Source organism: Helianthus annuus, chromosome 4 (genome assembly GCF_002127325.2).
Source record: "Helianthus annuus cultivar XRQ/B chromosome 4, HanXRQr2.0-SUNRISE, whole genome shotgun sequence".
NCBI classification, from domain to species: Eukaryota; Viridiplantae; Streptophyta; class Magnoliopsida; order Asterales; family Asteraceae; genus Helianthus; species Helianthus annuus.
The window spans coordinates 158,961,971-159,034,059 of NC_035436.2; positions in this window are offsets into that span (position 1 = coordinate 158,961,971).

Below are 72,089 nucleotides of genomic sequence, written 5' to 3' on the forward strand. Positions count from 1 at the left end.
CTAAAATTGCTAAACCAATAGCTACGACGAAATTACCAAATATAATATTAAACTTTTACAAACTACGTACTAAAACTCAAAGCCGTAAGGAATAAAGTTACATATTCTAGTCATTGTGAAAAGGAAGCCTCTTTACACCTAACCAACACGCCTTTCTCCACTACTGTTGAAGTTAATATAGAAACATTCAAACAAATAAATTTCTGCCGGCAAATGAATATCTGCCATAAGTTTGTAAAAGGTGTTTTTGTAACAACCCTTAGTAGGGTAGGATCAAGGGAGAGTAGGAGCAAGTCATGGGTCTATGAATGTGTGTATGTGTTTTGTTTCTTCTTGTGAAAACAAGTGGGGCTTGGACCAAATGCACCAACTTGGTGGTAGGGTGTGTTGTGTTGTGTTGCCTTGGAAGACCAGTCGTGTCTCACACCCACACAAGAAACACTTTTGTTTCACCAATTAGATTCCACCGACCATAATATTTTACTATACCTTTTAGACCTATAGAAGTGTGTGGTGTGAAATATGTGACTTTTTATTGTATTTGTAGTTTTGCACTCTACGTAGAATATAGGTGGTTAGATTACATATGATCAAGTGACAAACTTCATGCATGTGTACGTTTTTGGTAGGATGTTGTGTGGGATACCATAAAAACAAAATAGATTTAATACATGCTTGACACATATACTTTTGCTTCGAATGAGAGAACAATATTCTTCTCTCTATATGGAGAATTATGACTAAAGAGATAGAGATAGAGATGGGAGATATTAAACTTATTATTCGATTGTGAAGTTTTGTAATAAAGCAATAAATAAAAGCAGCCGTCTTGTCATAAATTAGGTCAAAAAAAAGGAATTAAATGGTATTGTGTGGAATATGTTTGATCCCTATGAAACAAGGCAAGTGTGCTAGCTAGACGTGGAGGGGAAAGATATAGATATATATGTTGTTTTGCAAGCTTCAATATTATTGTCTTTCCCCTCACGCAAGTAAAATATCTTAGCAACAAACAAGACAAGGCACACACCACTTGTTCCCCAACTTTATCATTTGCCAAATACGTTTCCTTTGTACCTTTTCTATTTATGAAGACACAATGGTCCCCATGCATCTTGAGGCAACCTGTGATTTACTATTTACTAAAGAGTAAATTGCCATTTTAGTCCTTGAGATTTGATTAAAATTGACACTTTATTTCAAATAGTTTTTTTCTTATCATTTTAGTTCAAATAGTTTTGTTTACTATCATTTTAGTCCCCGACTTTTATCATTTTTTGTCATATTCATTGACCACCACCACCACCTCCCACCACCCACCCCATCACAAGCTTCTATCAACGCCACCACCTGCTTGCACCGTCACCACCCCACCACCATCACCACCCACGGCCACTTTTCCGCCACCCACGTCATCAACCAACACCACCGCCATCATCGTAAAACTTGTGACAACTGTCAAATTTGCATGTATCCGTACAATTATTAAACAGTAATTGTGACTTAATGACTGTGCTGATTTACAATTAATGAGATGAATTGCTTTCTGATTATTGCTATCATACATACATATGCATCAAATAGTGCTTAATGTCACATCATTATTGCATGCAAACTTTATTGATTCAAATGATGCACGAAACAAAGGTAGCACAGTTATCAGATAAATCAGAAAAATACTGAAGGTGTTCAGTACATAGACAGACATGGTATTGAGACATAGAACGAGCTAGAAACCAAAAGTTACACTAGTATAGTGTGTAGGAAAGTAAGGATCATAAAACTGTCTTCCTAATGATTGTTTAAGTGCCGAAAAGTGCCCAAAACTCACTAAAATTGCTGAATTCAGCAAAATTCAGCTTTTAAACACTTAAATATCAAGCAGAAATATGGATAAATGGTCTAGAATGCTTTTCAGAGTGTCAAGAATCAAAACTGTCACAAAAGATAACATAAAGCACACTAAATTGCATAGTTTAGCACCTTAACGTACCAGTAACCAACTGAACAACCGGACACTACCCGAAACACCAAATTTTTACTAGAAGCATTGTTTTAACCTTTCTGAGCTATTTATGGTCCCCGAACATCATAACACACTATACAACATCCTAATAACTAATAACCTAACTATAACATTAGAATTCAACTATATGATCTAACTAACCATTAAGCCCTAAGCTATACCCCCCCCCCACCTATTTACGGCCAACATACATTGCCCACCCCATGATTTTATTTGTTTATTATATTAGATCTTGTCCCCATTTTTATAACACTTTACACAATAGAGAAAAGGATGAATGGAAGTTATAAAGGTTAACCTCAAGATCATAAGCTTCATTCTCATTTCATAAACCAACACACACACACACTCTCCTCTCCTCCCTCTCCTCTCGGCCGTGAACCACCCACACACCACCACCTTAATCTTTCAATAATCATCCAATCTCTACATATACAAAGGTGTAAGAAGCAATATAAGGAAGCTAGGAGCTCTTGGAAGTTGAAAGACCACTCATACAAGCTTTTAACCACCTCATCTTCTTCTTGTGATCATCCCTAGCCTTGAGCTAGTAGTAAGATCATTTACACTCCATTTTACATCTGGTTTAGTTGGTTAAAGAATGATACAAGTTGATAATCATGAAGTATACTATGAATCAAGAACATGAAACTTAAACATAAGCTTAAAAATCATAAGAAATCATGTTATTAAGTGTTGTTATGCTTCTTGATTGATGATTATTTGTGTCTATGATGTTAAACATCATATGATCTTGCTAGATGGTGATTAAAGACATAATCTAGCAAGATGAGAGGATGATTATGTTAAAGATCAAGAGATCATCCTTATGTTACAACATGAACTTGACAGATTTAATGTTTTCTTGAAGTATGATGATCAAAGTGAATATAAAGTCTTGTAAACATATGATTTCAAGAAATATTTTTCAAGAAACTAAGTTAAAAATACAAGATTTACATAAGCTTGGTTCTTAAAGAAACTAACCACATTTTTAGTGGTTAATCAAGTGTAGAAATATATATTTAACAAGAAAAACTCAAGAAGAAATATTTTTAGAAAAATGATTTACAAGTTGTAAACATCTAACTTCTTCAATAATGATGTTTTTAAATAAACAATCACACTTTAAAGGGTAACTAAGCCTACTAAACACACTACCAAGTTACTACAAATTTTTATAAAATTTCAAGTTTATGAAGTAGTGATTATGGCATGATTTTGGCAAATTGGTAAGTGTAGTTTGATTTGTTGTTGATTGTGATGATTTATAAAAGAAAATGATATGCCTTGAAAGCATAGAAACCTCCATTTTTAAGGGAAAACTATGGCAAAATTTTTCTAAAAATTAAACACTTAGAAAAATATTTTTAAACAAATATTTACAAGTATATTTTTAACCATGATTTTTATATAAAGTTTTCCATAATTTTGTTACAAAAATTATAAATATTGGAGGTTGGTTTTTGATAATAAAAGTGACTGAATATGTATTTTGGAAAAATATATATTTAGATGTCACCATATGTGTGATTAGTTGTATACTATGTGTATTAGTTATATTATTTTAGGAATTGAAATAATATAACTCACCAAAATACCAAGAAATTACCATACCAAAATATTACCAGAATTCCGAGAAATGAATACATAATTTATACCCAAAGTATTGGACAAACCGAACAAGGAATATAACTTACAAAATATTCCGGAATTTAATTCATAAGTATATTTTGGTAATTAGTATTTTGGACACCAAGAGAACAAAAATATGATTTTTACAATTATTACAAAGATATATCAGATTTTTGACAAGAAGAAAATATATTATTTTTGGGTAAATAAAAATATATATTTTCTTGAAATTATTAGAAGATATATTATTTTTGGGAGAAAATACATTTTCTTAAATAAACATGAAATACATTATTTTTGGGTGAAAAATATATTTATATATATGTTTTCTAAGCTAGACTTGAAAATATATTATTTTTAAGGTTTATATGAAAATTATAAATATTTTTGCCAACGGAAAAATTATAATAATTTTTCTATATAATATTTCTTAAAATATGTATTTTGAGAATATATATTGGTGAATTTATGTTAGAAATATTATTCCGGAAAAATCAATACAAAAATTAAGTATAGCATACTTAATAAACACAATAAAAATACGTATTCTCGTACGTAAAAATACACCGAAATACGCCACCGGTACTTGGCAAAAATACATAAGGTTAAGAATACGAGTATAAATACACCAATCTTGGGAAATTATACATGTATAAACACATAAATGTGGCAAGTTAAAATATATTATGTTAACTAATATTCCAAAATTTAATAAATATAATTTAAGTTAAAATATTTATTATTTTAACAAATAATTATATAACTTGGAATAGTATTAAAGAAACAATGTAACTCAAAGACACTAATTAATACTAAGTCAAGGCACGACCCGCTCGTATAATAAACTGTAGTACGTATGTAGGTAGTGGTGTGAACGAGTATCAGCTGTGAGTTACGTCAGATTGAAGAACGCAAGATTGTGAGTTCATGTTCCCCCTTTTCTTTTAACCGTTTTTGGTTTTATAACTTCGGGGGTGAAGTACATGTTACAAATCGTTTACAAACATTTATATATGGTATGGTTAGCTAAGGAATGTACTGCTAGATCATGTGAGTGGTGGGTACAACGCTTAAGACCATTAATCCTCGTAGTAGGACCGAGGGACATGAGTGATAGATCTATTTGGGTGTGTAAGCCCCACCCATGAGGACCGGGATTTGGCCCATGAGGTGACTATGTCTTACAACCGGAGGCCCGGTGCAAAATCTGCTGGGATTGAGCCTTCCTGCGTCACGTTATACATATTAATGGCCTTGCAAACCATTAATCGATCTGTTTTCCTTGTTTGCTTTCATACTAGGTTTACAAAACATACATACTTACAATGATTACAAGGTTTATTCACACATACAAAACACATGAACTCGCTCAGCTTTTGTTGATGTTTTCAAACTACATGTATTTCAGGAAACTAAATATGGATCTGGCGGGCGTTGGAAGTTTTCAAGTGTTGTTTTAAGTAAAAGATGTCATCCGGTGTAGAAGGGTTTGGAGTGTGTTCCTTATCCTGGATAGATACATATTTCAAAGCCTAGTTTTTATTAGTGTCTTTTGTCGAGTCCTTATGGAAATCTAAACAATTTCAATGGTTTGTAATATGGATTTGAAGTCTGTGATGGGAATTGAACAATGTTGTTTATAGTGTCTTAAAACTATCTATGGATGAACATCTTTGGTTTTATCATTTAGTTGTCTGTTATGGTTAAATGCAATGATATTAAGCAAGTCACACATAATCACGCTTCCGCAAAAGTCAGGGTGTGACAATTTGGTATCTGAGCTTCGATTGTAGCGAACTAGGATCCTTTCTCGAGTCTAGACTACAATCATTAGGGCTCTCACAAAAATATTTTACATGTTTTCATTGCATACACAAAACGCCCAGATCCATGGAATAAACGTTTTACAAAAGAAAAGACAAGAAACACAATGCAAGGTCACATTGGTGGTTTAGTCTGGAATAGACTAGGAAAGATAGAAAAGTTTCATGAAGGATAATGTGGATACATGATTGAGTGATAACCGTCTTGATTGCATACTAAGTGTTAGTGGTTGATATATATGCGTATGTTATGATTGTTATGTTACAGGCATCATGTTTTCTTCAGAGAGCGGATTATCAGACGTTGGTGACCCTATGGCCATCGTCTCAGATGATGAGATTGCACCTGAGCCCGAGATACTTACATCAGACACTGAGAGTGACCCTGACATGCTATCAGATGATGAGGACGACTTCCAGCCGTTCGCGTTGCCCGACTTTGGCGATGATTTACCCCTTGCTGAAGGTATTCCTGATGAGGATCCTTTTGTCGTTCCTATTCCAGTCCATGATCACCTCATCATTGGTCATCCCGATGGTGAACACATCGTGGCTCCGATCCTCGATCCTGTTCCTCTCGTGGTCATTCCTCCAGAGGATTGGCCTTTCCACGATTTGTTTGATGATGACATTGATTTGTTTGTTGATGGTCCTCCTGTTGACGCCCAGGGTGATGGGGAGATATATGAGGATGTTATTGCTGTCCCACCTCCTGAGATTTCTGTCATTGGGTTATCCTCTGATTCTAGTTTGCACTCCGTTTCAGACTCCGTTGAGTTTGTGAAGTCTTCAACTTTACAGGCAATCAGATTACAGCGTTACGTTAATGATTCTGATGATGACACGGCTATGTCTGCTGCACCATCTCCTCCACATGACCGAGAGCCTGGTCCTGAGCCAAATCTTGATCCTTTTGATCAGCCTTATGTTGCACCTGCTGATCCTGAACCGATACCTGAGCCTGACCATGTTCCTTTTGGTTTACCAGATATTGCACCTCTTATATCTGACCCAGTTCCTGAACCTGTTGACCCTCCAGTTGCTGAGCCATTTATCCCTCCACCCGCACCCACTGATGTTGCTCCTCTCCCTCCAGTAGAGTTAGATGCCCATCGCACGGATTTGCCTATCGTTTTACTTCAGGACATACCTGCACCCCATCCAGGGGAAGGTACTTGTCACACCCCCAAAATCCACCATGCGGAGTATCACCGCTTGGAGGCGTGACATGACCAGGATCAAGCCACCAATCATATTGAACAATGTATTTAAGATAGATAAAATCCAACCACACAATATAATTGGTGATCAAAAGCTAGTTAACCAAGTTCAAATTAAACAGCGGAAGCATAAAACGTGAAACCAAAACATAAGTCTTATAAGTTCATAAAGTTCAAATATTAAGGACGGGACATAACAGTCCATATCCCACAACGACCTCCTCCTCGTGCAAGCTCCAAAAGCATCTAACGACCTGTAAGGCATGTAACAACGAGTCAACAACAAAGTTGAGTGAGTTCACACTTAGTTGTTTAGTTTTATGTTGTTTCCGAAAACATACTTTGTCTTTTGTTGGCTTACTTGCCGTGGGGGTTACCCCATAGTTGAAAAGAAGATTAACCAGTTTCTTCTTTATTACCCAAACCATATCCATAATTAGTGGGGGCTTCCCCATGTGAACCACTAGACCGCTACCATATCAACTACTAAAGAAAGTAAGTTGTGCCCTACGTCAATGTCTATCATCATTGATAGTTTGCCATAGTCCATTAGTACACGCCCGTCCGACTGGCATGGTGTGAGGTTTGTTAAACCTAATAGCGCTATTAACTAATGACCCGCTCACCATTGGCCTCAACGATTAAGTCGATATAAAATGAGGGACTTAATGATAGAGTTTTGTCTAGTAAGTTTTAAGGTTGTTGTCCTACCCAAGGAGGACGAACGTACGTATTCTACCCAAGGAGAATACGCAGGATTAATATTGGCATCCTACCCATGGAGGATGGTGGTACATATCCTACCCAAGGAGGATATGTAGGTTCCGTTTTAATTCTTTAATCCCATTCCCAACCACCAGGAATCCCATGCCTTAGAAAGTGCCTGAACTCACCTTTGCTTTGCTCGGTAGATAAAGCGTTTGTCCTAAGTTGGTCAACCACACCCTATTATGGTTACCACTTGTTAGGACGGTATACAAGTAATCATGTATTAGTTACACGTATCTAGCACGTATTCATCAAGTGGTGTACCGGTATCAACTATCGTATAACACTTTTAATCATGTATGTATACACAAACATTCTATATATAACAGTTAACACGAAGTAATATGGAACAGTGGGGAGTGTGCGACCTCTACTGGATTTGGGCCATTCTAGTGTGCGGCCCACTAGAGTATGGCCCAATTATAGTGAATTGTGCGGCCCACTATTTGGTCTGTTCTAAGTGTGCGGTTTATAAAGTCATTTGGGCCTATTTAGTGTACGGCCCGTTAAGCTAAGCCCAACAGGACTGTGCGACACACATGAGGGTGTGCGGCACACACTAGAGTGTGCGACCTCCTCATGTGTGTAGCCATGCAGTATTTGTTCACTTATCCTGTCTATATCATACAAGTCACAGTTTTTTATTGTTTGTCATGAACAATCTCATAAAATTTACACTAACCGTTATTATTATAATTCACGCATCAACAACCAATTACCTATAAGCATTGATGCGTGTTAGTGTGTATATGTTTTAGGTATATATTTTTAGCCCTTTTTACACTTTTTAGCCAAGTTTTAAATTTATAAAACACGATATTTACTAACACTAAACACACATATGGGCAAGTGCACCCATCGTGGACGTAGTATAGTGTTGGTAAGATACCGAGGTCATCCAAGGACACAAGAGCTTTTAGTACCGGTTTATCCTCAACGTTTAATGAATCAAAACGTTGGAAAAAGGTTTTTAAGAAAATAAAACTAACTAAAATGATGAAAAATAAAATAAAAATAAAAACAGATAGACAAGATGAATCACTTGGATCCGACTCGTGTGTAGTGTAACCTTTGATTATTTTCGCACTTTTGCACTTATTTAAGAGATTGTCTTAGTTATTGTAGTAAGCCCCTCTTTTGAAGGCGATGTTACTCTCAACCCAGTTTGAGTCAGCGAGGATACAATCCTAAAGGGTCGGATTATTGAAAGATAATTAATTAAGTTATTAATGCATAATGTGGTAGTCCCCTCTTTTGAAGGCGACGTTACCCTCAGCTAAGTAGTCTGAGTCAGCAGGGATACAGTCCTAAGTAGCTGGGTTAAAGTTTTAATAGTAGTTTAACTTATGAGGGGATCAAAGAGTTTGGACCCCCGCCATCCAATACCTTTGGGTATTGAAGGGGGTCCTACTAAATTTGATCGAGGTCCTTTGCAGGATCTATACACTGAACAATGGCAAGACTCTTACCAAACCGTTCCCTTAACCCCCGACCAGGTAGCCAACATACCTCCATATAGACCGTGGAGATATGAATGGTGAAAATCTTTTATTTTATATAGACAGTAAAATAATGCCAAGACACCACAGACAAACGATAAGGAAGAATCACCTTCAACATAAGAAACTAGTAATTAAAGTCATTAATACAAAACCAATTAAAAAGTGCAAAAGATTAAAAATAAAAAGTATTACACTAAACACTTGTCTTCACCAAGTGATGTAAGAGACTTAGTTCGAAGACCAAGAGCGCAAAAAAAACATGGCCTTTGATTGTCAAGAACTCTTACGATCAATCTTGGATCCCGAGACGACTCACACACTCTATGATGGACAATGGATGATGGTGGTGGATGATGGTGTTATGATGGTGGTGGGTGGTGGGTGAAGTGTGAGAGAGGTGGTGTGCCAAGGGATGAGTTTCAAGAGCTCCAAGCACTCCTATTTATAAGCTGAACAGAAGCCTGGGCACGGCCACGTGTCCACTGGGCACGGCCCCGTGTCCATCCGTCTCTCTCTTCATTAATTGCAATTCACAATTTCATTAAATGCGTCTGCAACAGTTGACCACGCCCCCGTGTCCGCTGAGCACGGCCCTGTGGTGGGCAATAGAAGCTTCTACAGGTTTGTCTTTTGTGCCAAGACTGACCATGACCCCGTGTTCGCTGGGCACGCCCCGTGTTGAGCTGGACACGCCCCGTGTTGAGCTGGACACACCCCGTGTTGAGCTGGGCACAGCCCCATGCTCAGCTGGGCACAGCCCCATGCTCAGCTTTCTTCTTGTTTTTTTTTTGCTTTGGGAGATGCTGTCGAGGAGTCGGGCATGCCACGTTTCTTCCTTTTCTTTGTATTTATGTTGGTTTTGTATGTATATTTGTTCCTTTTGTTCGTTTAAGCTCATTCGACCCTGTAAATTCAAAAGGAAGACAAAAACACACTTTTCCAACATTAGTACTAAAAAAGGGTTACTTTTATGCCTTATTTGATGTAATTTATATGTTGCATTTTACACACATCAAATACCCCCACACTTGAATCTTTGCTTGTCCTCAAGTAAAACTCTTTATTATGTGGCTTACACACCAAAATGGAATGGGTAGAAGAGAAGTTTTGGGCTTATCTTGAGTGTCGGGAATCCAAGATCTTTATTGGGTTTTATTTTTATATTATTTACAATCCTATTCGTTATGATTTATTTAGAACGTTTCATAAGAGAAATTATTTATATGGGCATAACATGCCTTTTTAAAATTCCAATTATATACAAGTTCACATACCTCACGGGGGATCACTCAACACTCGGCCGAAGATGTATTTTCGTGAAACACTCGAGAGCGGCATGGAACTTACTCCTACCATATGCTTGCCAAGCAATCAATCCTCCTCCTTTTTAACTATACACCTTTGTAAATATCAAGAGGACTTTTGGGTGAAGGGTTAGGCTTGGGCTAAAGGTGGGTGGTTGGGTTAGTGGTTAGTAGAAAAAGGGTGAAAGGCGTAAAAAGCATCGGTCTTTCGGAAGACTTTTTATTTTTCATAACTTTTTATTTTGATGAAGCATTTCTTTCAAACAAAGTTCTTTTTGATAAACTTGTTTGTTTATTTCTTTTGGCTTCATCATCATCATATATATATATATATATATATATATATTCTCTTTTTTTTCTCTTTTTTTTTCCTTCCTTTTTTTTCAACATAAGGAAGTCATAAGAAAAACCGAGCCTGTTACTAAAACAAATGGTTTAAAATAAAAAGGTTTTGGTGGGTAAAAGGGTGTTTGTTTTGGGTTAAGAAACGAAAAGGTTTAGGCTCAAAGGGGTTAACTAGGGGGGATTTTGGGTAGGTGATAAAAAAAAAAAAAGAAAAATAATGGTGTAGAAATAAGGGGTTAGTCCTAATGCCTCCATCATTTACTTACTCGGGTTTAAGTTGGTAAGGACTGGGAATGCATTGTCGTGGCAAGTTCTAGATTCCTAAGAAACAAGCGGCTATTCACACAAGAAATGAAAAATGAGCATTTAGTGTAAAGATATGTATTTGTATGCTCAATAAAGGCTCAAAACTCACTTTTGTGGGAATGAGTTTTTATCTGATCAAGTATATATAATCAAATTTTAACTAAGTTTGTCATGTCGTTTCATAATTTTCTTATGTTGGTTCTTTTTATCACGACGCTATTGGTTGTAAATTTGTAAAAATATAACCTTGTTAGAACTTGAAATTCCCAACTTAAACTTAGACAAGTAAAAAGAAAATGAAAATTTTTGAAAAAATTTGGGGTGATTAGCGGTTCCAATAGAGTTTTGTGTAAGACTTGTTAATGAGGACTTGCAAGATTCAAAGTTTTAGCATCCCCCCACACTTAAATTACACATTGTCCTCAATATGTCCCAAAAATAAGTTTTTCGGTTGATTAAAATGTGTAAAAGTGGGTTAAAACAAGATTTTATGTTACTGGGTAGCTGAATACGGGGTGGTGTTGGCCGAGCACGGCCCCGTGTCCAGACTGCCAGTACCCAAAGTAAACAGAAGGCTGGGCACGGGGGCGTGTTTAGTGAGCACGGCCCCGTGTCCAGTTACCTGAACTGGGCATTTTCTGCAGAACCTTGGGCACGGGGCGTGTTGGGGTGAGCACAACCCCATGCTGAACTTGCTGTAATGAAGAAAAATTGTCGGGAGGCCCTGTTTTTGTGAATGGGTTGTTGGTTCAAACTTCCCTTAGTATCCTTCACCATCCCGGGTGTGTTTTATTCCTGAAAATTAAAACTAAACTAGAAAATATAAAAGTTAATCTAAATTAAACTAAGGATAGTTCCGCGGAATGCCTCTTTGGTGCGCCACGTTTATAAGGGTCCTTGGCTAGACCCTCCTTATCGGGTGGTTCTGGCTCATCTTCAATTAGGGGGTCGTCATTGCCGATTGGATATTTCATTGATCGCTCAAGATCTATGCTCCTTTTGAATGCCCCTAGTTGAAGAGGTAGATTGTTGAACTTCCGGTTTTTCAAAGCTTCATGAGTTTTTACAAAAGGTCGTCCCAACATTAGAGGAGCGTCATCGAGGATGACGAAGTCGGTTGGGATTACCATTTGGTTTGTTTGAACCAAGACATCCTCAACTACACCGATTGATTTTATTACTTTCCGATCGGATAGAAAAATGGGTATTTGAAGTGGAGAAAAATCACTAATACTTAATTTTTCGAAAATGTAGTTAGGCATTATGTTAACACAAAGATCTTTATCAATGGTGATACTACTAATAAAGGAATTTTGAAAGAAACATGGAACCGATGTAATGTTAATTTCAAAAGGGTCTTCTTTTATTAGCGAAGTTTGATCATTAGTTAACTTAACACTTACCATTTCTTCAATTTTAGTGTTAGTGTTTAACTCTTTTAAAAACTTAGCATGAGTGGGTACTAAACAATGGTTTTCAAAAGAATGTGACAGGAGATTAATTTCTTCAAAATTAGACTCTTCTTGGATTTTAACGCTATTGTCCTCACCTTTTTCGTTGTTTAACTCATGTGTCGGTTTTTCACTTATTTGTTCTTCCATTTTTAACTCTTCAACTATCGTTTTTTTATTTAATTCTTCTCTTGCGCGGGACTCCTCTTCCCGTGCGCGAGATTCTTTTATGTATCCATCGATAGTTTTAAGTTTTTCTATTATCCTATCGGCCACTTCGGTGATAGAGAAAGGATCGAGATCCTCAAAGCTTGAATTCGGTTGTTCGATCCTTGGTTCCTCATAGTACTCATATGAAGTAGATGGTTCATACCATTGTTCCTCATTGTAAGTATATGATGGATAAGGGTCGCAATTTTGTTCTTCATAGTACTCATATGAGGTGGGTTGTTCACGCCATGGTTCCTCATAATAAGAGTATGAAGGTGGTGGTTCATATCTTGATTCCTCAAAGTATGAGTATGAAGGCTCATATCTTGGTTCATCAAAATATGAGTATGAGGGAGAAGGTTCATACCTTTGGTCTTCATAGGATGTGTATGAAGTTGATGGCTCGTACCTGGGCTCCTCATAGTAGTTGTATGAAGTGGATGGTCGAAATAAGTTACAATATTGTACCGAGTGTGGGTTTCCACAATTAGTGCAATAGTCTTCCCTATAATCATCCTCCTCATAGGTGTAGTTGTAGCCTCCTGAGTATTGATCCATAAGAATCAATCAACAGACCACAACAGAGTCTCGGGACCAGAAAATAGAAATAAAGACGGAAACAGAAGCTGGACACGGCCCCGTGTTCAGTGGTCACGACCCCCGTGTTCAGGGTCTGTATCTGGGCGTTTTATTAAAGGTTACTGGTCTTGTTGAGCACAGGGGCATGTTCAGTGAGCATGACCCCGTGTTCAGACTCTGTATCTGGGTGTTTTATGAAAAATATGCAGCACGGCCCCGTGTTCAGGCTACTGTAATTGCAAACTAAACTAAAATGCAGAAAAATGTGCGCGCGTTTTGAAAAAGTTTTGAAAAACTGATTAGGCCGTTGATTTTAAGCTTTCTTAAAATCCTTGTGTCCCCGGCAACGGCGCCAAAAACTTGATGCGTGTTAGTGTGTATATGTTTTAGGTATATATTTTAAGCCCTTTTTCGACTTTTTAGCCAAGTTTTAAATTTATAAAACACGATATTTACTAACACTAAACACACATATGGGCAAGTGCACCCATCGTGGACGTAGTATAGTGTTGGTAAGATACCGAGGTCGTCCAAGGACACAAGAGCTTTTAGTACCGGTTTATCCTCAACGTCTAATCAATCAAAATGTTAGAAAAAGGTTTTTAAGAAAATAAAAATGACTAAAATGCTGAAAAATAAAATAAAAATAAAAACAGATAGACAAGATGAATCACTTGGATCCGACTCGTGTGTAGTGTAACCTTTGATTATTTTCGCACTTTTGCACTTGTTTAAGAGATTATCTTAGTTATTGTAGTAGGCCCCTCTTTTGAAGGCGACGTTACCCTCAACCCAGTTTGAGTCAGCAAGAATACAATCCTAAAGGGTCGGATTATTGAAAGATAATTAATTAAGTTATTAATGCATAATGTGGTAGGCCCCTCTTTTGAAGGCGACGTTACCCTCAGCTACGTACACTACTAGAAAAAACACATTTCTTGACATGCATTGTGTGTCATGAAAGGGTCTTTATGACACGCAAATGCGAGTCGTTGATTGAGGAGTCATAAAATTAACATGACATGCATTTGTTCGGCTTTGGAATCGTTTAAGTGATTGGGCCAAAATTTCGCCTATTTACGCTTTTCCTTCAGGGATCTTCTCGATTATCATATAAGTATTGGCGGTAACTCAAAGGCTAAGGAGATCGTCCGTGGACTTGTGGTGGTGACTTGTTGGTGCCTATGGAAATCTAAGAATTCAAAGATATTCTCAAACAGTAGAGGTGATAGTGACGAGATCTTTGGGGCGGTGAAGCCTCTTAGTTTTTTTGGTTAAAAAGTAGGTCCATTCATAGTAACATTGTTTGGAGAGAATAGTGTAATTATCCTTTGTATATGTTGTAGTCGGTTTTTGGTGCGGTCCTGCGTTTTTTTAGCCAAGCCGACCGGTTTTGATGAAGTTTACCTTTCAAAAAAAAAAAAAAAACCTAAGTATTATTTTTTTTTTCAAATTAAAACTAATAACATTTTATTAATTAAATAAAAATTACATAACTAATAAAACAAAAACACGCATTTAAATGTCATAAAATAAGCATGTGTCAATTATTCGCGTGTCAAGATAAATCTTATTTTTATGACGCTAAAAAGATGACACACAAAAAAATGTTTCATAAATATATTGAATTTTGTAAAACCATGACATTTTTTTCTTGACACGCTCTTTCAAATGTCATAAAATGAGTGCATGTCATTGTTTGTGTGTCAAGATAGATCTTGTTTTCTCTATGACGCTAAAAACATGACACACAAAAAAGAATGTCATAGATTTTGTTAAATTTTGTAAACCATGACATTTTTTTCTTGACACACGCTTTTGAATGTCATAAAATAAGTGCGTGTCATTGTTCGCGTGTCAAGAGAGGTGTATTTTCTAGTAGTGGTAGTCTGAGTCAGCAGGGATACAGTCCTAAGTAGCTGGGTTAAAGTTTTAATTGTAGTTTAACTTATGAGGGGATCAAAGAGTTTGGACCCCCGCCATCCAATACCTTTGGGTATTGAAGGAGGTCCTACTAAATTTGATCCAGGTCCTTTGCAGGATCTATACACTGAACAATGGCAAGACTTGATGTGTGTCGGTGTGTATATAATTTAGATAGATAATTAAGTCCTTTTTACACCTTTAGCCAAGTTTTAAATTTATAAAACACGATATTCACTAACACTAAACACACATATGGGCAAGTGCACCCATCGTGGACGTAGTATAGTGTTGGTAAGATACCGAGGTCGTTCAAGGACACAAGAGCTTTTAGTACCAGTTTATCCTCAACGTCTAATCAAATCAAAAAGTTAGAAAAATGTTTTTAAACTAAGAAAATAAAAACTAACTAAATGCTGAAAAATAAAAATAAAATAAAAACAGATAAACAAGATGAATCACTTGGATCCGACTCGTCTATTAGTATAACCTTTGATTATTTTTGCATTTTTGCACTTGTTTAAGAGATTATCTTAGTTATTGTAGTAGGCCCCTCTTTTGAAGGCGACGTTACCCTCAACCCAGTAGTTTGAGTCAGCAAGGATACAATCCTAAAGGGTTGGATTATTGGAAGATAATGAATTAAGTTATTAATGCAAATTGTGGTAGGCCCCGCTTTTGGCGGTGACGTTACCCTCGGCTAAGTAGTCTGAGTCAGCAGGGATACAATCCTAAATAGCCGGGTTATAGTATTAATAGTAGTTAACTTACGAGGGGGTCAAAGAGTTTGGATCCCCGCCATCCAATACCTATGGGCATTGAAGGAGATCCTACTAAATTTGACCCAGGTCCCTTGCAGGACCTCTAAACGCTGAACAAGGGCAAGAACCTTACCAAACCGTTCCCTTAACCCCCGACCAGGTAGCCAACATACCTCCATATAGACCGTGGAGATACGAATGGTGAAAATCTTTTATTTTATATAGACAGTAAAATAATGCCAAGACACCACGGACAAACGATAAGGAAAGATCACCTTCAACATAAGCAACTAGTTATTAAAGTCATTAATACAAAACCAAATAAAAAGTGCAAAAGATTAAAAATAAAAAGTATTATACTAAACACTTGTCTTCACCAAGTGATGTAAGAGACTTAGGCAAACATGGCCTTGATTGTCAAGAACTCTTACTATCAATCTTGGATCCCGAGACGACTCACACACTCTACGATGGACAATGGATGATGGTGGTGGATGATGGTGTTATGGTGGTGGTGGGTGGTGGATGAAGTGTGAGAGAGGTGGTGTGCCAAGGGATGAGTTGGAATGAAACCAAGCCCTCCTATTTATAGGCTGAACAGAAGGCTGGGCACGGCCCCGTGTCCGCCGGACACGCCCCCGTGCCCGTCTGACACTCTCTCTCTTCATTAATTGTAATTCTCAATTACAATTAATGCGCCTGCTGTACTTTCGCCACGCCCCCGTGCTCACTGGACACGGCCCCGTGGTGGGCAATAGAAGCTTCTACAGGTTTGTCTTTTCTGCTGCTTCTTGGGCACGGCCCCGTGCTGGCTGAGCACGGGGCGTGTTCATGCTTCTGTTTTCTCTTCTTTGCTTGGGAGGATGCCGTTGAGGGTTCGGGCAGTCTACTTTTATTCCTTTTCTTGTATTTATGTTAGAATTAGCTGTCTTTTTGCTTCTTTTGTGAATTTGAGCTCATTTCATCCTGAAAATACAAAAGGAAGACAAAAACACTCTTTTTCCAACATTAGTACTTAAAAAGGGTTAGTTTTATGCCTTATTTGATGTAATTTATATGTTGCATTTTACACACATCAAATACCCCCACACTTGAACTTTTGCTTGTCCTCAAGCAAAACTCTTTAAATGCGGCTTACACTCCCAAATGGAATGGGTAGAAGAGAAGGTTTTTGGCTTGTCATAGAGTGTCGGGAATCCAAGATCTTTTTGGGTTTTATTTTTATTTATTTACAATCCTATTCGTTATGATTTATTTAGAACGTTTCATAGGATAAATTACTTATTTGGGCATAACATGCCTTTTTAAAATTTCATTTATATACAAGTTTACATACCTCACGGGAGAAATCACTCAACACTCGGCCGAAGGTGTATTTTTGTTTTTTTGTGAATCACTCGAGAGCGGCATGGAACTTACGCCTTCCATAGGCTTGCCAAGCAATCAATCCTCCTCCTTTTTAACTTTATACCTTTGTAAATATCAAGAGGACTTTTTGGGTGAAGGGTTAGGCTTGGGTTAAAGGTGGGTGGTTGGGTTAGTGGTTAGTAAAAGGGCGAAAAGCGTAAAAAGCGTCGGTTTTCGTAACACATTTTGTTTTTAGTGACTTTTTATTTTGAAGTATTTCCCCAAACAAGCTTTTTATAGCTTTGTTTTTTTTAACTTCATCATCATTTTTTTTAGTCACATAAAAGAACGAACTTGCGAAAAAACGAGCTTGTTACTAAAATAAAGGGTGAAAAAAATAAAAAGGGTTTTTGGTGGGTAAAAAGGGTTTAGGGTAAAGAAACGAAAGGTTTAGGCTCAAAGGGGTTAACTAGGGGGATTTTGGGTAGGTGGTAAAAAAAATTGAAAAATAATGGTGTAGAAAGAAAAATGGTTAGTCCTAATGCCTCCATCATTTACTTACTTGGGTTTAAGTTGGTAAGGACCGGGAATGAATCGTCGTGGCAAGTTCTAGATTTGTAAGAACCAAGCGGCTATTCACACAAGAAACGAAAAATGAGCATTTAGTCTAAAGATGTAAATTTGTATGCTCTATAAAGGCTCAAAACTCACTTTTGTGGGAATGGGTTTTTAATGTGATCAAGTATATATAATCAAATTTTAACTAGACTTGATATGCCGTTTCATAATTTTCTTATGTTGGTTCTTGTTATCACGACGCTCTCGGTTGTAAATTTTATAAAAATATAACCTTATTAATCTTGGGATTCCTAACTTAAACTTCAGACAAGTAAAAAGAAAAAATGAAAAATTTTTGAAAAAATTTGGGGTGTTTAGCGGTTCCAATAGAGTTTTGTGTAAGGCTTGTTGTTAGGACTTGCAAAATTTCAGAGTGTTAGCTTCCCCCCCCCCCCCCCCACACTTAAATTACACATTGTCCTCAATGTGTCCCAAAAATAAATTTTTAGGTTGATTGGATGTGTAATGTGGTGTTAAAAAGCAAAGATTTATGTTACTGGCAGTCTAGACACGGCCCCGTGGGGACCGGACACGGCCCCATGTTCAGGTGCCAGTAACAGAAATTAAAGAAATGAGACAGAAGCCTGGACACGGGGGCGTGTCTGGTGAACACGGCCCGTGTCCAGTTACCTGAACTGGGCGTTTTTTCTGCAGGTGGTTCAGCACGGGGCCGTGTTGGTTGAGCACGGCCCGTGTTGAGTCTTCTGTAATGGAGATTTGTGTCGGGTTGCTTCGTTCTTTGTGCATGGGGCCATTTTTCTCGTTCCCTTTTTCATCCATTATCACCACGAATTATAAACCATTAAACCTTAGAAACTATCATTTCATTGCAAACATAGAGAGATATTTTATAAAAACTAAAGATGAAAATACATAGATATTAAACCATGGAGTTCTAGCCCTATGTCTTATTTTAATTAGCAAAATTTCCAAGAAGCTACTAATCTTGGTTAGATAAGGCTTTTTGAAACTCCTTCTTCCGGGTGTGGCCCTCCTCACATGTCGGCGAGCCACTCTTCCACCTCCCTTGGAAGGAGAAAGGAGGGCTCATTTGCATTAGTTTGAGGAGTTTCGATTTCCACTGGAATCTCTTGTGGGTGTTCCATGGGAGGTTCTACTGGAAAGTCTTCCCACCCGGTAGGGTTGTTAACCCCGAGTGCCAAGTTCCAATCCTGCTGTGGAAGGACTGGTTCCATCGGGGGTGCTACAAGAATATTTAACCTCTGGTGCAAGAGGTTAATTTCTTGGAAGCTGCTTTCGAGCCCCACCGTAAGATCGTTAATACGGTCAATTAGGACCTCCTCTACTGACGTCATTTCGTCGAGAGCCTCCCTTAATGCTATCACATAGTGCACAAGTGTAGCTTCAATGGAGGGCCTCCTTCCTCTTCGGCTGTTTGATGAATGAACGGATGATGTTTCGCTGTTTTCACTCGACATTCTACGAAAAATAAACCGAAAAATAGTTTATTTGATGAAACAGTATCTGGACACGGCCCCTAGCTCATTGAGCACGGCCCCGTGTTCATCTTTCTGCAGAATTTTGAAGCAAGGAATCTTGAAGTTTTAAGTTATTTTCTGAACTTATGTAGGCTTTTTGGATATTAATAACTTTAAACAATGTTACATAACATGTTTTTACCAAGATTCCTTGAACAAAACTCATTGCTTCCTATCACAAAGGTTGAAGAATTCAATCTTTTAATGGTAGTTCTTGGAGAAAGATGAAAAAGAAGGAAATGGCTAGAAGAGGAAAGGACAAGATGGGTTGTTGGAACCTTCTTTTAGACTTACCTAGGATAGTTTGAGAGAAGATTCCTTCAAATCTCTGTCCCAAGTTGGTCCAAATGTGCAGAATTCTTGGCTGCATTTATAGAAAACGACAGCATCCTGGACACGGCCCCGTGCCCGTTGGACACGGCCCCGTGTGCAGGTGAAATTCTGACACAGTTTGTCCGTATTCTGACGTACTGATCAGAAGGGAATCTTTTGGTGAACACGAGGGCATGTTGGATGGACACGGCCCCGTGTCGGAAGCTCGTTTTATGAAGTTGTCTAGTTTTTTTAAGGAGCTCACCTGTATCGGGTGGCTCTTGATTGGTTGGAACAACCCCAAAGTGCCTAAGATACCTTAATTGTCCTATACTAAGGCGAGAACGCAAGAGGTTGTCGGTGAGGGTAATTCCTATTTTTATTCTAGGTGGACAAGTCCAACCCTTTCCCGGGCTCTCGTTAAAGAAGGTGTATGCCGAATCGCTCAGGTCTATGTATGCACCGAACGAAGTCGATGGAGAGTCCTTCACGGCACAATCGGCACAGGAACGACTATCGTCCAAGTCTTTTCTAGGTATGAAGGTATTTTCGGGAGCAACGAGGTTGTCGGAATGCGGTTCCAACATTTCCTCATGGTCATCATCTTGGGGCGGATCAATAAAATCCTTCCTAAGTTCTTTTGACCAATTTAAAATTAGTTCTTCTAGTTGAAATAACTCGTCAATGAGCATTTCCCCTAGAATATCTGGTTGGGCGCATTCGAGGGAGAGATAGTGCTTATTTTTACTTTCGCCCCTCTTAAGGTTATAAGGAATTGGTGGGTCTATATAGTGGGGCCTATAATTTAGAAAATAACATTTTAATTCTTCATGTTCGCCTCCACATAATTGACACTACATACCATTAGAGTGCCGAAAGTAAAAAGAATTACTATCACTCATGTTTGTGTTAGAAATTACCAACCGTCGGGATCGAACGGTTCTGTTTTCAGTAAGAGAATCTTGGGCACGGGGGCGTGTTGAGTGAGCACGGCCCCGTGTTCAGCTTACTGTCTGACTTAAAACAGGATTGCCAGTTCCAACGATTGAGCACGGGGGCGTGTTCAGCGGGCACGGCCCGTGCTGAGCTCTGCAGATGCTGAAAAAACTAAGAAAATCCTAAAAAATAAAAAAGAAAAATAAAAGTATGATTAGGTCGTTGATTCCTAACTTTCTTAAAATCCTTGTGTCCCCGGCAGCGGCGCCAAAAACTTGATGTGTGTCGGTGTGTATATAATTTAGATAGATAATTAAGTCCTTTTTACACCTTTAGCCAAGTTTTAAATTTATAAAACACGATATTCACTAACACTAAACATACATATGGGCAAGTGCACCCATCGTGGACGTAGTATAGTGTTGGTAAGATACCGAGGTCGTCCAAGGACACAAGAGCTTTTAGTACCGGTTTATCCTCAACGTCTAATCAAATCAAAAAGTTAGAAAAATGTTTTTAAACTAAGAAAATAAAAACTAACTAAATGCTGAAAAATAAAAATAAAATAAAAAGAGATAAACAAGATGAATCACTTGGATCCGACTCGTGTATTAGTATAACCTTTGATTATTTTCGCACTTTTGCACTTGTTTAAGAGATTATCTTAGTTATTGTAGTAGGTCCCTCTTTTGAAGGCGACGTTACCCTCAACCCAGTAGTTTGAGTCAGCAAGGATACAATCCTAAAGGGTTGGATTATTGGAAGATAATGAATTAAGTTATTAATGCAAATTGTGGTAGGCCCCGCTTTTGGCGGTGACGTTACCCTCGGCTAAGTAGTCTGAGTCAGCAGGGATACAGTCCTAAATAGCCGGGTTATAGTATTAATAGTAGTTAACTTACGAGGGGGTCATAGAGTTTGGATCTCCGCCATCCAATACCTATGGGCATTGAAGGAGATCCTACTAAATTTGACCCAGGTCCCTTGCAGGACCTCTAAACGCTGAACAAGGGCAAGACCCTTACCAAACCGTTCCCTTAACCCCCGACCAGGTAGCCAACATACCTCCATATAGACCGTGGAGATATGAATGGTGAAAATCTTTTATTTTATATAGACAGTAAAATAATGCCAAGACACCACGGACAAACGATAAGGAAAGATCACCTTCAACATAAGCAACTAGTTATTAAAGTCATTAATACAAAACCAAATAAAAAGTGCAAAAGATTAAAAATAAAAAGTATTATACTAAACACTTGTCTTCACCAAGTGATGTAAGAGACTTAGGCAAACATGGCCTTGATTGTCAAGAACTCTTACTATCAATCTTGGATCCCGAGACGACTCACACACTCTACGATGGACAATGGATGATGGTGGTGGATGATGGTGTTATGGTGGTGGTGGGTGGTGGATGAAGTGTGAGAGAGGTGGTGTGCCAAGGGATGAGTTGGAATGAAACCAAGCACTCCTATTTATAGGCTGAACAGAAGGCTGGGCACGGCCCCGTGTCCGCTGGACACGCCCCCGTGCCCGTCTGACACTCCCTCTCTTCATTAATTGTAATTCGCAATTACAATTAATGCGCCTGCTGTACTTTCGCCACGCCCCCGTGCTCACTGGACACGGCCCCGTGGTGGGCAATAGAAGCTTCTACGGGTTTGTCTTTTCTGCTGCTTCTTGGGCACGGCCCCGTGCTGGCTGAGCACGGGGCGTGTTCAGGCTTCTGTTTTCTCTTCTTTGCTTGGGAGGATGCCGTTGAGGGTTCGGGCAGTCTACTTTTATTGCTTTTCTTGTATTTATGTTAGAATTAGCTGTCTTTTTGCTTCTTTTGTGAATTTGAGCTCATTTCATCCTAAAAATACAAAAGGAAGACAAAAACACTCTTTTTCCAACATTAGTACTTAAAAAGGGTTAGTTTTATGCCTTATTTGATGTAATTTATATGTTGCATTTTACACACATCAAGACTCTTACCAAACCGTTCCCTTAACCCCCGACCAGGTAGCCAACATACCTCCATATAGACCGTGGAGATATGAATGGTGAAAATCTTTTATTTTATATAGACAGTAAAATAATGCCAAGACAACATGGACACACGATAAGGAAGAATCACCTTCAACATAAGAAACTAGTAATTAAAGTCATTAATACAAAACCAATTAAAAAGTGCAAAAGATTAAAAATAAAAAGTATTACACTAAACACTTGTCTTCACCAAGTGATGTAGGAGACTTAGGTAAACATGGCCTTTGACTGTCAAGAACTCTTACGATCAATCTTGGATCCCGAGATGACTCACACACTCTATGATGGACAATGGATGATGGCGGTGGATGATGGTGTTATGATGGTGGTGGGTGGTGGGTGAAGTGTGAGAGAGGTGGTGTGCCAAGGGATGAGTTGCAAGAGCTCCAAGCACTCCTATTTATAGGCTGAACAGAAGCCTGGGCACGGCCCCGTGTCCATCCGTCTCTCTCTTCATTAATTGCAATTCGCAATTTCATTAAATGTGTCTGCAACAGTTGACCACGCCCCCGTGTCCGCTGAGCACGGCCCCGTGGTGGGCAATAGAAGCTTCTACAGGTTTGTCTTTTGTGCCAAGGCTGACCATGACCCCGTGTTCGCTGGGCACACCCTGTGTTGAGCTGGACACGCCCCGTGTTGAGCTGGACACGCCCCGTGTTGAGCTGCGCACAGCCCCGTGTTGAGCTGGGCACAGCCCCATGCTCAGCTTTCTTCTTGTTTTTGCTTTGGGAGATGCTGTCGAGGAGTCGGGCATGCCACGTTTCTTACTTTTCTTTGTATTTATGTTGGTTTTGGATGTATATTTGTTCCTTTTGTTCGTTTAAGCTCATTTGACCCTGTAAATTCAAAAGGAAGACAAAAACACACTTTTCCAACATTAGTACTAAAAAAGGGTTACTTTTATGCCTTATTTGATGTAATTTATATGTTGCATTTTACACACATCAGCATCAACCTATTTCAATTTGGCTAGTGAACAAAAGTTCCAAATAAAACTTCTATTAAAGCCCCAAATCTAATTAATTAATCCTCATGTGTTCGGATTTTAAATAAACAGTATATCTTTGGGATTTTACTAGAAACCTTGTCATCCATAATAAGCATCGAATATGTAATAGAAAATTCATACTGTACAGCAAATACATTTTTTTTTCATTTCAATTCCTCATTTAAAACAGCTTATACTCAATTATAACACATGCTTTTGCATTAGATAACAAATTGGCACCAAGAAAGGAACCACCAAATACAATACTCCCTGTTTAAATCATATACAGAAAATCCTCAATAAACCAACAATTCAACAATGTATGTGTAGATCTAAACTATCAATTTATCATCAACCTATAAATGTTTCAACAGCAACCATTATATTCTTTAGTGGTACATATATATGTAATCCAGCTTCGTAACAACCACGGATATTCAAACATCACATGTACTGACCGAGATATGGGGTGGCGAAGGGAAATAGTTGCTACTGGTCTGACCTGGAGCTTCACTCGTAACACCCCGGACCCGAACATTTGACCCGAGTCTCGAACCGAGAGCCACCATCACTTCCGCCGGTGAGCCGCTGCCTTGCCTTGCCGGCGAGTCGCTGGTCACCACCATAACCATTATCATTTCTGCCGCCGTCGAAGTACAGGGAGGTCGACGTAGATGGCCGCCTCCCCATCAACACTGCCGTCTCCCTCTCTTTTTCCGATCTCCCTCTCGTTCTACCTGTTCCCACTCTCTCACTCTATGTTGCCGTTGTGCGCCGCCACCTGAATAGTGGTGGTCGGCGTTCGTGTAGACTGATGAAGAGAAGAGGTAAGTGATAAAGGTTTAGATGAGGGTGTAGGGTAGCATAGAGATGAAAGAGTTAAATGTGTGAGTGAGTCTTGCCGGAGAAACGGTCGGAACTGGCCGGAATTGTTGCTGGATTTCCTGGTCAATCCAATGGGAGGGAAAGAGAGGGGTAAGTGTGCGGCTACTGTGTAGGAATTTAGGGTTTTGAAAAGAAAAATAAGGGATAAGGGGGTATAAGGTGTTTATATATAGGTAGGGTTTAGTGTGTGTAGGTAAGTTGGGTTGGGCCTGGACCATGGGCAGGGTTTAGTGTGTGTAGCCCGTTAAGTGTTCGTGTGTCTTGTTTATAAAATTTGGTTTGTTTTAATCACGTGAATAAATACTCTATTTTTTTATAGATACGTGTGCGCATTAAGTTTATTACGTTTGTTTCTAGTTGTTAGTTAAGCGATCCGTTTCTCTCATCGCGTGTTATTATTATTTAATAAATAACAATAACAATAATAATAATAATAATAATAATAACGTCATTAATAATAATGAGTCGGAATAATTAATAAAATACCCTTATCTCGACGACTGGGGTCGAGAGTACGGGTTGTCACATTCTCTCCATGTTATAGGAATTTCGTCCTCGAAATTTAAAAGAAGTCTCGCGATACAATTTATTTATAGAATTGTCAATAATCTACTATCGTACGTAGATGCACGTAGTTTCACGAAAGTTAACAAAACAAACAGGTAAGTTACATAGCACATAAAGTCACATAGCGCGTAAATTCACATAATATAAAGATTCATGTAGTCTACACTCACTTCACATAGCATAGAATTTCGCGCAATAAATTATTCACTTGTAATACAATTCTGTGAGTGCTTGGTGAAATTTTCGAGACACTAGGTTAACAGGTTTTGTGTTTACACTGTGAAGGCCGGGTGTCACATCATCCCCTAGTTGAAAGAATTATCGTCCCGAAAATTGTTCTACAACGATGGCTTGAAATTGATCTTAAGCGACGGGGGATACGTGCACATCTTCTGGTTTTTCTCGTCCTCGAGTAGACCCCCGGGCCATGACGTGAGTTCCAACGAACTCGTTCTGCAGGTAACTTAACGATTGTTTAGGGGGGGGGGGGGGTATGGTCTCAACCGGCTCCTCAACAAAGTGATAAAGTTGAGCTTATCAACTAACTATCGAAATTAAACCAATATGTTTAAAAGTATTCCTCCACGAATACTAGTTTGAAAAGTATTCCTCCCCAATCCAGGGATATAAGGAGGTCCCAATCTAGGTATAGTAATGGTTCTCAACACCCTGGAATGTGTACTATTCTAAGAACGTGTGTGTAGCCCCAAGCTAGGGGTACCGTATGTATTCTCCAAACCAGGGAAATAGTGTGTTGTCCCAAACTATGGACATATGCCTTTAGTAAGAAATTGGTAACTCACTTTAGGGTGCGTGCTGTATTAGAAGTTTTGCGTCGACGATGCGAACTGGCATAGTATGCAAACAATCACCAAAACACTCTTAATAATGTTTGCACGTCCTGAGTAACTAGTACTAGGGTACGGTTGTTTCATATAAGATTGAGTGCTATCAATATTCTAAACGAGGTAGGTGTTGTTTCCAGTCGTTGACAAAATCGGTAGCACATGCCTGCAGCATGTTTTCAAGAGTTTACTTGGTTCGACCGTTCGTTCGTAGGTGTTGAGTAGTGCTCATGCACGACTGTGAGCTGAAGGATTTGTGCATGGCTTGCCACAGATCGGACGCGAAACGTAAGCCTTGATTAGGGGCAATGGAAGTCGACGCCTTGCGCCTAGAAACTACTTCCTTCAATTAGATGTTTGCAAGATTTGAAGACTTGTCGGTTTCCTTGACCACGAGAAAACGTCCAATTTTAGTCAGGTGATCCATCACAACCCAACTGATGCCATTTTTTTTTTTTGAGTTTGAGCTACTTACCCGTGCCCCGCATGGACTTGGCTAAAAGGTTTCTTTTCAGCTGGGGGCATCGGCCACCACGTTGGCCTTGCCTGGATGATACTTGATTGCGTACTCGTAGTCGTTGAGAAGTTTGACCCACCGACGCTGTCGCATATTCAACACTTTCAGATCCAAGATATGCTGAAGACTGTTGTGATCGGTGTAGATGGTGCACTTGGTACCAGCGTAACCGCACCATGATATTATCCACTTTGGCGGCCAGCACGCGCTCGGCGTCCGCCCCTCACAGTTTTCAAAACGCGTCATGGTGGTGAAGGTATCCAGCCCCTTATAAGGAAGCCTTAGTTCCCCTTCACAACCGATGTGGGATATCACAATCCACCCCCCATAAGGGGTCCGGCGTCCTCGCGGGACCTGGCACCACCGGTCCGACCCTGGCTCTGATACCAATCTGTCACACCCCCAAAATCCACCATGCGGAGTATCACCCCTTGGAGGCGTGACATGACCAGGATCAAGCCACCAATTATATTGAACAATGTATTTAAGTTAGATAAAATCCAACCACACAATATAATTGGTGATCAAAAGCTAGTTAACCAAGTTCAAATTAAACAGCGGAAGCATAAAACGTGAAACCAAAACATAAGTCTTATAAGTTCATAAAGTTCAAATATTAAGCACGGGACATAACAATCCATATCCCATAACGACCTCCTCCTCGTGCAAGCTCCAAAAGCATCTAACGACCTGTAAGGCATGTAACAACGAGTCAACAACAAAGTTGAGTGAGTTCACAGTTGGTTGTTTAGTTTTATGTTGTTTCTGAAAACATGGTTTGTCTTTTGCTGGCTTACTTGCCGTGGGGGTTACCCCATAGTTGAAAATAAGATTAACCAGTTCCTTCTTTATTACCCAAACCATATCCATAATCAGTGGGGGCTTCCCCATGTGTTGGACCGTGTTCTGACCCTAAACAGTCAGTGTAAGGACGTTCATCTTCACGTATGAAGGCGGAATCAACATAAATGAAGTTACACAGCTTTTCCTATTCAATTCCTTCTCTTTTATTGCTTTCTGATGTAAATTTGACAGAGTTCGGTTACACAAGCAACAATAAGATCCGCTCCAATGTACACAAATGATCAGGTATATATAGTGCTGGAGGTTCGCTTATATGGACTGACATAAAAGCGGATCTACCATCTTGACAAATAAGCGAACCATACCTGATGACTAATAAGCGAACCTGTTTAATCCCTATGAGCGGACCTCTTTCTAAACAATGTTCACATAAGCGAAACTAATCAACATATAACCTAATTTTGACTTTCTAGATCCTATGTTGACCTCACTTGACCTAAGACTTCAAACAGACGTAGTCAACAGACATTCCATGCATCAACAGACTCCCCCTTGGATGTTGATGAAGTCTTCAGCTCCTGAGTCTTCAGTCTTGGTCTTTTCTCCAACTCTCTGTCTTCTCATCATAAGCATTCTTCACAGGTTTAGGATCACAACCTGACTCCATCTTCAGACTCCCCTTTAGCTGTTGATCCAGACTCCCCCTTTCACAAACTCCCCCTCTCAATATGTTGGGATCTGAGAAATCTGGTTCAAGCTTTGACATTTAGCGTCCGTTGGAATAATGAAGTCCAAACCTGTTACTCAACAAATAACATTACAATTCTATCTTTTCAATCAATAAATCACTAACACAATCAGCTTTAGAAATCCACTCAAGTATTCAGGTCCAAGTTAATGACCCTGATTACTCAATTAATCTACCAAGTTCAATTTAATGACCTTGGTTGATCATTTGACGAATCAAACTGATTTTGTAAAAACATTTTCATCATTTTTTAAAAAAAAAACAATGTAACAAGCATCAACTTAATGAACTTGTTTTAACTTTGAAAACATCTTCAAACTTCAACAAAGTAAGCTCTCCTCATTCTTCAGCTCAGAACTTTCCTGCTTCTGCTTCAATCTTCAAGAATCTAACAATCAACTCTCTACTATGGTTTGTCAAAAATAAAGCAGAAATAAAATCTTTTTGGATTTTAATGAAGTGTTCTAAACTAAGAAATCAAATACAGAAAACTTAAATTTGCAGAAAATAAAGAAATTGAACTATATACAAACTTATTTTTTTGTGAGCGTGTCAGGGAATCATATCAGCTTTTCAGAAAAATTACTAGTACCGTTAAGCTTAATTACATATTCAGACTTAAACAATTCACCTCGATTGTCGATATACTGATCCATCTTAAATTCTCACACAGATTTCAATCTATTCAGGATACGATTTAGATGACTTATGAACTTAGCTCAATTCATGTGTCCCACCTCTTTAATATACTCCCGTATCCAGAATCCCAATATTCAGTCTTACAGGTGAGTATACTACAATGATATCTGTACATAAATTAGGTATGCGAGGGCCGAGGGATCTCAGCTCGATACTTCCGTATGCGCAGAGAGATATCAGCTTCGACTTTTCAGTATGTCCCCTTTAGAGGATCTTTTAGCTACAACAGCAGCGACTATAAATTTTATTGTTTCATCTGCATGCTGAGGGTTTTTGCTATGTTTCAAGCATTTTGGTGAAAATATTATCCAAGGACTAGGTCAGAACTTCTGTTCAGCAGAAGTCCCGGAATAATATCCCAGACATCATTGAGTATAAAAACCTAGTATATCAAAATACGAGACCTTTCAAACGAGATTTCAGGGGTTACCTATATATCCAAGTAGTGTTCCCCACGAATTTCATAAGTTTGGAATTTTAGGTTTATATCCCGAATAAATCTACTAAATGTGCGAAAACCTATCGACACATCATTAGTGAGACCGTTTAACTCATTTAGACTTTACAAATCTTTAGCATACTGTAATTGTCTAGCCGATGTACTATCATTTTCCCTATATACACAAGCTCTTTTTCAAATTTTATCATGTTTTTGTATTTTTGCATTTTTTACTGTTTTTGGATTTTCTGAAAATTATCTATATACATCTACCTATCTACTCCCCCTAAATACCAAAACAAGTAAAAAATCGACAAACCATTGCAGATTGTTTCTCGTCTTCATCCGCAACAGTACTCTCATCAACGGCCAATTATGCCATCCGACACCGAAAGAAGCTTCATACCATTCAGTTTTAACAAATATTTAAACCGATTTTTATCAAAAGCTTTGGTATGTAAATCAGCTTTCTGTTCGTCAGTGTGGATTTTCTCAATTCGTATCAACTTTTTCTCGAAGCAATCGCGAATAAAGTGATGACGAATCTCTATATGTTTAGTTTTAGCATGATGTACTGGATTTTTAGTTATATTTATTGTGGCCTCATTATCAACAAACAGAGGTGTGTTAAGAAACTGCAAACCTTAGTCGCGCATCTGTTGCTGTATCCTCAGGATCTGAGAGCAGCAACTGCTAGCAGAAACGTACTCCGCTTCACATGTAGATAGCGCCACAGACGATTGTTTCTTACACTGCCAGGTAACCAGTCTAGGTCCAAAGAACTGGCATCCTGCAGTTGTTGATTTGGTATTGACTTTGCAGCATCCGAAATCCGAATCGGAATACCCTTCGAGCATAAAATCGCCTTTTCTAGGATACCACAACCCCAATGTGGGTGTTCCTTTCAAGTAACGTAATATCCTCTTAACAATGATCATGTGCGAAGCTCTCGGGTTAGATTGATATCTTGCTGCGAGGCACGTTGGGTACAAAATATCAGGACGTGAAGCAGTTAGATACATCAAAGAACCTATCATGGAACGGTAGAACGTTTCATCAGCCCTGTCTCCGGTGAGATCTGGGTGAATCACATGATTAGTCGCAAGTGGGGTAGCAGCTGGAGTAGAACTTGACATTCCAAATTTCTCTAGAATATCATGCACGTACTTCGTCTGATGAATGAAAATTCCCTCAGGTAGTTGTTCAACTTGTAGTCCCAGAAAGAATTTCATTTCCCCCATTGATGACATTTCGAATTTTTGCTTCATCACCTGTTTGAAATCTTTGCACAATTTCTCATTCGTTGACCCAAAAATTATATCATCTACATAAATCTGAACTATCAGAAGATGTCCGTCGACCTCTTTAGTGAAGAGAGTGGCATCCACTTTCCCTCTGATAAAACTGTTAGCGAGTAGGTGTTGAGACAAAGTCTCGTACCAGGCTCTCGGTGCCTGATGTAGACCATACAACGCTTTGTCCAGCAAATAAACTTTGTTCTTGTGGATTGGGTCAGTAAAGCCCGGCGGCAGACTGACATAAACCTCCTCTTTGACCTTCCCATAAAGAAACGCCGATTTTACATCCAACTGATAAACTTTGAAGTTCTTCCAAGACGCAAATGCTAGGAAAATTCTGATTGCCTCTAGTCGTGCTACAGGAGCATAGACTTCTGTAAAATCAATCCCCTCCTGTTGACTAAAGCCCTGAAAAACGAGGCGAGCTTTGTTCCTTACAACCACTCCTCTGTCGTCTCTCTTACACTTGAATACCCATTTCGTATTGATTTTCCTTTGACCATCCGGTAAATCCACTAACTTCCACACTCCCAACTTTTCAAACTGACTCAACTCTTATTGCATTGCAATGACCCAAGAGTCTTCAGTAAGCGCCTCTTTATACGTTCTCAGTTCGATCTGCGAGATAAAACAACTTAATGAAAATTCAGTTTGTAAAGGTGCTACTGTAGAATAAAAACATGTTAAGCCCTGGTCTATTTGACGTCTTGTACGAATGCCTGAATGCAGTTCTCCTATGATCAACTCCTCTGGATGATAAGAAAGAGTTCGCGGCATCACTTCGCTCGGAACATCAACATTTCCCTCCAGATTAGTAACATTTTGTTCTGCATCTTGTTCACCAACTTGGTTTGTTTGACTTGATATTTGGATCTGCTCCCCCTCAGGATCTGAATCACCATGATCAAATACTGGCATGTTTTCAGCTTCTTGATTATCATTCACATCCGACTGATTACCAGGAGCAACTTCATCATCGTATTCACCAGCATTGCTAGGACCTGCTTCATTATCATTTGAAGTTTCCCGAGGTCTTCTAGAATACACCGCTGGGAACCTTAGCTGCGACTCATACTCTCGCAAAATATCCAGCTCATCAAAGAAATCCTCATCTTCCTCTGATTCTTCTCTCATGTCAAACGAATCCCAAAGTTTGTCATAATGATAACGCCATGAATCTCCAGGATTCTGTGGCGGCATGGTGTGACCTTGACATTCAACATTTGCTGCTTCAATAATCCGCTTCTCACTTGGAACGAAGACACGTCGCAATGGATTGGCATAACCAACAAATATTCCCTCAATGCACTTCGAACCAAACTTTCCATGAGACTCTATAATTGTACAGGGTGACCCGAACGGTTCTAGATACTTCAAATTCGGTTTGCGGTTATTGATTAGCTCAAAGCATGTCTTGTTGAACTTCTTGACAGTGAGAACCCTGTTGAGCGTATAGCATGCGGCGGAAACAGCTTCAGCCCAAAAATTAATCGATAACTTTGAATCTGCGAGCATAGTTCTAGCCGTCTCGATTAGCGTCCGGTTTTTGCATTCTGCGACTCCATTCTGTTGCGGAGTGTACGGAGCACTAAACTCATGCAGTATACCTCGTTCATCACAAAATTCTTCCATCTTACTGTTTTTGAATTCAGTACCATTATCACTTCTAATTCTACTGATAGGCCTCTGGTACAGATTCTCAATCCTTCTAAACAACGCCATTAAACTATCAAATGTTTCGTCTTTCGTTTTCAAGAAAGAAACCCACGAAAATCTGGAATAATCATCAGTTACGACCAAACAGTAGTAATCTCCTGTAATACTCTTGACATTCACAGGACCAAACAAATCCATGTGAAGTCTTTCCAGAGGTCTCGAAACTGAATTGACTTGCTTTGTAGGGTGTGACTTTTTCTTCTGTTTGCCTTTGACACAACTAATGCACTCCCCTTCCAGATGAAAACCTTTGACATGAACTCCTGTGACCAAATCATTATGCACCAAATGATTCATTTTTCTAAGATGTATATGCCCCATCTTTCGGTGCCACAATCTTGATTCTTTTTCCGTTGCTCTGGACACAAAACAATGAGCCTGACCCGTCGTTGTAGTAGCTAGGCTCATGTCCAACACGTACAGATCATTGACTCTTGGTGCCCTCATGATGATCCATTCCTCAGGTATCACAAATCCCGGTTTCAAGATCAAACATTCTTTGTCAGTGAAGTGAGTAGTATACATCCTGTCACAGATCTGCGAGATACTCAGCAAATTGTTCTCCAGCTCAGTGATGTAGTTAACTCTCTCAAACGTTACGATTCCGTTAGATAACGTTCCTTCACCTATAATCTTTCCTCCCTGATTGCCAGCAAAACCTACGTAACCACCATTGATATTTCTGACATCATACAATAACGTAGTCTTCCCTGTCATATGTCTTGAAGCTCCACTATCTATGATCCATCTGGATACAAGTTCTGGAAGATACTGCACATAACAAACTTTGACTTAAACAACTTCAAGAAAGATGCCGATTCATGCTTCGCGAACAAGGAAGCTCCGGCAATTCAAACCGCTTAGTCAAACATGGAGTCCACCCAGGCCTCATCAGCCTTAGGTGTAACCTTGACTGTTTTAACTCTCGCAACTTGAATTTTAAAGTTTTCAGCCTTCAGAGGTGGAAAATTCGCATCATAATCAACTTGAATTGATTCCTCAGAAGGTGAAACCTTTTTCTCAGTTTTCGGTTTCCAAACTTGTTGAGATAATGCAACCCTTTTGTAAAATTTGTCATTTTTAGTTACCGACTTCTTTACGGGTTCATTTTTCACTTTGATGTTATCCTTTTTCACACTCTTTTTCTCAACAACGATTGGACCGTTACCATATCGACTACTAACGAAAGTAAGTTGTGCCCTACGTCAATGTCTATCATCATTGACAGTTTGCCATAGTCCATTAGTACACGCTCGTCCGACTGGCACGGTGTGAGGTTTGTTAAACCTAATAGCGCTATTAACTAATGACCCGCTCGCCATTGGCCTCGGCGATTAAGTCGATATAAAATGAGGGACTTAATGATAGAGTTTTGTCTAGTAAGTTTTAAGGTTGTTGTCCTACCCAAGGAGGACGAACGTACGTATTCTACCCAAGGAGAATACGCAGGATTAATATTGGCATCCTACCCATGGAGGATGGCGGTACATATCCTACCCAAGGAGGATATGTAGGTTCCGTTTTAATTCTTTAATCCCATTCCCAACCACCGGGAATCCCATGCCTTAGAAAGTGTGTGAACTCACCTTTGCTTTGCTCGGTAGATAAAGCGTTTTTCCTAAGTTGGTCAACCACACCCTATTATGGTTACCACTTGTTAGGATGGTATACAAGTAATCATGTATTAGTTACACATATCTAGCACGTATTCATCAAGTGGTGTACCAGTATCAACTATTGTATAACACTTTTTATCATGTATGTATACACAAAAATTCTATATACAACAGTTAACACGAAGTAATATGGAACAATGGGGAGTGTGCGACCTCTAATGGATTTGGGCCATTCTAGTGTGCGGCCCACTAGAGTATGGCCCAATTATAGTGAATTGTGCGGCCCACTATTTGGTCTGTTCTAAGTGTGCGGTTTATAAAGTCATTTGGGCCTATTTAGTGTACGGCCCGTTAAGCTAAGCCCAACAGGACTGTGCGACACACATGAGGGTGTGCGGCACACACTAGGGTGTGCGACCTCCTCATGTGTGTGGTCATGCAGTATTTGTTCACTTATCCTGTCCATATCATACAAGTCACAGTTTTTTTTTGTTTGTCATGAACAATCTCATAAAATTTACACTAACCGTTATTATTATAATTCACGCATCAACAACCAATTACCTATAAGCATCAACCTGTTTCAATTTGGCTAGTGAACAAAAGTTCCAAATAAAACTTCTATTATAGCCCCAAATCTAATTAATTAATCCTCATGTGTTCGGATTTTATATAAACAGTTTATCCTTGGGATTTTACTAGAAACGTTGTCATCCATAATAAGCATCGAACATGTAATAGAAATATCATATTGTACAGCAAATACATTTTTTTTTCTTTTCAATTCCTCTTTTAAAACAGCTTATACTCAATTATAACACATGCTTTTGAATCAGATAACAAGTTGGCACCAAGAAAGGAACCACCAAATACAATACTCCCTGTTTAAATCATATACACAAAATCCTCAATAAACCAACAATTCAACAATGTATGTGTAGATCTAAACTATCAATTTATCATCAACCTATAAATGTTTCAACAACAACCATTATATTCTTTAGTGGTACATATATATGTAATCCAGCTTCGTAACAACCACGGATATTCAAACATGACATGTACTGACCGAGATATGGGGTGGCGAAGGGAAATAGCTACCACTTGTCTGACCTGGAGCTTCACTCGTAACACGCCGGACCCGAACATTTGACCCGGGTCTCGAAATGAGAGCCACCATCACTTCCGCCGGTGAGCCGCTGCCTTGCCGTGCCGGCGAGTCGCTGGTCACCACCATAACCCTTATTTCTGTCGCCGTCGAAGTACAGGGAGGTCGACGGAGATGGCCACCTCCCCATCAACACTGTCGTCTCCCTCTCTTTTCCAATCTCCCTCTCGTTCTACCTGTTCCCTCTCTCTCACTCTGTGTTGCCGTTGTGCACCGCCACCTGAATAGTGGTGGTCGGCGTTCGTGTTGACTGAGGAAGAGAAGAGGCAAGTGATAAAGGTTCAGATGAGGGTGTAGGGTAGCATAGAGATGAAAGAGTTAAATGTGTGAGTGAGTCTTGCCGGAGAAACGGTCGGAACCGGCCGGAATTGTTGCAAGATTTCCTGGTCAATCGAATGGGAGGGAAAGAGAGGGGTAAGTGTGCAGCTACTGTGTAGGAATTTAGGGTTTTGAAAAGAAAATAAGGGATAAGGGGGTATAAGGTGTTTATATATAGGTAGGGTTTAGTGTGTAGGTAAGTTGGGTTGGGCCTGGACCATGGGCAGGGTTTAGTGTGTGTAGCCCGTTAAGTGTTCGTGTGTCTTGTTTATAAAATTTGGTTTGTTTTAATCACGTGAATAAATACTCTATTTTTTATAGATACGTGTGCGCGTTAAGTTAATTACGTTTGTTTCTAGTTGTTAGTTAAGCGACCCGTTTCTCTCATCGCTTGTTATTATTATTTAATAGATAACAATAACAACAACAACAACAGCAGCAACAACAACAACAACAACAACAACAACAACAACAACAACAATAATAATAATAATAATAACAACGTCATTAATAATAATGAGTCGGGATAATTAATAAAATACCCTTCTCTCGACGACTGGGGTCGAGAGTACGAGTTGTCACAGTACTTCAGGCAAGCACCCGCGTGACGATCCTTTTGTTTCAGCAGCATTTCCTCCGACCTCACAGGCTGCACCATTTGCTCCCTTCACTTCTTCACCACTTGATGTGCCATTCCGATGGTTCCCACCATACTCTATGCCGATTTCAGACCCCCACCATCCCTCTCATTTTGTTGGCTACACACAGGATGAGTTGCTTTTATCACTTTAGCTTCAGTTTGAGATTATGAGCCGTAGAGTTTTGGAGCTTGAGCTGACTCCGCGTCCCCTACCGTGTCCTTGTCAGCCTGCTTTTGTTCCCCAACATACATCACCGGTAACAACAACCCACCGCCCACGACAGAGGCAGAATTAGAAGAACGCATCTCACAGGCAATCGCACAACATGAGGCCCTTCGCTCCAAACACAGCGGAGGCACCTCAGGGAATAACCCACCTAACGGTAATGTTTAAGTCACCTAAGATACATTACAATACGTTTGGACATTTCCAAGTGCATTTTGCTAATGCTTTCTGTGAATGATGTTGCTTGTGTACAGGCTGTACTTACAAGCAGTTTTTGGACTGCGAGCCTCTGAACTTCGACGACACTAGGGATGCCGTAGCTTTTGTGAGATGGGTTGAGAAGACAGATTCTATGTTGCGGATGAGTAAATGTGCTCTAGAGCATCAGGTCACGTACATTTCTGGACTGTTTCTAGATGGGGCTCTGTCATGGTGGAACCTTCAGGTTCAAACTTTGGGTGAGGTTGCGGCGTATGCGTTGTCATGGGATGAATTGAAAGAGCTGATGCGTAAGAAGTATTGTTCGAGGGCAAAAATTCAGAAGTTGGAAACTGAATTTTGGAATCTAAAAATGGAAGGTCCCAAAGTAGCTGAGTATGTGCAAAGATTCCATGATTTGTCTCGTTTTGTCCCTTATTTGGTAGAACCAGAGTTCAAGAGGGTTGAAAGTTTCATTTGGGGATTGGCTCCCCAAATACTGAGCATGGTAACTGCTTCTAAGCCTCCAACAATTACTGAAGCCATCGACTTGAGTTTGGCACTGACTGAAGAAGCGATTCGTCTGGGAAAGTTCTCAATTTCTGAGACCAAGAAGAAAAAAACTCATGTAGAGTCGTCTGGAGAAAACAAAAGGAAGTTTTCGAATTTCAAGAAGGGTACCCAAGGGAACAACAACAATGCTAGCATGCTAACCCACCAGCCGAGGTCAGGACTGGTGCTGCAAATGCTGAGAATAAAGGGAAAGGATACATGGGCACTCTGCCCAAGTGCGATGTGTGTCAGTTTCATCATGCCGGTCAGTGCAAGTTTAGGAAGTGTGGTAACTGCGGAAAGAATGGTCATTCCAAGGAAACGTGCTGGGTTGGAACCGGTCGCGGAAACGGTGGTCAAGGAGGAAATGGAAATGGTAACGGTAATGACAACCGTGGTGGAAATGGTAATGGGAATAGAAATCAGGGAGGAAACAATAATCAGGGAGGTAATGGAAACCAGAATGGAAATGGAAACCAGGCGGGAAATGGAAACCGCGGAGGAAATAATAACAACAATCAAGGTGGAAATGGACGCGGTCAAGGTTGCTTTAGTTGCGGTGATGTAAGGCACTTAAAGCGGGATTGCCCAAAGAATAACCAAGCTCAGGGAAGAGTATTCAACATTGGAGCTAGGGAAGCTCGCAAGGATCCGAACGTAGTTACTGGTACGTTCCCTATCAATCAACATTTTGCATATGTGCTATTTGATACCGGTGCCGACTATAGCTTCGTATCCCTAGAGTTTAGGGATATACTTGGTTTAGTAGCTAGTAAGTTAGATATCCCGTACTCGATAGAACTAGCTAATTGGGAAGCTAGTAGAAGCCAATGAAGTGATTAGAGGCTGTGTTATAGAGCTTGGAGAGCGTTAGTTTTCGATCGATCTTCTGCCAGTCGAATTGGGAAGCTTCGACGTCGTAGTTGGAATGGATTAGTTGTCGAGTAATCGAGCTGAGATTGTATGCCACGAGAAGATTATCCGTATCCCGATGACGAATGAAGAGACGATTGTGATACACGGGGAGAAGTATGATACGCCTCTGCGGATTATCAGTTGTTTGAAGGCACGGAAGTTTTTTCATAAAGGATGTGTTGCTTTCTTAGATCATGCCGTGGACAAAGAGGCCGAAGAACCGAAGCTCGAAGATATCCCTCTGGTAAGGGAATATCCTGAAGTCTTCCCCAAAGACTTTCCAGGATTACCTCCTCAACGACAAGTCGAGTTCCGCATTGACTTGGTTCCAGGCGCCGCGCCTGTAGCCAAGGCACCTTATCGACTTGCGCCTTCAGAGATGCAAGAGTTGTCAGCGCAGCTTCAGGAGTTGATAGATAAGGGATTTATAAGTGTAAGCTTCTCGCCTTGGGGAGCTCCAGTACTGTTCGTCAAGAAGAAGGACGGTAGTTTCCGTATGTGTATCGACTACCGAGAGCTAAACAAGTTAACCATCAAGAATCGGTATCCTTTGCCGAGGATTGATGATTTATTCGATCAACTTCAAGGATCAAGTTACTACTCCAAGATCGATCTTCGATAAGGTTATCACCAGCTACGGATTCAAGAAGAGAGTATACCAAAAACTTCCTTCAGGACTCGTTATGGACATTACGAGTTTCTAGTGATGCTGTTTGGTTTGACAAATACACCGGCAGTGTCTATGGACTTGATGAATCGAGTTTGCAAGCCATATCTCGATAAATTCGTGATCGTATTTATCGATGATATTTTGATCTATTCGCGGACAAAGGAAGACCATGAGCAACACCTCAGAGCCATCTTAGAGCTGCTAAAGAAGGAGAAGCTCTAAGCTAAGTTCTCGAAGTGCGAGTTTTGGATACGTGAGGTACAGTTACTCGGTCACGTGGTAAATGAGAATGGTATTCATGTGGATCCCACCAAGATCGAGGCAATTAAGAATTGGGAGACTCCGAAGACGCCAACCGAGATCCGACAGTGTCTGGGTTTAGCAGGGTACTATCGCAGGTTCATTGAGGATTTCTCCAAGATCGCTCAACCGCTGACCTCCCTTACTCAAAAGGATAAGAAGTATGAATGGGGAGACAAACAAGAAGAAGCTTTTAAGCTGCTTAAGGATAAGCTTTGCAATGCACCTATATTATCCCTACCCGAAGGCACCGACGACTTCGTGGTATATTGTGACGCCTCGCATCAGGGATTGGGTTGTGTGCTAATGCAGCGACAGAAAGTTATCGCTTATGCTTTGCGCTAACTGAAGGTCCATGAGAAGAACTACACCACGCATGATTTGGAATTAGGCGTAGTGGTGTTTGCTTTAAATATTTGGCGACATTATCTGTATGGTACTCGCTGTACTATTTTCACGGATCACAAGAGCCTTCAGCACATATTCGATTAGAAAGAGCTAAATATGACACAGCGACGATGGGTTGAGTTGTTAAACGATTATGACTGCGATTAAGTATCATCCAGGAAAGGCGAATGTGGTGGCAGACGCCTTAAGTCGAAAAGAAAGGAACAAGCCCATAAGGGTTAGGGCTTTAGAGATGATTATTCAGACAGATCTCACGTTGCGTATTCGTGCTGCACAGAAAGAAACTCTTAAGAAAGAAAACATTAAGGCTGAATATCTCCGAGGAATGGAGAAAAAGTTGGTACCCAACGAGGAAGGAACCTTGTATTTTATGGGACGTATTTGGGTTCCGCTTTTTGGTGGTCTTAGAGAGGTTATTTTTGATGAAGCGCATAAATCGAAGTACTCGATCCATCCAGGATCGGACAAGAAGTACCAAGATTTGAAGGATTATTATCGGTGGCCAAGACTTAAAGGTGATGTTGCTGCTTATGTTGGGAAGTGCTTAACTTGTGCCAAGGTGAAGGCTGAGTATCAGAAGTCTTCAGATCTCCTGCAACAGCCAGAAATACCCATGTGAAAATGGGAGCAGATATCTATGGTCTTCATAACCAAGTTACCCAAAACTCCAAGAGGTCATGATACGATTTGGGTAATCGTGGACCAATTGACGAAGTCTGCGCACTTCTTGCCGATTAGAGAGAAGGATAACAGTGGTAAGCTAGTTGAGCTTTACCTAAGGGAGATAGTTACACGTCATGGAGTGCCTATCTCGATTATATCAGATAGAGATGGACGGTTTGTGTCAAGGATTTGGCAATCCTTTCAGGAAGCTTTTGGTTCTCAGTTGAATCTGAGTACAGCTTTCCACTCGCAGACGGACGGACAAAGCGAGAGAACGATACAGACGCTAGAAGATATGCTACGTGCTTGTGTAATGGAATTAGGTGGCAGTTGGGATACTCATCTACCTTTGGTTGAGTTCTCCTATAACAACAACTACCATATAAGCATCCAAGCTGCACCGTTTGAGGCTCTCTACGGACGCAAGTGTCGTTCACCGTTATGCTGGGCAGATGCAGGTGACAGACAGATGGTTGGTGCCGAACTAGTCCAAGAAACAACTGATAAGATCATGCATATCCGAGAGCGCATTAAGGCGGCTCGTGATCGACAGAAGAGTTATACGGACCAAAGACGAAAACCCTTGTAATTTGAAGTGGGTGATATGGTTCTGTTAAAAGTTGCACTTTGGAAAGGTGTGGCACGCTTTGGGAAGCGTGGTAAGTTAAACCCACGTTATATCGGGTCGTTCATAATCCTGGAAAGGGTTGGTTCAGTAGCATACAAGTTGGAGTTACCAGCAGAATTTAATGGTGTTCATGATACATTTCATGTATCTAATCTGAAGAAAAGTCCAACACAAGAGACAGTGGTCATCCCTGCGGATGAAGTGCACATTGACGATACACTCCACTTTACCGAAGAACCCGTTGAGGTTACAGATTGGAAGGCTAACAAGACTCGGAGGAGAAGTGGTAAGCTTGTCAAGGTTCAATGGAATGCACGTCATGGCCCAGAGTTTACTTGTGAACGTGAAGATCATATGAAAGCAAAATACCCGCATTTGTTCCCTAACTCCCCTGCAGATAATAGTAAAGCTTAAAATTTCGGGACGAAATTTTCTTAACAGGGGGAGAATGTGACAACTGTCAAATTTGCATGTATTAGTACAATTATTAAACAGTAATTATGACTTAATGACTGTGCCGATTTACAATTAATGACTTGAATTGCTTTCTGATTATTGCTATCATACATACATATGCATCACATATTGCTTAATGTCACATCATTATTGCATGCAGACTTTATTGATTCAAATGATGCACGAAACAAAGGTAGCACAGTTATCAGATAAATCAGAAAAATGCTGACGGAGTTCCGTACATAGACATACATGGTATTGAGACACAGAACGAGCCAGAAACCAAGAGTTACACTAGTATAGTGTGTAGGAAAGTAAGGATCATAAAACTGCCTTCCTAGTGATAGTTTAAGTGTCGGAAAGTGGCTGAAACTCACTAAAATTGCTGAATTCAGCAAAATTCAGCTTTTAAACACTTAATATCATGCAGAAATATGGTTAAATGGTCCAGAATGCTTTCCTAAGTGTCGGGAATCAAAACTGTCACAAAAGGTAACATAAAGCACACTAAACTGCATAGTTTAGCACCTTAACGAACCAGTAACCAACCAAACAACCGGACACTACTCGAAACACCAAATTTTCACTAGAAGCATTGTTTTAACATTACCGAGCTAGTTATGGTCCCCGACCTATTTACGGCCAACATACATGCCCCACCCCATGATTTTCACTATATAATTTTCACTATATAACATCCTAATAATTAATAACCTAACTATAACATTAGAATTCAACTATATGATCTAACTAACCATTAAGCCCAAAGCTATACCCCCCACCTATTTACGGCCAACATACATGGCCCGCCCCATGATTTTATTTTTTTATTATATTATATCTTGTCCCCATTTTTATAACTCTTTACACAATAGAGAAAAGGATGAATGGAAGTTATAAAGATTAACCTCAAGATCATAAGCTTTCATTCTGATTTCACAAACCAACACACACACACTCTCCTCTCCTCCCTCTCCTCTCGGCCGTGAACCATCCACACACCACCACCTTCATCTTTCAACACTCATCCAATCTGTACATATACAAAGGTGTAAGAAGCAATATAAGGAAGCTAGGAGCTCTTGGAAGTTGAAGGACCACTCATACAAGCTTTTAACCACCTCATCTCCTTCTTGTGATCATCCCTAGCCTTGAGCTAGTAGTAAGATCATCTACACTCCATTTTACATCTTGTTTAGTTGGTTAAAGAATGATACAAGTTGATAATCATGAAGAACACTATGAATCAAGAACATGAAACTTAAACATAAGCTTAAAAATCATAAGAAATCATGTTGTTAAGTGTTGTTATGCTTCTTGATTGCTGATTATTTGTGTTTATGATGTTAAACATCATATGATCTTGCTAGATGGTGATTAAAGACATAATCTAGCAAGATGAGAGGATGATTATGTTAAAGATCAAGAGATCATCCTTCTGTTACAACATGAACTTGAAAGATTTAATGTTTTCTTGAAGTATGATGATCAAAGTGAATATAAAGTCTTGTAAACATATGATTTCAAGAAATATTTTTCAAGAAACTAAGTTAAAAATACAAGATTTACATAAGCTTGGTTCTTAAAGAAACTAACCACATTTTTAGTGGTTAATCAAGTGTAGAAATATATATTTAACAAGAAAAACTCAAGAATAAATATTTTTAGAAAAATGATTTACAAGATGTAAACATCTAACTTCTTCAATAATGATGTTTTTAAATAAACAATCACACGTTAAAGGGTAACTAAGCCTACTAAACACACTACCAAGTTACTACAAATTTTTATAAAATTTCAAGTTCATGAAGTAGTGATTATGGCATGATTTTGGCAAATTGGTAAGTGTAGTTTGATTTGTTGTTGATTGTGATGATTTATAAAAGAAAATGATATGCTTTGAAAGCATGGAAACCTCCATTTTTAAGGGGAAACTATGGCAAAATTTTTCTAAAAATTAAACACTTAGAAAAATATTTTTAAACAAATATTTACAAGGATATTTTTAACCATGATTTTTATATAAAGTTTTCCATAATTTTGTTACAAAAATTATAAATATTGGAGGTTGGTTTTTGATAATAAAAGTGACTAAATATGTATTTAGGAAAAATATATATTTAGATGTCACTATGTGTGTGATTAATTGTATACTATGTGTATTAGTTATAGAGTAAATTACAAAGTTCGTCCTTTATGTATGTCATATATTACAAAGTATGTCCTTTATCTTTAATAAGCTCAGAAAACATACTCAATGTTTGTAAACCCTTACAAGTTATGCCCTTTAGTCATAACACAATTAGTTTTCATGGTTAAAGTTGACTAAGTCAACCACACATAAGGGTATTTTAGTCATTTTATCCTAAATATTATAATAAATAATCATAAAACCAATAAATAAAACAATTTTAGAATTATATATATAAATATATACATACAGACTTTAGTAACCTTCTCCTTCTCTCTCTCACCTACCACCACCACAACTCACCTACCACCACCACCACCACCGATCTGCCACCACCACCACTTTCACTCTCTTACTCTACCTGCTCTCTCTCAATCTCTTTCTACAATCTCCTCTTTCTCTCTCTCTCTCTCTCTAAACTTCCGTCGCAAGGATTTTGGAGAATCAAAGCAGTCCATCACCGCCGGTACCGAAACGGCGTTTGTTTCCTCACTCGGTCTCAACTCTCTCTGTATATAAAAGTACCCTACCACCACCACCCACCCATCAAAACTTCCACAATCCACAGTGTCACCCTCGCATCCTCATCATTCACCTCTCCAGATCTAGGGTTTCTTCAACCTCCAAATCCCCCAATTCTCACATAAACGCATCAACCGAATTCGATTAGCACTTTTCGGATCATGTGAGACAGATTGATGACGATAAAGAACGGCAGTGGGAATGAAGGTGATCGAAGGTAGTGGTCAGAGGTGTTGGTGTAGAAAGGTGGATGAGGTGATGACCGGAGACTTGCAGGTGATGGTGGTGGTGTTTGAATGAAGTGGTGGCTGAGGCGGTAGTTACGATGATGGTCAGAGGAGTTTTGAGTGTTGACGGTGAGTTGTACGGTGGTCGGTGTTTGCTGGTTGTAGATTGGATTGAAGAAAGTGAAGGCTGCAGTTAGGTTCTTGAAGGATATGGAGATGTAAGGGTTCCTTTCAGCTACGAAGACTTATAATGTTTTGATATTTTGGGTTCTGTGAGTTAGGTTTGTTAATTTGGCTATTGGTATGTTTGATGAGATGAAAACAGTTGGGATCGATTGTCTGTTAGATAAATCTTTTTGTTTCTACCCTTTATTTTGTAAATAGATTTGGGGAGATGAGGGTTTTACAATCAATTCGATCGATCTGTTAAGTTGTTTACTATACGAGGAGTATGAAATCGGTGCAATCGTCGTCGTATAGAGATCGTACACTGGTTTGGAGCAGAGTAAACTTGCAGGTGAAGTGGTGGTGGTGGCAGATCGGTGGCGGTGGCGGTGGCAGGTGGGTTGTGGTTGTGGTTGTGGGGGTAGGATAATTTATTATAATATTTAGGATAAAATGACTAAAATACCCTTATGTGGGGTTGACTTAGTCAACTTTAACCATGAAAACTAATTGTGTTATGACTAAAGGACATAACTTGTAAGGGTTTACAAACATTGAGTATGTTTTCTGAGCTTATTAAAGATAAAGGACATACTTTGTAATAAGTAGCATACATAAAGGACGAACTTTGTAATTTACTCTTAGTTATATTATTTTAGGACTTGAAATAATATAACTCACCAAAATACCAAGAAGTTACCATACCAAAATATTACCAAAATTCCAAGAAATGAATACATGATTTATACCCAAAGTATTGGACAAACCAAACAAGGAATATAACTTACAAAATATTCCAGAGTTTAATTCATAAGTATTGGTAATTAGTATTTTGGACACCAAGAGAACAAAAATATGATTTTTACAATTATTACAAAGATATATCATATTTTTGACAAGAAGAAAATATATTATTTTTGGGTAAATAAAAATATATATTTTGTTGATGTTATTAGAAGATATATTATTTTTGGGAGAAAATATATTTTCTTAAATAAACATGAAATACATTATTTTTGGTGAAAAGTAGATATATATATATATATGTATATATATATATATATGTATAGGATAATGCTAGATAAAAAACCCTAAAATTCTTAGAAAACTCTGGAAACCCAAATGGGAAGCCATTTTTACCCAACCTCCCGACATTTTTTTTTTTTTGAAAAAAATTACACATGTAATATACATGTTTTAGAGTGTTTTGGGCCAAAAAAAACAAAAAAGCGCCGAAGGGATTTTTTTAAAAAAAATAAACAAATTTCAGCTCCTAACACGTGTTAAGCAAAAAATCCATAATTTCGCTGAAAATTGCTGAAACTTGTTTTTTTTTTTTTAAATATCCCTTCGGCGCTTTTTTGATTTTTTTGGCCCAAAAGTCTTAAAAACATGTATATTACATGTGTTATTTTTTTCAAAAAAAAAAATGTCGGGAGCTTGGGTTTTCTCGGGTTTTTTATATATATAGGGTTTTCTATCTAGCCCTACCCTATATGTATATATATATATATGTATATATATATATATGTATATATATATATATATAGAGTAAGGTTAACATACAAAAAGCCTTATCATACATCACGTAGGAGACAATGGTAACCGTTGGATCAGGGGTATAATCACGCATGGGACCACATAATCACGCATGGGACTATAATCACGCATGTTCTATGATAATAACGCACGTTATATTTTTTGTCATGTATGTTAATGTAGGTTAAGCCTTGAAGTACATTATACTTTCTCTCTCTCTCTCTCTCTCTATATATATATATATATATATATATATATATATATATATTATAAGCTAGACTTGAAAATATATTATTTTTAAGATTTATATGAAAATTATAAATATTTTTGCCAAGGGAAAATTATAAACAATTTTTCTATGTAATATTTCTTAAAATATCTATTTTGAGAATATATGTTGGTGAATTTATGTTAGAAATATTATTCCAGAAAAATCAATACAAAAATTAAGTATAGAATACTTAATAAACATAATAAAAAAACGTATTCTCGTACGTAAAAATACACCGAAATACGCCACCGATACTTGGCAAAAATACATAAGGTTAAGAATACGAGTATAAATACACCCATCCTTGGGAAATTATACATGTATAAACACATAAATGTGGCAAGTTAAAATATATTATGTTAACTAATATTCCAAAATTTAATGAATATAATTTAAGTTAAAGTATTTATTATTTTAACAAATAATTATATAACTTGGAATAATATTAAAGAAACAATGAAACGAAACTCAAAGATACTAATTAATACTAAGTCAAGGCACGACCCGCTCGTCTAATAAACCGTAGTACGTATGTAGGTAGTCGTGTGAACGAGTATCAGCTGTGAGTTACGTCGGATTGAAGAACGCAAGATTGTGAGTTCATGTTCCCCTTTTTCTTTTAACTGTTTTTGGTTTTATAACTTCGGGGTGAAGTACATGTTACAAATTGTTTACAAACGTTTATATATGGTATAGTTAGCTAAGGAATGTACTGCTAGATCATGTGAGTGTACAACGCTTAAGACCATTAATCCTCGTAGTAGGACCGAGGGACATGAGTGATAGATCTATTTGGGTGTTGTGAGCCCCACCCATGAGGACCGGGATTTGGTCCATGAGGTGACTATGTCTTACAACCGGAGGCCCGGTGCAAAATCTGCTAGGATTGAGCCTTGCTGCATCACGTCACACATATTAATGGCCTTGTAAACCATTAATCGATCTGTTTTCCTTGTTTGTTTTCATACCGGGTTTACAAAACATACATAATTACAATGATTACAAGTTTTATTCGTGCACACATACAAAACACATGAACTCGCTCAACTTTTGTTGATGTTTTCAAACTACATGTATTTCAGGAAACTCAATATGGATCTGGTGGGCGTTGAAAGTTTTCATGTGTTGTTTGAAATAAAGGATGTCATCCGGTGTAGAAGGGTTTGGAGTGTGTACCTTATCCTGGATAAGATACATATTTCAAAGCCTAGTTTTTATTAGTGTCTTTTGTCGAGTCCTTATGGAACTCTAAACAATTTAAATGGTTTGTAATATGGATTTGAAGTCTATAATGGGAATTGAACAATGTTGTTTGTAATGTCTTAAAACTATCTATGGATGAACATCTTTGGTTTTATCATTTAGTTGTTTGTTATGGTTGAATGCAATGATATTAAGCAAGCCACACATAATCACGCTTCCGCAAAAGTCATGGTGTGACAAAACCAACAACCACCGCCATCATCTTCACTCTAAACCGGCACAACACCATCCCCATACCATCGCAACTGCTAAAAAAGAAAAAAAAATGTGGTTTGATCAAAATTTACCTAAGTTAACAAAATTTTTTGAATGTAGTTAGTGGGTTGGATGAAAATGACAAAAAATAACAAAAGTCAAGGACTTAAATGACAGAAAGCAAAACTATTTGAACTAAAATGGCAAAAAAAAATAAATAAATAATAAAAAACTATTTTGACTCTGTGACTAAAATGACAATTTACTCTTTACTAAACTTGAATGCTAACTAAACCTGGCTTAATATTATATCATTGTTCCAAATAGTATCGGTGATATGTGATACATATGCTTAAGAAGGTCCACAATTGAGGACATGTGATACAGTTTTTAAAGGTATATTAGATTTAAATAACTTTAAGTTTCACTAAATGGTCGATAATACTCTCAACTTTAGATTTGTACTACACCACTCTCCACTTTCAACTTATTTTTCTACAACACTCTCAAACTAACTCAACACCAACCCAGTTTGCTGACATTAGCTGTCACATTATAAAACCAGTGCTACATTAGTTGCCACGTCATCAAACTAAACCACATCAGACGTCACGTCATCAAAACAACCACCTCAAACACATGTCAGCTACCATGTCATCAAAAATGCCATGTCATCACATAAGTGTCACATCATGAAAAACTAAATGGGTTAGTGTTCATTTAGTTGCGTACATTGGTGAAGCGGCATAACATTTTGTTGAAGAATACTGAGCCACAAGGTTTATAAAGAAGGCTTAAAATAGACTTTTTTAACTAGCAAGGATGTAATTTGGGTCTCTTAGAAAAACCCAAGTACCCACCACTCACCTCCACTTGAAGCTAACATAAATATTTAAAATTCTTACGGATGACAATCAGTCAAATTCGACTTTAGCATAAGTGGATATCTTCAATGCGCCGGTGGCCATTTTATGTAGTGCATGAGAAGTTATATATTGACATATGAATGTACTATGCTAGTCAAAATAATAGACAAAAAGAGCACCTAAGTTATATATTGTAATTGTACAGCATATATTAACCTTCATATAGTTCTAGTTAAGACCCAAGTTATATAATGTATATTCTAGTAGGGTGCATATGTAATTACGGTTCTACTTCTTAACTTTTAGAGGGATTCTTGAAGCGTATACCTTTTAACTCATTTCATTTTCAGGTCCGTTATGTCATGTCATGTCATATCATATATGTATGTATATGTGTGTATATATATGTGTGTGTAATTTTTTTTTTTTCTTTGGTTTTTTTTTTTTTTTTAATTAGCAACTTTCATGCCAAAACTTACCTAGCTAGAAAGTAGCGGCAACAACAGAAACACAAACAAAACAAACTAACAAACTGAAACTTTTCCATTTGTCCCTAACTAAAGCTAATCTTTTGGCCTTATTAGAAATCCATAGGAAATTTAGCAACCAGATATCATTGATTATTTTGTTCACCTTTATCCGAAATATGAGAAGATAAAATTATTTCGGGCTTTCACAAAAACCAACAAGAAAGTGGTCCAATCAATCTTTCTTTGCTAGTTTGGCAAATATTGGTAATATGAGAATGTACAATCGTTTTTCCACTTAATCGAGTATTGTGTATACTAAATTTGTTTCGGATTAAGATGGTTGGAAATGGCTTAAATAATAGGAAAAGTAATAGACGCGTAAAGCTTTTCCATTTTCGTTGCAGTGGAGGAACCTAAGAAACCACTTTCCCATAGCAAAAACCTGCTATAATGTTAATTAATTTGTGACTACTTTTTCAAGGTCAAATATTAAACTATTCTCGCATATATCTATGTTTTCGACTTTTTAACAACTTTCTTTAGGGTCAAGTCTTTATAGCGTTAGGCTTCTCCTAGGATGGAATTGGTATTTTTTTAACAGAAAATTTGGATCTAATGAACCACTGGAGTATCATCGTGTCACCAGCGGAAACACCCGATCATATCCATCTCCACTAGGCATTATGCATATACACCAATTCAGGAGGAAATCTAATAAATATGAGAAAAACTCAGTTGTGAGAATCAAACCCAAAACCTATTGATCTCAAAGTCTTATCTCACCCGTAAAATGTCACTAGGTTATAAAGCCATGAGTTAGAGCTGTCATACATGGAAGATGTTGTAAAACTAAATGTTATTAGAAGCAAATAATCCGCACAAATTCTTGATCATTGAAATAATTCAGTACAAACTCATCCTCCTTCTCAATATGATACCACTTATAGCTAATCACTCTCAAGTACATGAAAAACTGATGTAGATCATCATGATATCATGATCTATTTATACAAGTAACTAAGCTACTGAAAAACATCAGTTGACATCACTTTGATAGTGACATCAAACAAAAATAACTAGAAGATGCTCGGTTGTAACAACGGATCATTTACAAAACAACTGATAATTATAGAAGACTAACACATATGTAAACAATTGACTTTGGCAAAACAACCGATTCACAAGTTTATCAATTGTTTGCTTCATCAATTATTCTTCAATATTTTTCAGGTCTCTAAGTTTTCAATCTTTTAACCATCGGTGTTTGAAGATGATTATGGTTGAAGTTCCTCAAAGACGAAAATAAGTTTCTAAGTGAAGTCTATTGACAATTTTGAAATGAGAGTTATGAGAAGTAGATAATGGAGTACTTCACCACCATCCATATGATTTTGCGGAGCATATTTGATGTTAGCAATGTTTTTGTTTGCATCTATTGTTTTATCCATGTAAAGTTTAATTTAAGCCTTGTAATTTAATTGTACTATCTAAATGTTAACTATATATATATATTAACAAATTTAATTAGTAGAATTTAGAGTACTAAAAAAATTTATATTTTTATAAATATTACAACCTTATTTATGTTATAATAGTCAATATATTGAGGATTGAAACTTGTTATATATTTGTAATAACGGATTTTAATAATCTCAACTATTAGTCGTTGGCCGGTAATGATCCCAACTTCAAAAATAACCAGTGGTGGTCCCACATTTTCAAATGTTATAAACCAATTGACCTAACAAAAAAAGAAAAGGTGACAAAAAGAAATTAAGGTTCTGTTGCTAAAAGTCCATTGGTTTACAATATGTAAAAAGGTGGAACCACTACTGGTTACTTTTAAATTGAGACTGTTGCCGGCCAACGACTAATAGTTGTGATTATTAAAATCCATTATTCCTATATATTTCATAAAGATAAAGATTTTATATTTTTTTATCATTTAATCATGAAACACAAGTAATACCCGATTAAAAGTTTCTAAAATATTTAGTATTGAAACTTGTTATATATTTAGAATTGCGGTCACATACGTAGGCTAGCAGCTAACTTTGTAAATATACATATGTGTTTATAATAGTATGATATAATACGACATTACATGTCACATGGCAATTCTTCTAAGAACGTAATGAAACATATATAGGGGTGTTCTTAGGATTCAAATTTGAACAATTGGAAAGCAAAAAATAAGCTACTTCTTCTCGTCTCTAAAGCTAGTAATGTATACAACTATTATTTTAATTTGGAATTGCTTCCCCAACTGATAATTGAAGTCACTTTCATAAACGCCATCTGTGACTTCATATTCCATTTATCCATATTTACAATTAGATGTATACGTGTGACCCATCCATACCCAGTTTCTCATAAAACTAATATTATATAATAATTTACATAATAATTTATACACCTTTTTTGTACAGGAAAACTAGAATTGAGCCCTCCCACCAGCAGGCAATGGTATGCTAGGGGTTGTTCGAGAAACTCCTTAACTTTCTTGGCGAAGTGCAAATCTTTTTCTTTCTAATCCATTTTATGTCTTGGATACCCTTAAATAAATATTAAAATACCCCTGAATTAAGTTGTATTACGTAAAGTGGATGATATAACATAAGAAGAAAGGGCTCTTTGGCCGTCAGTTGTATGAGAAAAACAAATCTGAGAACTCATAATAAGTAGATGAAGATGAGAACGTCATAACTCATAAAAACTTTAAAAGAAATAATATCATTTGACATAGTGTTTTCTAATACTAAGTCCATTGGAAATTCTTATATTTTATTGCCATATGTTATCATTTTTTCACTTTCATTTTATTAATAGTTTTAAATGATTTTATTGATAATTGCTATAATTTATTTATTATGTTATTTGGTTTATAATTTGTAGGTATAATTTATTATCATAAAATTAATTTCAAAAAAACAAAGTAATGTACAATTTAAGAACTTTTCTAAAACCATACTAGGAAAAGATATATTTATTATACAAAGTCATTACCTTATAAAAATACTTTAGTAAAAAGAACTCAATTTTAAGAATAAGAGTTAGGGGCTGTTTGGAAGCATCTAAATGGTTAAGTGTTGAACCAGTAAGAGGTCTGAATTATTAAGTATTGAACCAGTAAGAGGTCTGAACCATTAAGAACCTGTATAATGCTTAACCGTTCAGAGGCAAATGTATGACCAATTCAGATTAGAGGTCTTAACCATTCAGACTCTGTATAAATCTTAACCATTCAGAGGCAAATGGCTGAACCATTCAGACATCTGCTCGTGAAACAAACAGTCTGAACCATTAAGTGCTGAACCAGTAAGAGATCTGAACCATTAAGAGCCTCATTAAGAGGTAAACAAACAACCCCTAAATGAGCCGAGGATATCCAGGAGACGGTCGTTAACCCCCAATGTTTATGTTATCAAACAAAACAGATTAAAACGGGTTATGCGGATTTATTAATCATAATCCGACTAAATGATCCCATACCCGACCAAGCGGTAATAATTTACCGTATCCCAAGCCCGTATAAGGGAAAATAAGTTAAAAGTATTTACCTGAGTTAATATTGCAAGAAATGTTACTCAGCCGTATGTTACTAAGACTTTATGCAAGTATCTTCTACTGAGGCTACTTAATCTATAAGGAAGATTTTATTAACCTATTAGGATACTAAGGGGTCTTATTTAAGTTAATGACTTAGACCGGTTAGTTTTAAGGATGCTTTACGGTTCGAAACGCTAGATTAAGCGGAGACCGGAACAGAATGTAATTTAGACCCAACAAGTATGAATACTTGTATAATATGGGTAAACTAAATACATTATGGATTTTGAAGTTTAGATGACATGGTTAAACCCGTTTCGGTTAATTCATGCAAACTAGTTACATAAACCGAACCGAACGCGTATAGGCATGAACGGGTAACCGAATGAGTCATATACAGGTTTCATATGTTATTATACTTAAAATATGTTAAGACATCAGTAGGATATCAACATGTATGCCCGAAAAGATTTTAAAACCGAATTAGGCCCTGTAAGAGCATCTTGGTCATTTTGAGGTTTATATAAGGGGTTTATAGGTAAACTAAAGTTCTAGTCAAAACATTATGTAAAAGTATTTATTTTATGATGTTATAATAGTAGGATATCATACGTATGTGTGGTTTATCATTTATGGCCAAACTATGCCCCGAAAAGGCATTTTGGTCATTTCACATATGCTTTTAAGGACTTAATTGGGATTCTGAGTTCAAGACTTTTACCTAGTGTAAAAATATTTAAAATTATTTATAAAATCAGTAGGTAACAAGTCTTGGGGTGCTAAATATGGTTTAAAACCATACTATGCACCTAATTAGCGTAAAAGTCGATATTTGACGATAATTCCAAAGTTTAAGTGATTCTGAGAATTTGACCAGCTTTGAATGGTCAAAATATTTTATTTTTCATAATATATCAGTAGCAAAAAGTTTTGCATGTTAATTATATGTAAAACTCGTTTTATTCGCAAAAAGGGTATTATCGTCATTTATAGGCTTTATGCAAAAACACAAGGTTAAGGTCAGTATATAATCTGACCCAACATCCCAATAATTCCTAAAAGTAATATCACAACAATAGGTAGGGAGTTTTGAGTCAAATTTATGTTTAAAGCTTGATTTATATACCAAAGGGCATTTTAGTCTTTTTAAAAGCTTAATTTACGATTGTTTGCATAACATCAGTTTATAACCAGAATGTAAGTGTCAAAATAATTTAAGTATGTTTACTAGTCAGTACCTAATCAATTTGCATGTTTGTTTATATTAAAAACCTCATTTTTAGACCAAAGGGCATACTAGTCAACAATAAGCATAATAACGGAAACATGCATATGATTCAGATTTACTAAGTGACCATGTAATATAACCTCACATGGGTTATACTACAATATTATATGGTCACAATGGAACCTTAATACATAAAGGAATTAAGCTAATTTGGGTCAGAACTGAAAGTCAAAGCAAAAGTCAAGCTTTTGCGACTTTCGGTTGCAAACCGAGCTTAAACTTAGAATTGTCGGGTTGAACATGTTTAGACATGTTTTAATAATGTTTACCAAGTTATTAAAGTGATAAAATATGTTTTATAACTTCTACATTATCAGTTTTGATTTTTATTTAAAAATCTGACTAGTTTGACTTTTTATTTAATTACTTTGACCCGATAATTAACCAAGTAAACGTGATAATTAGGAGGTGCCCTTTTGAGGGTTTAACACATACCTAATTACGATCACGTAGCCATATTCGCCTCGAACAATGGCTGGACCGTTTAGGTCTAAACCGAAAGTCAAAGTCGTTTTGCGGCAACTTTGACTTACAGTCTTTAAACGTATAAAAACCGAACTAGAGTGGCTTAGGACACTTACAAAGGGTCCTAGCTCGAACTTTGAACTCAGGGGAGCTTCCTTTTTTATCAGGAACCTCAAGAATTGCTCAAGAAAGCTTAAGCAAGTGAGAGAGATGGAATTTTTGAATGAGCAAGGAAAAGAGGCAACCCAATGCCTCTATTTATAGTTGAGGAGGGTGTTCTTGGATCATTCCAGTCCATGGTGGTTTTAAAAACCATCAAAAGTCCCTAGATTTCGAGTTCAAGTTTTAGTGGTTTGTTTGGAGGCCAAGGAAGAAGATAACCTGCAGCTGTCCAAAGAGTTCTGTCGAAATGAAGCCGTCACGTCGCGCGACGGCAAAGAGGGGGAGGGGTCGCACAGCGCGAGCACCCAAGGTTCCAACAAACATTTTTAATTCTTGACACTTTTGGTCCCTGCACCTTTTAATTTAATATATCTTTCATATTTGGCACATTTAACCCTCCTAGTTAGTTTGTAAGTGATCTTGGAAGTATAACCAAACACCGTTAGGCTCCGGGTTCGTTAAAGGTCACCCGAATATACTAGTTTCTCTCGTTGACGCTTTTAACCCTTCTTCTTGAAATCTTTCACAATTAACACATAACGATACCGAAACCTTGTGAATTTATTATCACGTATTCTCGAGAGTATAATCGAACATTACAAAGCCCTGGGTTCGTTAAAAGGTCTTTCAAGGGTAAGAATTAACATGTTTAACCCCTTTGTCTTGTAAACTTTCGATTTCTTTCACAACGGCTTCTTACGTCCGAATATTTACTCGTTTAAGAATACGTTCATCATGTGAGGTCAATCAGAGGCATAAGTTTAGCATGTTGACACTTTTAGTCCCTTCCCATACATCTTTTCAATGTTTGTCAAGTTTAGTCCTTCAAAATCAATCTTTTACACGTTTAGGGTTTAGGACACGTGTCTTCACATAATTGGACACGAATTTTACGAGGTGTTACAAATTATATCTTGGTTTTTTGACATCTGACTACGATCAGGATACCAGGTCAGGATATTGGTAACATCCTGATGCAGTATCCTGGCAGTTACTAATTATTTACTCGCAGGTCATGGCTGCAGGATCATAACGTTCACATGGACTCATTCTCCTGAAGACTGGCTCTAATCAGGTGGAAAATAGACGTTGAAGCCGGAAGAACAGGTCTCCAACGTTCAAAAGGAAAAATTCCGGATCATCCCTAGTTTATAGGAGAAATCGTTTGATATTTGTAACTATAAATAGGAATGCCAGATCGTAGGAACACTTCACTTCGCACTGTGCTCTCGAACTCTCATACATTTCTCTAGCAATCACGCACTAACACTCATCACTTACAATCGTTATACCACTTAGTAGCGAGTGAGCATTATCCTGCACTGTATCCTGAATATTCAAGTAATAAGAAGAACAAGGCAGCCGACGATTGTCAGCTCCTGATGTTTTATGCCGGAGATCTAGATTGATCAAGAGCTTTCCTCATATATCCCGTGTCCACTTTTACTTTTTCAGTTCATTGTTTGATTATTGGTATAGTTTCATATCCTAAGGCTATATCCTGAAACTGTTTTTATAAACGAACAAACCAACATATTTTTCACAAGCATTGCTAGCACACTACCTCTTAAACTAATTTGATCACTTAATTGCTTCGGTAATTTTTGACCAAAATAGTACATTATACGATGTTGTGTCACGTTATATATTGATCTTCGTCTCGGGGTTACGACGAAGTATTCGATAGGTGTATACGTAATTATTTATGACACTTGTAGTGCATTGTATAATGTAGTACATTATATGATGTTATGATGTGTATGTGTGTTTTTTCTTTTTTATATAAGGTGTTGTGTTACGTCATACAGTCGGTTTCCAATTCAGTTTGACGATGCACTATTCGGTAGTTTATACTCAATAAGGTGTAGACACCTACAATACAAGTTTAACAACCACATCCATTATAACAGAAGCCTCAACAACATTCTACAGGAAAACAAATAGGCGCAAAGGACCAATCCGTATAATCATCCTTTTAACTTCCATCTTCACCCCAAAAAGGCATCATGCTTTTAACTAACATCATCATCCTATAAACAACCATTCCATATAAACCATCTGGTCTCGGATGGAACACAAAGTTCATCTTCATCGACATGGACATTACAGATTCTTCAACCAAAAAGGTTTAGATTTGGTGTCTAACTAAATAAAAACACCAAAACATAACATATAAAAAATACACAGTTTATCAAACAAAATCAGACTCCACAGAGCTAATATATACCAAGATCGCCCACCAGGATCTCGCTAATAAACAGTGTTCAGTAACTTAACTTGGGTGTTTTATGGAATCTAAAAAACCAAAGAGCGACCAAACGTTTGAGGATAGTTTAAACCCCAAAACAAGAGCATCAATATGCTACCACATGATAAAAGTTTAAATGCGTAAAGTGTTTGTTTCTAACAGGATGTCGATGTTTTTTGTCGTCAACCTACAGGTTACCTTCCAACCTTTGACAAATCCTCAATACTACATCCTCTTTAAGTTTCACCCTGTCATCCTCGTCTAAACCTTCGAATTCTTTCACTTCTCTCTCTACATGGACCCGTACGGTGTTCACGTCGCTAAGAAGCATTTTAGAGATGCACTTCTTACGCAGATCAACACCTCTACTCTTTCACACTTGTTCCTATACAAGCCCAAAACAGTAGCATTTTCATAATTCGTATATATTTCTATTATATGTATTACAGGTGTTTTATTAATAAACAAAGTGACACGTAACTTACCATTGTAAGTTTCCTTATGCCGCATCAGGAAAATACCACAGTCGATGTCGTTATATAGTGTTTTCCATGGAATTTCAGTCGAACGGGTTCAGTAATCCTTAGTTTTGCAGTGACACCTGGCTGTATCAGACTAAGATACCCACAAAACGTACTTATCTGCAATTATACATTTTTTTATGTTAAGTATGATAATTTTTTATAATGTATGCTTACAACAGTTATATATATATATGTGTGTGTGTGTGTATATATATATATATATATATATATATCTAATTCAACCTTACCATCTTCTCCACATTTCCATGGTATCTTTCTATTCCCGCATCACCTTCTATGTTGTCAATACTCAATATTTGTGTTGTTGACAAGTTGAAAAAATAGAAGATAGTAGGGATCCCCAATCAAGATAGGTATAAATACCGGCTGGAAACCTTTAAACGATTTTGGTTCCGTCCCAGCCAGCACAGAGTTCATGTTTCCGGTAAATTCTGCTACTCGGTCCTTCTCAGACAATTTAAAATCTTTCTCCAGCTGTGTTTCAAAAGATTGTTAAACAATCAAACATTATGGTGTTATTAAAGTATAGACAATATATGTAATATATGCTAACGAATGTGGTTTAATGAATGAAAATCATACCAACATTCTAGCCTTGCAGAACAATTTTGGGGCTGTCCCCATTTTCCTCATCTTTTCCTCGTAGTTTAAAACTACAGCCCAAGCACTGATCACATTCACGTGTATAGTGACACTGTATCATGGACTTGAACGCCCCCTCATTACCGAGATCCCCCCCCCCCCATCATTGCTGAATAAGACATCCCTATGACCTGAAACGCAATCCAAACGGATGTAAAATTGAATACAGTTACAGTTGGATTTATGAATCGTAACAAAATAATGCTAACGTACAATACTCTATATTATACATATACATACCACTTGTTACGTACTCCACAGAACATACACTATGCAAGTGTGTCTTCGGCCTTTTCTCGCCCGTCTCTCAATGAAACAATCCGCTTGATGTATGGTGACCGCAGCGCAACTGGCAGAATGATGGTTCTTTTCGGCCTCGGAGTTTTATCTCGCACCACAGGTTGCCTTACCTCACTGCGTTCTTCATCCGTCCAAACGTTGTCCAGACTCTTCGACAAGTTCAAGGCTTGAAGTCCTAAAACATTGAACCGTGTTTCAGGCGTCTTTTCACTACATCCCTCTTCAATTGCTTTATCTACCTCTGCGACAAATGACGATGTCATGGGTGAAAAGCGAGAAGTGTTTTGTGTTAGACCTTCATTATTTTTCATGGTTGCAGGAGTGTTATCTTTGTCAAAGGCTACACTACCTTGTCGAAGATTAACGCTTTTATCGGCTGCAACCACATTTTCTTCTTCAAACCTAACGCTTGAATGTCCCTTTTCCGCATCCACACGCTCATTTTCTTCTTCACCCTCAACTTTAAGATGTTTTAAAATTATCTCCTTCCATTCCAATGCTTTCTTTTTCAACTGCTCACTCTCCGGATACATAACACACGATTCTGTTAGTGTGTTATTGATTCTGCATATGCAATCCCCAAACTCTCTGAACAAATTATCCAACAGATTCGACTTAACCTCTATAAAAAGCCGGTTAAATAACATGTCAGCTAAATTCACATATAGTGTCAAATCAATTTCAAATCATAATTTGTTTACCAGGTCGAAATTCCTTTCAGACGCGGCTGGTAATGATAGTGTATTCCCGTACTGTGATATCATCGGCACACGGAACTCCCCATCTGTACCTACAAACAATGCGCACGTTTGGGTGTCAGTTTGTGACAATAAGAGTCTACAGAGTGTTGGTATATACCTAGGTGCGCATCATCATCTTCCATCTCTTCAGTAGCTTCATCCATAAGCACATAGTCCATTTGCATGTCCTTTTTACTTGGTGTTTTTATCCTTATCCTCGTCTTTTCTGATGTCCGTCTGCGTTTGGTTTTTTCCTGCTGTTGTACACTCTTTGTCTTCCTTTTTTCCCCTTTTTCCCCCGATTCAACGTCCTCAGCCGGTTTGGTTTTTTTCTTGCCCTTCACTTTCTGCTTCTGTTGGTGATCGGAGTGTATACTCTCCATCTCCGCTCCAAGCTTGTCCAACACATCATCATCGACCAGTTCAATAAGAGGTGAACTATGCGATGAAGGTATCTTCTTTTTCTCAATTGCATATGCGATATGTCACAATATATTGCAAGATGTTTATTACATTCATATACATCTTTATGTGTGAACTTAAATGATATGTTAATTAATAGCAACTTACTGCGAGTAACACCATTGGTCCTTTGAAAGCATCATCATTACCATGACACGCCTTTTTGGTTCAGTTAAGACATGACGCCATATATGAACACCAGTCAAAGCTTTTAATATCCACATCTGGTTGTATACATGGAATATAACGCACGTTTACAGAATTGTTCGACGTGGTTTCACCCAAGAAAGAGAAGTAGACAACCAAGAAGTTCAGGACGAACAACCACTCGTAATCGTGTCTGTCTAACATGTAAAGCATCAATTGCAATGGCGACCATCTCCTGCTATCTATAAGCTTAAATTGATTTCTGAATTCTTGAATGACTCGATATTTCCTTTTGTTTGCCTTCTTCTGCTCAACGAGCTTTGTTTTACCTCTAGGCAGCCCGAACACACGTTGCACCAGGTCCAATGTAATTTCTATCAGACGGCCATCACCCAGATTCAACACACACATGTTTGGGTCGTAATTTGACACCAACCAGTGTGCCTATGTTGTAGGCACACATGTCACTTTATAACTGAAAATCAACCCAAACCCAATTTCTATTATCGTCTCTCATTGCTCGTCATTTAGGCCTTGTGCTAGGTGTATCGAATTACCGATCAACACCTTTGGCCTGATTCTAGCACCCGTGAATGGCTGGTACGGTTGTGACACAATTTTCTGCCTTGCACGTATCGGCATCCTTTTTGCCGCCAATTTACGGCGCTTCCCGGGTGAGGTGTCAACAAAATCGTCATCCGGGCCTGCATGCGAAGAACGGTTTTCAACATCGCATGCCACAGGACTTTCGGTTAAATCTGCCAGCCAATCTACAACATATTTAATATTGATTTAGTAGACCAGTACACCACAAGCCAAACACTTCAATATAATATTTAACACGAACGCCTACCATTTGTGTTCGTAGCCGAGATATGAGACGCGCTACTCCCGCCCGATACATCTGCGTAATATAATACAACCCTTTTTATTCATAATTTAAAAATACAAATATTAGCACAACCTTATTTTTGTCTCTACTTACCTTGTTTGGTTGTTTTATCGCCGCTTGGTTGGGTCGCCAACCACCTTGCGGTTGATTTATACCGCCTCCCGAGCGGGAGTACTACCATTGTTTTTACTGCTTCAGGGTGCGTTTGAGGAGGATTATCTGTCGGCACGTCCTCCTTCATGCTTGAACTCTCATTCCCAACCCTATTCACTACAGTAGGCATATCTGTTCGGATTCAAATCAAGTGTTATCAGGTGTTATGCATTAAAAAATATAATCACAACACCTTTTTGTTGTTATTTACCTTGTTGGTTTCTTACTTCGTGCAGAACATCTTCATTTTTCCTGCATTATCACTATCATCCATACCAGCAGCACCATCTGTTGAATTCAAAGCAATTTTTATCATATAAAAATTCAAACTAAAAAATAGAGTTTCACATCTAGGTAAATTAGCATAATGTAGTGTTTGTGTTTCTTTACCATTGATGTTATTAGACCCTTGTGCAGTATCCGTGGACATTACATGATTGGTTGCACATGGGCAAAGTAACTATTGAGTAAAAAACATATTACCTACAACATCCGACATATCGGTGATAGAAATTTATGCAACCTATCCTGTTGTAGTGATCAATCTATTTATGTAGAACTCTACTTTTTACTACATTTCAAATACTTTCATCCTCACTATTTGATGTTTCTGAATCGCTACATACCACCGGGGTTTCATTTTTGTTTATGAACCTCGATTTGTACATTTTCCCTTTAAGACATTGGCTTGACCTGACTATAGAAAACATTCAAACACTATATTTAAACCACTATATCCTATTTCAACAACTAGTATGAATACCTAAACCAATTTCAAGCCTTTTTACAAAACCCTAATTTTCCATTTCTTACATCATTTATAACACCATATAACACCATGTAACAGAATGTTAGCACCATATAACACCATAACTAAAAACAGTCATTTTATAACATAAAAACACCATATAGCCCCATACACAACACCCTATCTGCAAAACACCATATACAACACCCTAACTACAAAAAACACCATAATCATCATTAAATAAAACTCCATCTTACAAACATTTTGTTACACACAAAAAACACCATAACCATCATACACATCCTATAACTGGTATCCTCATCATATACAACAAGCAAGGAATTGATGGGTTGGATCGGTTATGCTTCCATTCTGTCTTGAAGCTTCAAAGTGGTCTGATCAGGACTGCTTCAGAACCCAGAAATCACCCAGAAACATGGAGAAAAACCCAACATTTTGATCAGTAGCGAATGCTGCTATTTATAGGCAATTTTCAGTTTGGCACGGCCGTGTCGTTGGATCGCACGACCGTCCGGTCAGGTCTTGTCGGGTGACGTTATTTCTCCGATCCCAGGTCAGCCAAGTGGACTAGTGGACAAGTTGCCTGGGTCATAAGATCGGCACGGTCATGCCGTGGATCACACGGTAGTGCGATGTCATTAGAAACTTGATCAGAAAGCTTGGTCTTGCTGGTGCACGGTCATGCGGCGGGTCGCACGGTAGTGCGGCCCGAGAAAAGGTTGGCACCATGAGTCGCACTGGCAGTGCTTCCGAGGTCGAGCGATCCGCACGGTAGTGCGATCCGGTCGCACGGTCGTACGACACCTGGCAGTATCAGAATTTTGTCCGTTTTATTAGAAATGAATCAGAATTTGTTCGTTTTCATCAGATTTTTCTTTTGTGCTCCGTTTAAGACCTGGAAATATAAAAGTACCAAATTTGGTACCTAAACGTCGCGGTTTCCGTCAAAAACTCTTAAAACGGAAGTGTTTTGGGGTATAAAAACATGTATAATTTAACGTATATCAAACATCCCCATACTTGAACTTTGCTTGTCCTCAAGCAAACTTAAATAAGTCAAATGAACGAATCTAAAAATTTACAAAGTTACTAATTTATTTCGATGGTCAACCGGTTTTCCAAAAGTCAATCATCAAAGATTTTAGACCAAACAAGCGTATGCGAATATAAATAAAGATAACCAAAAAGCAATGATTCCACTTTCGATTGACTTAGCATGCAAATCTTTACATTTCTCATAATGTTCACACATACTTGGTTATATTTAAGAATCATACATGTAATGTGTATGTGTAAAACACTCAACGCCAAGTCAAGGAATCATGCAATATCATAAGCTTGTCAAAAGATCTAATCTCCACCAATTTAACATGCGAAAAAGCATAAATCAAGAGGTCTTTGATGGTTGTAGCGATAGGCTATGGTTAAGGGTGTGGAATGGATATTTAAAAGTGGCTAAACGGTTAAAACTCGGTGGTTATTTCTAACAAGCGTAAATGAATCAACAACTATACATAAGTAACGCATTTAAAGACGATTTATACCCTTTTCGAGGTAAACAACATATTTGTACTATTCAGTGCTTAAAATTGCTCTAATTTGATCGTCTTTAATCTGTTTTTTTTATCTCTATTTTCATTCTCTTTCTTTTTTTTCGATTTTTTTAAGCTAAATAGTTACGAACGAGCTAGTTAGATAATAACTTTGACCGAGGTTTAACACAAAGGTTTAAAAATAAAAAGGCTAAATTTGGTTAAGTAGGCTAAGTACTTGGGTAAAATTTGAAAAACACAGAAAATAGGCCCAACATGGCGGACTAATGGATAATGTTGGGTGCGGGATATAAACAAAGAAAAAGGCTAACACAAGAAGGGTATCCTAAGTGCGTCTATCATATTCATGCAATGTCTCATATTTATGATTTTGAAAAGTATACTATTGACAAGTTCTAAATTGCATAAAATATCTGGCTCACTCATATTCTGAAAAAACAATAAGCATGTCAAGAAAGCAATAAAAGGCTCAAAAATATGCTCACGAAAACGGAAGGAATGGGTATTAATGTAAAGATAAATATGCAAGTCTTTCTTTTTGTTTGTCATGATTTTAGTTATCTTTTTCAAAAATCGATTTGGGTTGTCGGTTTTGATCAAATTGATGCTTTCTAAAGAACACAACTGACCGTTTTTTGTATTTTGAAAGTTTTTTTTTCAAAATAAATACATACAAAAACGAGGACACTCAAGGATAAACAGAGTTAAACCCTTAAACCCCTCCCCACACTTGAACTTCACATTGTCCCCAATGTGAAACACGTATTAGTTAAGCGATTATGAAGAGCTGATCTAAAGTGTGAAAAAGGATAGAAGTACTCCCTTAGAGTTGAAGTAGACTTGTATGAATAGACTTTGAATATTAGTCTTCTCAACTCTGTGTGCATCCCTATATACCTGCCAAGTACGTCACTAACCAAAACAGCAAACAATACTAATGATCAAATCGTTAGATGACTAAAACCAAATCCATTATTAAACAAAAACAAACACACACTAAAAACAAGTAAGGAATCATGCCTTGATTGAAAATTCGAGTTAAATCCTTGCAAACATTGGTTAGTTTTAGGAGTGGGAGAGCCAAGAACGGGTGTGCGGCCAGGGTTAGTAATTTTAAAGGGTTTTTATTTATTTATTTATTTAATTATTATTATTATTATTATTATTATTATTATTATTATTATTATTATTATTATTATTTGAAAGTTAGTTTTTATACCATGAAAATTTACTGTTGCTAAAAAGTCATGCACGGTAGTGCGCATCAACCTGTGCACTGTGGTTCGCAACGTGGTGCCGCTGTGCACGGTAGTGCGTGTCCGACGACCACCTTATGCACGTTGTTCTTGGTCAGATGTGATTATGAAGTGTACGGTCGTGCGGATCAGGTGCACGACCGTGCGTCATCTGTACATTCTGCAGACAGAAGTAACATAATGCTCTTCAACTCCTTTTTCTCAATAGATTTCACCATTTTTGCAAGGTTTTACTTGTTTTAACTTTAAACTAACTTCAAAACTTCCTAAGATATGAATCAATCTTGTTCAAACCTACTAAAAACAGAATAAGTTAACGAACAAGGAAATAAATGCGATAAACTTAATATTTACAAAAATACCCTTAGCATGTGAAAACACGCTCGCTAAATTTGTCAGCGAGTTGATAGATAGACTCATTTTTCCCACACTTGTTAAATGTGCAGGGCATTGACACGCCCTTTCGGATCCGGCTATGTGTTTCCTGGAAGACCACCCGGGGGTCTCTCAGACAACATTTTAGCCAACTGTCCAACCTGATTCTCAATGGTCTGTATAGAAGCTTTCTAACTCCGCATCTCCCCTTCTTGGGCCATGAAGCATTCCTCGTGTTGTTGGTAGCGGTTCTCAGCTATTTGATTAGCGCAATTGAAGTTTCCTAACAGCTGTGCCATCATCTCTTCTAGCTTAGAGTTACTCTGAGAGGCGTGAGGCTGGGAAATGCTCTCGGAGCCTTGATGATGGTAATGTTGCTAGAAGGACTGACCTTGAGATTGGTAAGGTTGTTCCTGGGGCTGCTATGGTGTGGGAGCACGCTGAGCATATCCAAGTGGGTTTTGGTTCCCAGAACCGGATATCCACCTAAAGTTTGGATGATTCTTCCACCCCAAATTGTACGTGTTGCTGTAGGGGTTATTTTAGGGCCTGATTTGATTGCCCAGATAGTCCACCTCCTCGTGGCCTGTAAACATAACACCCTACTCACAAGTACTTGGCTCGTGCGAAACTCCGCACTGCTCACATGATGTTTTAACCTGCGAAACATTTTGAGCTTGATCAAGTCTTGCTAACAAAGCTCCAATTTGTGCTGTAAGAGCCGTATATGTATCTACAACATGAACGCCAGGAATGGATGATGCTTTAGTTAGCACCCCACTGTGTCGAGAACTTGACTTCAAGGTAGCTTTTTCTATAATTGCGTAGGCTTCATTGGGTGTCTTTGTTCCAAGATCGCCTCCTGCATATACATCTAAATGTTCTTGTGAGTCGTAATTAAGTCCTTCGTAGAAATTAAGTACAAGTTGCCTTTTGGACAGCCCATGATATGGGACATCAATGAAAAGATCTCTGAATCTCTCCCACGCAGCGTGTAGAGATTCCCCGTCGTCCCGCTTAAATGTCATAATACAATTCTTCAACTTGGCTGTCTTTTCTGGAGGAAAGTATTTTTGCATGAAAAGTTCTGCCATCTCGTTCCAAATTGTGATGGATCCTGCCGGAAGTGACAAAAGCCAAGATCGGGCTTTGTCTCGCAAAGAGAATGGAAAGAGCCGTAAACGGATTGCGTCTTCAGAAATGTCTCCTATTTTGAACGTCGAACACACTTCGAGAAACAAAGAGATGTGTCGACCCGGATCTTCGTGATCCTTCCCATCAAACTGTATCGAATTTTATAACATATTAATAACACTAGATTTGATTTCAAAACAAGGTGCAATTACTGTAGGTCGGGCGATGCTCGGTAGCAAGTCCTCTCGGCCTTGGCGGCCGGTCTCATTCAATGGTCGGTCGTCTTCCGCCATGATGCTTCCTCTGTCGTCTTCTGAACTCTCGCTATCAGAAAGTATCACCGGTTCGTCGATTGCTGCAGCAATTCTTTGTGCAATAACACGGGATCTTTCGCGAAGCCTCTTACTTCTTCTTAGATTAGGTTCTGGTTCGTTGGCTGGCTCAGCAATAACGGGTATGGGGGTTGAGGACACCAACCTACAAACAAACGGAAAGCATTATACAGAAAAAGAATGTAATATATTATACTATTATAAATATATATACATATATATACTGTAATACTTATTTATTTATTTAAGTCCGATTTTTTTATCACAAAATCTGATGGAGTCTGATGAAATTTTATGGAAATCTGATGATCGCATCGAAAATCTGAAATTCTTTTTTTTTGTAATTTTAAATTATTTTTTAACAGAAATTATGATAAATTCATCAAAATTTACTAGAAAATTTGAGTAAACGTTTTGAATTTTTTTTATCAGAAAATCTGATAAGGTCTGATAAAACTATGATGAAAATTGTCTTTTCATTAGAATTTCTGATAAATCCATCATAATTTACCAGAAAATCTGGTTAATTCATCATAAATGTAAATTGATGTCCTAGAAAATCTAATGGGTTTATCAGAATCCACCAGAAAACCTGATAAATTCATCAGAATTAATCAGAAAAATCTGATTATTTTATCAGAAAGTGTTTTTTTTATTTTTATTTGCGTGGAGTAAATAAATAAATAATTTAAACAAGTTTGCTTGATTCCGAACAAGTAAATAAATAAATAATTACAAGATAAATGAATAAATTGCAGTTAACTACATAATTAAATGGACAGAAATGAATAAATGAACGTAAATAAATATATGTAAATAAATGCAGAAATGAAATAGATATGCAATTAAATAAATAGATGAACAGAAATGAAAAAATGAATAAATGAGTGTAAATAAATAAATGTAAATAAATACAGAGATGAAATATATATATATATATATATATATATATATATATATATATATATATATATATATACACACGCGGTTCGACGTACGAACACGGACATAAATATAAATATAAACAGAAATGAAATAATTGAATTGAAATAAATGAAATACTGAAATGAAATAAATAAATGAATGAATGGTTCGATCCCGAACACTTTAACTGAATTAAATAAATAAATGAAAAATGTTAGTCGAACAATAAAATAAAAAGTTAGTATGTTAGTAAGGTTAGCAGTTAGTTAGTTAGTAAAGTTAGTCAGTTAGTTGGTTAGTAAAATAGAAAAAGAAAAGTTAGTCAAAAGTCCTACTGGGCGTGCCAGACTAAATATTCACAAGTTAGTAAATAAGAAAACAAATAAATACAAAAATGTACAAGTATTCACAGGTATTCACAGTTTGTACACCGGTAAAATAATGACTCGGATTATTCCAAAAATTTCGCCGTGGTCCCCGGCAACGACACCAAAAACTTGACGTGAGCGGTTATATACATTTATTTACAGTATTTTCACGCGCTCAGCGAAATGTGTTTTATTTATTTATAAAAATGGTTTATACCTTAACATTAAAACACACACAACAATGGACAAGTGTATCCCATCATATATGTAGCAAAGTATTGGTAAGAGCCAGATATCGATCCATGGAACACGGGCGTTATTAAGTACTAAATCTTTGTCATTATTTTACCAGATAAAAGGATATGTGAATGGTTGTTTAACTAAATTATCTAAATTATATCTAAAATGTATTAGACTCAAATATGAAAAATAAATATTATCTTCTTTCACAAACAACCTAAACATGTTATCTAGATATGTAACAAAAGCACTTAATCAATTTTCCAATTTCGAGACAGCTAGTTACCGGGTCTGGATTTCTAGCATTATGATCCTTCGGAAAGTTAACGCGATGGTCACACGTTAACCACCTAAAATTATTCATTAGCGAGCTATTGATATTTATTCATGCGAATCTTTAAAGATAGGTTATTTACCAGGTCTGGATTCCTAACCTGACTTATTAAAGAAAGCAATACCGATGGTCACAATACAGCCACAAGGATAAGCAATTAAGTAGATCATATAACAAACTATTTCACCTTTACAAGTCTTAAACACAAATCTACCATGTCAGCAATTTCAGACCAAAACTACTAAACAAGGATCATAAACCGCGTTCAAGAACATGTAACCAACACCATACAATTCGTTAGAACCCTTACGTGCAAGAAAGCATTCCTAATCAAAATAAGATATATCTTGTATAAAACCGATACCCTGGTCCGGTTTCATGGTGTAAACAAAGTCTACAAACAAGTGATTAATCAAGAAATAGTTACGATCCCATTAACCACAGATTCATTATCCAAGATAATCAAACATAATAAAAAACTCAACATCAATGAAACATTCATTATATAATCATGAAGATTCAACATGAAAAGTACTAAAGATTCATATAAACAAGATTACAACATAAAGATTATTCAAGAAACAAGTTTATAACTACTATTACATAAACTATATTAAACATAAACTAACATCAGCTCAATACTTGCAAAATGATCAGAATACATGCTTAAGAACAAGGACTCGAACCATAAACAAGCAAGGAATTGATGGGTTGGATCGGTTATGCTTCCATTCGGTCTTGAAGCTTCAAAGTGGTCTGATCAGGACTGCTTCGTAACCCAGAAATCGCCCAGAAACATGGAGAAAAACCCAACACTTTGATCGGTAGCGAATGCTGCTATTTATAGGCAATTTTCAGTTTGGCACGACCGTGCCGTTGGATTGCACGACCGTGCAGTCAGGTCTTGTCGGGTGACGTCATTTCTCCGATCCCAGGTCAGCCAAGTGGACTAGTGGACAAGTTGCCTGGGTCATCAGATCGGCACGGTCATGCCGTGGATCGCACGGTAGTTCGATGTCATCAGAAACTTGATCAGAAAGCTTGGTCTTGCTGGTGTATGGTCATGCAGCTGGTCGCATGGTAGTGCGGCCCGAGAAAAGGTTGGCACCATCAGTCGCACTGACAGTGCTTCCGAGGTCAAGCGATCCGCACGGTAGTGCGATCCGGTCGCACGGTCGTGCGACACCTGGCAGTATCAGAATTTTGTCCGTTTTATCAGAAATGCATCAGAATTTGTTCGTTTTCATCAGAATTTTCTTTTGTGCTCTGTTTAAGACCTGAAAATATAAAAGTACCGAATTTAGTACCTAAACGTCGCGGTTTCGGTCAAAAACGCTTAAAACGGAACTGTTGGGGTATAAAACATGTATAATTTAACATATATCAACCGTAACAAAAAAACACCATAGTACAATTAGAATACACCATAACCATCAAACACATCTTATAAAAACACCCTATCTAAATCGACGTTACATCCTGAAAACACCATCATCATTGATCATCAAAGGTTCAAAAAACACCATTTTCATCCACCCATTTTACAAAACCCTAGGTTTTTAAAGCTAAACAGCACTTATTCGGTTCGGTTTGGATTAGGTTCACAAAATATTCTTTAACAAACAAAAAACACCATTATACTCCCAAAATCATCAAAAAATGACGAACCTTTTTGTTTCGCAATTAAGGCTTTTGTTTTCTTCTTTGCCGGCGGTTTTCTCCGGCCATCTATAGTGTCTTTCCGACTTGCAGTAGGGGCATCACTTATCTTCTTCATCCCGCTTCGCAAATGTATATTCAACCAAATAAGAACAAAATACGGATTAAACAACACAATGAAGCTTTAAGGAGATTATTACGAGTATAGACGACTCTGATTTTAGGGTTGATTATGTTCGATTTGCGGATCAAATCTTTGATGAAGAACACCCTGATTTTTCAAGCGAAATGATCGCTATTCTGGAGGTTCTAGGAGTTAATGAGATACGGTTTTTGATTTTGAATCATTGTGAAAGCCCTATATTACCCCTATGTAGTCAAATCAGTCAAAAAATACCACCATATTAACTACAACATTGCCATCTAAATATGAACCATTAGATTAAAGATCTAATGGTGTAGATTCTTTCTTACCCTTCTCACAAAAAACACCTTTTTTACAATAACTTTACCCATATATATATATACATACATATATACATATATATATATACATATATACACATATATATATATATACCTATATATATATATAGGGTTAGGATTTAGAGAAAATGGGGGAAAGTGTGAGAACGGTTATGGATCGTCAGATCAAAACAACCTATGGACTAGATTGGCACGATGGCGTTATCGTAAATAACACCAATTCTATTAAGTGGACGCGCTTCATTAAGGGTAAAAGGGTCTTTTACCGCTCAAATTCAAAACGCCACCAAAAAATAATAACACGCCATTCAAAACAAATAAAACGCCATTAAATACAAAACGACAAAAATTAGTGATAAAATGCGTTGGAGATTACAGGAAGAGGAAACAACACAATAACTAAAATTCAGTTATTAACATTTATTAGACGAAATTCCCTCATAAATTACGCGCCAAAAACATCATTATATAAACGACGTTAAACATCGCTTCCATAATCACTTCAATCTATCATTCTGCAAAAAAAAAACATCTTTTACCAAAAACGCCAAGTTTAACCGAAACGCCAAAAATGGCAACCATCGTTTGGTGGAGATACACTCTGGCAATCAGGCGATTCGTCCTTCGTTTTGATAACAGAAGGAGGGTATATGTTAGGACGATCAAGGCAATTTTGAAGATTAAGAAGAGGTACAGAGGGGAATCCTATCGCTTGGCATCGCTCTGGATAACAAATGTCATGAAACACATAAGCTTATGAAACATTAACAAGGAAATTTAGACCAATCAAAGCAAATAGAAAATCGGACCCTGTCATGACATCATGGTGTTTTGATGATGAAACAGACATGGTGACTGTTATATATGACAGCGGAGAGTAGGAAAACTACCTGCTTGAAAACATCATGACAAAGCAGGGGCTTGGGTTCGTGGAAGAATTGCACAACGCCACTTGTTTGAACATAGACATGGACTCAAAAATGGCTTTGATGCAGGACATGTTCAAATGGAGGCTTCAGAATCTTCAAGAACAAGAATCCGATGAAAGTGAAGGTGATGACATGGATGAAAGTCTAGATGAAGACTCCGAGGAAGAAGACGACGGAAGTGTTGGATACTTCTCGGATAAAGAACCTTCTGATGAGGAGTTTTAATTTTTTCTTTTTTTGGTTTTCTTCCGTGTAATCTTTTTTTTTAAGATAATTAAATGCTATATTTCTCTATTTAGTTGCAAAAAACCAAAAAAATACTACAAAAAGTTATTGCTTACAAAATACCAAAAATAATAAAAAATATTTTTCCTGCTTAATATTTTCTCTGTTTTTGTATTTTGTCATCTTGTTCTACATAATGCCATTTAAAAAAAACGCCAAACTTGGAAGATGGGACGTCTATCACCCTAGAACTGATAAAGCTGAACAAAACAGTAAATACACATAGTAACTGAAAAGACGATTACTTTATTACTATCATTTATTATAATAAAAATCCTGCCTAAACTATGCGCCAAAAAACTCCTATAAGAGAGAGGTCTCTACACAATGAATTGATCACACCCAGAAAAATAAACGCCATATTCCCTAGAAACCACACACTTTAAAACGCGAAAAAATAGTTAAAAAAAACCACAGATGGCAAAGCTTTCACTGACTGGATTCTTCTCTGAGGTGGTTATCTCTATAATCTTTTACTGAATGATATGGACAAATATTCAAGAAAAAGAGATTGATGACAGTGAAATGTCATCATGTGAGCTTTGTTCTTGATGAATATATGCATGGCATGAAGGGATCAATACAAGTGTAAAATGCTATTTTTGTAAGAACCTAGTCCAATTATACGATTATTATATAAATTTCGACTATAATAGTGTATTTACGGTTAACCATACACTAAAAATATAGGTTCGTTAAAAAAATTTTAAGAATTAAAACATTTCCACATTTTATAAAACATTCGCCATTTAAAACGTGACGACGAATCATTTCGCGGAAGCTTTGTTCTTTATGTGTTCGGTTCTTCGTTGAGCTTAATCGTCCTCCGGTAACTCAATTAGTACCTACATTTCATAAAACATGAAATGAGTTAGTCATATAGCGCTTAAAACATGTCTAAACGAGTTCGCAGCTACATTTTTTTACAACCAGCACACTTTTGCAGTCATTTAGGTTGGTCGCGGGCCGCGAGGGCTCTAGTTTAACCCCTTTCTAAAGAATGTTCACCCATCAATAGGAATGTTCATTAAATATCCCCGGGTTGTCGGAATCTCTGGTTCGATCAGGACCAGGAGTCCCATTCATTGTAGTAGTGTTCACTGAATAGTAGGGGTTTTTACTGAATAGTAGGAGTTTTCACTGTATAGTAAGAGTGTTCACTGTACAGTAGGAGTATTCACTGAACAGTAGGGTTTTCCAAATTATTCGACTCGTTCATGCATTTATCAAACAAACAAGTTTGTTTGACCGCTATTTCTCATGAACCTATTAAATTCAAT